Source organism: Quercus lobata, chromosome 3 (genome assembly GCF_001633185.2).
Source record: "Quercus lobata isolate SW786 chromosome 3, ValleyOak3.0 Primary Assembly, whole genome shotgun sequence".
In the NCBI taxonomy this organism is placed as follows: domain Eukaryota; kingdom Viridiplantae; phylum Streptophyta; class Magnoliopsida; order Fagales; family Fagaceae; genus Quercus; species Quercus lobata.
The window spans coordinates 64,689,710-64,752,238 of NC_044906.1; the positions used below are offsets into that span (position 1 = coordinate 64,689,710).

The 62,529-nt window shown below is 30.3% G+C and overlaps 3 protein-coding genes across 3 annotated transcripts in view; 2 read left to right on the forward strand and 1 right to left on the reverse strand.

Annotated features, from left to right (window-relative positions):
• LOC115981277 (lysosomal Pro-X carboxypeptidase-like) overlaps positions 1–5,961 on the forward strand; it is a 6,043-nt gene extending 82 nt beyond the window's left edge. Inside the window, exons 1-8 of the mRNA XM_031103437.1 lie at positions 1–127; positions 1,540–1,629; positions 2,334–2,634; positions 2,967–3,081; positions 3,177–3,310; positions 3,881–3,993; positions 4,115–4,358; positions 5,806–5,961. The exon at positions 1–127 is cut by the window's left edge and continues 82 nt beyond it. Of these exons, the coding sequence (XP_030959297.1) occupies positions 1–127; positions 1,540–1,629; positions 2,334–2,634; positions 2,967–3,081; positions 3,177–3,310; positions 3,881–3,993; positions 4,115–4,358; positions 5,806–5,961 (1,280 nt within the window). The remainder of the gene's footprint in view (positions 128–1,539; positions 1,630–2,333; positions 2,635–2,966; positions 3,082–3,176; positions 3,311–3,880; positions 3,994–4,114; positions 4,359–5,805) is intronic.
• A 10,857-nt stretch (positions 5,962–16,818) lies between these two features.
• Positions 16,819–21,123, forward strand: LOC115982847 (40S ribosomal protein S9-2-like). Its single transcript, XM_031105568.1, has 3 exons — positions 16,819–16,957; positions 17,374–17,755; positions 20,752–21,123. Exons 1-3 carry the CDS (start codon positions 16,930–16,932, stop codon positions 20,936–20,938), a joined length of 597 nt encoding a protein of 198 aa, XP_030961428.1. The 5' UTR covers positions 16,819–16,929; the 3' UTR covers positions 20,939–21,123.
• A 19,020-nt stretch (positions 21,124–40,143) lies between these two features.
• LOC115981502 lies at positions 40,144–41,049 on the reverse strand. The gene has a single exon (XM_031103693.1). The coding sequence runs from the start codon at positions 40,946–40,948 to the stop codon at positions 40,406–40,408; it is 543 nt and encodes a 180-aa protein (XP_030959553.1). The 5' UTR covers positions 40,949–41,049; the 3' UTR covers positions 40,144–40,405.
• Between the last annotated feature and the right edge of the window lie 21,480 nt (positions 41,050–62,529).

Consider the following 62,529-nt stretch of genomic DNA (forward strand, 5'->3'; position numbering starts at 1 on the left):
CCCAAGGCAATACCAAGCCACTAGGGAGGTATGCTGTTCTAGGCATACGCAATCCCGAACAGACGATAAACGGCCAGACATGGGCTTATCTATCACGCACTCAAAAACGATATGGACTTACTATGAGGTTTGGGCCCAGCTTCGATTCTGGAGAATGTTCAGCCTAAGGCCATACTCCGTATAGTAAGAATGCATACATGGCCTCCATAATAAGAAGTGACCCAATGAGGCCTAGGTGGGACACCGTAGATGCTCTTGCACTGCTCAATGTAGCTACTTATGATAAAAGGATCTAGTTCAAACATGGTATCATTGCCACGGCCTATTGGTATCACCATCTCACTACATGTCTAAATGCACAAGACCAATCATTTTCACATAAACTAAAATTAAAAATTAAAAAAAGAAAAAAAAGAAAAGTAAGTACAATTTTTCAAAGGCAATATAAATTTCATGCCAAGGGAAGGATTGTTAGATATATAAATAAGGTATAGGGAAAAAGTTAGGTACATGTTTTCTCTTTTCAATAACATGTAATTTAACTTACATTAGATGTAACTTACATTCAATTTCTTTTTGTGTCTTGGGACACTTGGAAGTTGGAGGTCCTACATTAATTATGAAATACTTATTGATTGTTATAAATAATTATCAGAAATTTAAAATTCTTAGATAAGCATGAGTGATAATACCTCGCTTAATAAAACATTTGCAAGTTAGAGGTCTTACACTGATTACGAAATACTTGTAGATGGTTAGAAATAGTAATAAAAAAATATTAAAACTCTTAGATAATATGCATGAGTCATAATAGCTTGGATACAACTTGCATTCTTTTCTTTTCTTTTTGTGTCTTGGGACACTTGGAAGTTAGAGGTCCTATATTGATTATGAAATACTTTTGATTGTTATAAATACTTTTCAAAAATTTAAAGTTCTTAGATAAGCGTGAGTGATAATACCCTACTTAAAAAAAAACGCTTGCAAGTTGGAGGTCCTACATTGATTACGAAATACTTGTAGATGGTTAGAAATAGTAATAAATAAAAAATATTAAAGCTCTTAAATAATATGCATGAGTCATAATAGCTTGGATACAACTTGCATTCTTTTCTTTTCTTTTTGTGTCGTGGGACACTTGGAATTTAGAGGTCCTATGTTGATTATGAAATACTTGTTGAATGTTATAAATACTTATCTGAAATTTAAAGTTCTTAAATAAGCGTGAGTGATAATACCCTGCTTAATAAAAACACTTGCAAGTTGGAGGTCCTACGTTGATTACGAAATACTTGTAGATGGTTAGAAATAGTAATCAAAAACTATTAATAATATGCATGAGTCATAATAGCTTGTATACGACTTGCATTCTTTTCTTTTCTTTTTTAATTATTGATAAATTACTATTTATACCAAAAACTTAAGTAGACAAAAATAATCTAAACTATAGTAGGACACATGCCTCCATAATCTCAATTCCTAAGGACGGTTGTCCTGATGCATTGTCGATTTTCCCTTGATTGGAGTGGTTGGATAATCATATTCTAACTCATTTCTTTTAATTTCCTTGTCATTTGTATTTGCATCTCTGGCCAAGGTCTGGTTGCCAAAATGCCATGTACTACACAGGTAAATTGAATGCTTTAGTCTTTAGAGTTTAGATTTTTTTTTTAAAAAAAATTTTTTTACAATATAGAATTTCTACTTTAACATAATCTAAATGTATATGTGTGTGAAGCTTCCTCCTAGAGACTTGAACCCCAGCTATTATCCCCCACATCCCACAAGTACTTATACTTGTGGAATGACCATCGCACCAAGGGTGTGCGGTGGTTAGAGTTTAGATTATTAAACTACTTGACCCATGTCTTTTGGATCGAAGAGAATTAAATTTTTACTATAACTTTTACAGTTAAAGAAGAAATTCAGAATTTCATCTCATAGTAGAAATTCAGGACCCTATAGAATATGCTTATCAATTGTTGGCTTTCTCAATGCTAATTGGCGTTTTTGATTGTTTGTAGTTTGAAGCTTGTTGCGTGTTCTAATTATTGTTTTGGTTCAATAAAATCAAATTCATCCAAAAAAAAAAAAAAGAAACTGTTGTGAAACTAAAATTACAAGTAAAGACCAGTTATTATATGTCAGTTTTTGAAGCATAATATAATTAGTAATACCTTCCCAAGTAGCAATCCAATGCTATATAAATAAGTGCTTACTAAATATATTAAAGCTTCAATGAAATCTCCAATGTTTTCATTTCAATGGCTTCCTTTTGTCTTTCTTATTTTCTTATCCTCTGTCTCTGCAACACTAATAAATAATATTCCCAGGTTCAGTCCAATTGGAGGAAATTTTCTACACGATCTTGAAACAGTATCTGCATCTATTTCGGATGACTTACAAACATTTTACTATGACCAAACACTTGATCACTTCAACTATAGGCCAGAAAGCTACACAACTTTTCAGCAAAGATATGTGATCAACTCTAAGTACTGGGGAGGTGCAACGAGTAACGCACCAATTCTTGCTTATTTTGGAGCAGAAGCACCTTTGGATGGTGATCTTTCTGCTATTGGTTTTCTTGCTGATAACGCCCAGCAATTTCAGGCTCTCATACTATATATAGAAGTATACATGAAATGTTAAGCAGACACATGAACACACGCAATCAATATTCTTCTCTCCCTCGCTTCCTTGTGTAATTTATTGCTGAAAAATTGTAATGAGAGCCATAATTAATTTAGAGAAAAGATGATGAACCGAATAGGCCAAAATCATAAACTCAAAACAATTTATATTTTAGCTTTTGAGACTAAAGGCCTAGTTTTTCTTCTTGTTATTGTTGTTTGTATTAACGAAGTATAATCAGTTTGTTTGACTGATTATCTAAGACTTCAATTTCTGAAATTTGGTAGTTAACCAAAACTTTTAATCTGAAATCGTTACTCTTTTTTCATCAGCACCGATATTATGGGAAGTCAATACCATTTAGAACAAGGGAAGAAGCACATGTAAAGGAAACACTACATGGCAACAATTCTCCAGTAATTGTTATTGGAGGATCATATGGAGGAAGTTAGTGATGAAGTTGCTTCTATTTTGATAGACAGATTATGAAGTAAACTCTAATAGATTGGTATGTGTGTATAACTTTTTCTTCATTTGTTTAGTGCTAGCTTCATGGTTTCGGCTAAAATATCCCCATGTTGCCCTTGGTGCCTTGGCCTCCTCGGCTCCAATCCTTTACTTTGATGATATTACGCCACAAAATGGATATTTTTCTATTGTCAGCAAGGATTTTAAGGTAACAGATTGAATATTTTTAGTTTCTTCTATGGGAAAATTACATAAAAAAGGCCTTAAGTTTATAATATATTTCAGATTAGGCCTAGGAAGCTAATTTTGTCAATTAAAATTCCAAATTTATGAAATTGTTTCAATTTGAAGCATCTTTCCATCTCCATTATTCATTTCTTTTATTATAGGTAGTAATTGAACAAAGAAAAATGGGAACCATTGTTTAAACTTTATATTTCACCTAAGCAAAAAAAAAAATTTTGACAACCATTGAACACAAAGTGTAGAGAGAGAAAAACTTTGTTTAGAAAGAGGAAGCTCTACTTAGAGTGAGAACACTATTAACAGAAAATCAAAGACTGATTATTTAGATGGAAGCATAATATTTTAACAATTTTCCCATTTTTTCTCTACTCTATTACTGCCTAGAATGAAATGAATGATAGAGATGAATAAATTATAGAGAACTTATGAACTAGTCTGAATTTGCGTATAAAATTTGGCATTTTTATTTAATTTTTGCTCCTCTTCCTGTTCATTTTAATGAATTAAAAAGCTTCACACTCGAGTGGTGTAGGAAGCTAGTGAGACTTGCTACCAAACTATAAAAAAGTCATGGTCTGAAATAGATAAAGCCGCATCTCAGCCTAGTGGTCTTTCAAACCTTAGCAAGGAATTCAAGACTTGCAGGTACGTATAGATACCCTTCGCCATAAACTTATAGGAATCAACAAAGTTACACAAGAATAGTAATTAATCATGTTCTCAAAAAAAAAATTATTATGTAATGAATCCTTTGTTTCTATTTTAGACCCCTAAGCAAATCTTCAAAGCTCAAGGCATACTTGGGGATTATGTATGTCTGTGCAGCCCAATATAATCATCCTCTAGATTATCCGGTTACCATTGTTTGCGGCGGCATAGATGGAGCTCCTTCCAACGCTAGTATTCTTCAAAAAATATTTCCAGGTCTTGTTGCTTATGGTGGAATTAGTTCATGCTATTTTAATGAACCCAAAAATATATCTAAAACGACTATGGGATGGAATTGGCAGGTAAAATGATATATCTATTTTTCTTTCATCACTAATCATAACATTATTGACAAAGAAAGGATAACATATGGAACAATATGCACACCTTGTATTATCAATATATTACCTAAATTAATAATATTAATTTTTATTTTTTTAAAAAAAATTATGAATAATGTACCATTTAAGTAGGGTAAAATATCATTTTTGTCCCTAAACTTTCACAAAAGATCGTTTTTTGTTCCTAAACTTTCAAATTTTTTTTTTTTTTTTTAATCTCTAAACTTTGCAAAACGTTTTACTTTTTATCTTTTCGTCTATCCATTGGTTTATGTCCTACGTGGCTGCTAACGGAGTGACTGACTTGGACTAAACAATTTTATTTAAAAAAATATGGACACATGGCTCACAATGATTTGCACATGTGGATTAAATATTTGAGTGAGACAAATTTACCCTTACATCCACACAATCGAAACCTCAGCCCCAATCTTGCGTTAATCCTTACAAAAATATCCAGACCAATAATCCTATTACCTATACCAAACATGAAAATTGAAAACCTCAACGCCCAACACCTCAACCAGCGAGCCCAATCAATGACTCAATGAGTCCAAAATGTCGACCCCAACTAGTCAATGTTAGCTTCCCTTCGCCAACGTTGAGGAGAAGAAATATTTGTCTAAAAGATTGCCAAAGCACCAAAAAAAGTGTGTAATCAATAAACCCTAATGTGAGAAGAGAAGAGAAGCTCACATTCTAGAAGAGGAGAAAATATACCATATATCCGGTGTATGTTTCTTCTCTGTCACATGGGTCCACCCCATGTGAGAGAAGGGATCATGCACCATATGCATGGTATATCCCTCTTAGAAGAGAAGAAACGGTTGACAATTCCAAAACTTGGAGAGAGAGCTTATAGCTTCATTTTATTTTTAATTCACTACAGGTTCATTGCTTCAATTACAAACCCATTTCACAAGAAGTATTGCCACACACATATAGCTCCAATTTAGGTGAAAATTTTGAGTCCCAAACTATAAAATTCTTTTCTTTTTCGTCAGTTCAAGAAATTTTTGTTTATGCATTTCCAAACTAATCAACTAATCAAGGTAGTGGTCTCCAAGTTATCTTTTCTTTTCAAATCTACAAGTAATTACATAAAGAAAGGATTTTTTCAACCAAGGGCTTGAGATTTCATTGGGTTTAGGGGTTTGGGTTAGTGCAACTGTATCTTGCTTTTGGTACTAGCGTCAAGATCTCTTTTGAGAGAAGCTAGGTGTAGTTGGCCATGAGAACAATGGAGGGAAGAATAATTGAGAGGGGTAAATTTGTCTCACTAAAATATTTAATCCATGTGTGCGATGTTGGAAAAATACATGTTTGTATCGCATACAAAACATATGCAGCGGAAAATTAACGGATCTACTTCATTCGCAATTGATAACATGTACTATGTAAATTTCAGAATTCAAGAATAAGAGTGTACCTTAGTATGGTGAATTTCAAAACCAAAGATCAGAAGTTCTTGAGAACACTTTCAATCTTCACTCCAATTTCACTTGTGCCCAAGAAATGTGGTCTCTCTAAATCAGTTTCTATGAATTTGTTCAAGGGAGAATGAGAGAGTGTCAAACCCTCACATACAAACCATTTCATGTTCTTTTTAAAATTCTGTATGTTTCTCTTCTTATAACTAATTATCTAATTGGGCTAGTCTTTTGGACCTTTCCAATTGGGTTTTAGTATGTGGCTTGGAATGGGATCAAAAGGAAATAAATAAGACACTAGCTCCAACGGGCTTTGGGCTTTTTTGTCAACTCTTGACAAGTTCAAAGTTACCATTAATTATATTCAATACCACTATATAAATATAATTGCACTCTAGACCTTATTTTTAGTAAATTATATTCCAAGATTTTATTGTACATGCAACCCTTTCATAAAATATTCATAGTAATACAAAGTCATAAATGTAGACTGCCACTTTGTAGATTACTACGTCTTAATCCTTGAGTACCCAGTTTAATTCTTTAAGTTATTCATCATATATTTATGAAATTGGTTTGTAAATTACTACGTCTTAATTCTTGAGTACCTAATTTAATCCTTTAAGTTATTTATCATACATTTATGAAATCCAATTTCATAAATATATACTTTAGTAACTATTTACTAAAGTAATTAGGCCTAACATTCTGAACAACAAAACCATTAAACTTATCTCAAGAGAATATTTTATATCTCCGTTAAGAGACTGTGAATTCCATCTTAAGAATATATGTTCCATCGACACTAAATTTGGCTGCCCAACATACTGAGGTTTTGACCGTCACTTTAGATCTCATCCCTAATATATCAAAGTAACCTACATTTCATGATCAGGTTCATTATTCTCTCAAGATTAAGAGTTCATATAAAAAGAAGTCGTGAGATTTATTATTTATTTGACAATCGTTAGAAGAATAATAAATCTCATAGCAGTCTAGTTCAATATGTCTTAACTTTTAAAACATATCAACACATCAACTAGAAGTCTTCACTTCTATGATCAAGGCAAATCATCTTAGTTTATGTGTTATAGTCTTCGCAGATAAAATGCCAAATTTCATCACCGACTATGAACTAAAATTCTGAGTTTACAAAGAACCTGTAATTTATATCTTCTGTGACTTTTCACATAAATCACATACTATGAATCTCATGGACTATATGATAAAGTCTGAATATTCATATTACTATTATTTTAAATAATAATAAAACAACTTTATCAATCACAATATTAAGTCATACATCTTGTTATACATAATGTTATACATAATATCATACATAGCATCATACAATAGGATTTAAGGGCATTAATCCTAACATGCGAATCATTGTGAGCCATGTGTCCATATTTTTTTTAAACAAAATGGTTTAGTCCAAGTCATTTACCACATTAGTACTCTCTTAAGCCACATAGGACATAAACTAATAGACATAGATGAAAGGATGAAAAGTAAAACATTTTCCAAAATTTAAGGATTTGAAAAACAAACTTTTGAAAGTTTAGAGATGGAAAAAGAAATTTTGTGAAAGTTTAGGCAAAAAATGATATTTTACACATTTAAATATGATGACTTGGTTTATTATTATTATTATTAAATTTTTTTTTTTTTTTTTTTTTTTTTGAGAGGAGAGGGGAGTTGGGACAAACCCGTGACATGGAAGACAAGGAAATAAGTGTCATTGGGCTAGAAGCCCATTGGTGACTTTAACTATTTCAAGCATGGACGGCAAGGTAGTCAATACCGTACCGTCCAATATGTACCGTACCGGTATGTATACCGGTATCGAAACATCAATGTTTCGTACCGGTTTAAATACCGGCCAATTTTGGGCAATACCGGCTAGTACAGAAAAAAAGTTTTTTTTTTTTTTTTTTTTCAAGTTTTGTAATTTTCGAATTTTTGTTTGAACGGAATGGTAACTTATTTGCATTAACTTATTAGTATACCGGCCAATTTTGGGCAATACCGGCCAGTACAGAAAAAAAGTTTTTTTTTTTTTTTTTCAAGTTTTATAATTTTCGAATTTTTGTTAGAACGGAATGGTAACTTATTTGCATTAACTTATTAGTATTATTTGTTTTCTTAGTATGCAATGGTAACTTATAAGCTTTCTATGTTTTGTATTGTGTTTTTTTTTTTTTTTCTTTTAATTGATACTAAAGTCTAAAACCATGAATAATTAGTTATGAATTGAGCTAGCCAAACCGGTACAGTCTCCGGTATGGTATTGACTCCCTTGATGGACGGGGGGTGTAAATGATCAAGTTGACACAGATTCTTGTTACTTGTTAAGAAAATGCTTATTGTCATAAATATTGTCACTGGTACATCATACATGAATTGATTTTCATGCCCTTAATACGATATAATAGAGTGATTTACGTATGGTTTACCAAGTAAAAAGTTTGACACTTCTCTATAATATGCAAGGAAAATCTAATACAAGTTCAACAATTCTCCTTGGAATTGGGCCGAGCAAGACAAATTTATTAGATGAATGCTTTTTGCTATTACAAAGTTCTTTCTCTCTCTCTCTCTCTCTCTCTCTCTCTCTCTCATCCCCTTTTCTTGTTGGAATCCTTCTCCTTATATAGCCATCTAGGATTCATCCTAATCTTCCATTTGGACGGCTAGGGATCTTCCCCAAAATACTTATGCCATCAGGACCTTGCTAGAAAGTTGTTATGGTAGGTTATGAGCTGTGGTGACACTGTTTTGGGGGTCATTCATTCATTAATGCAGTCAGCTAAGTGGGTGCATAACATTGAATGCGAAGATGATGGGTGCTTTACCTGGAATCTTCCTTTAGTTACTTAGTGCCAAATCTTCCTTTAGTTCCTTGTCCAAGGGCTTGATGGTTTGTGGCTAGATCCCAGCCCTCCGAGGAGTGCACACATACCTTCATGCTCCTCGGATCCGTTAGCCTCCTCGAACTCTAAGGAGGTGACCCTTAATTTTGGTCTTCTTTTATGTCTCCTTGTCCTCGGCTTTCCTCCCTCCCACAATACACAACATTACATAAAAACATAATTTTTCTGAATTTAGTTTTTATATATTTTCTATTTTTTTAACACAAATATATATTTTCTAATTTAGGTGCATTAATTTGCACGTAAATAAATAAGACACAAATAAAGCTTAGACTTTTTTTTATAGGAATAAAGCTTAGACTTTAGAGCAATTAGAATGACATTTAGCAACCCAAAAAAAAATTTAGAATCACATTTAGCAAAAAATTGGTGCAGTTAAAATGTGATTCAAATTCTTTATTATATTATATAAGATAAGATTTGTAATAGTTTTAATAATTTTCAATAGTCTCTTTAAATTTTCACTCAATTTCAAAGAAAAAATTTATCTTCTTTGTTTTACCCATTTGTTTTTTTAAAACTTCCTCCTACAATTTCTCTTTCCTTTCTCTAATAATTTTATTTTTAAATTTTTTTTCCTTCTCTCATATCTTCTAATTTTTTATATATTCACTTCCTCTTTCTCTCACACACTCCAAATATATATCTTGAGGCAAATATGCTAACCTAAATCCAACTTAACAATTGTAACTAAAGAAGTTTTTTTCCCCTTCATTAAGAAGTTTTAAATCACTAATATAACTGTAGACGACTGAATTTCGAGTTTGAAATAAATCAACTTGTGATAGGTTGGAAATTTTCCCTCTCTACAATAACCTCATCATCCAAATCAACATACTCAATAAATAAAATCTCAAATTCTTTACAACTAGGCATTGGAAAATCTGCAAGTGTAATAAATCATCCCTTTTGTGAGAAAGGAGGGGAGAACGCCTAATGAATCTAATAAACTCTTAAAAAAGGGTCTTCAAGCTCCATGCTACACTTAATATTGATTGACAATATTCCTCTTAGTCAGTCTAATTTACTTGTATATGGCCATTATACTGATTAGGTAAAAAACCTTTTTTTTTTTTTTTTTTTGGTAATCGTTGTGTTTTTAAAACTTTCAATTTGGTCCTTGAGTTTTGAAGCTATCATCAATATGGACTTTGTCAGCCTCTCGCAAAAAGCTTATTTGGAAAATGGATTGCACAATTCGCACAATTAAAATGATATATATAGCAAATAAACTAATAATAATCATAATAAATTTTATTTGACATTTAAAAAAAAAAAACCACAAATTGAAGGGAAAAAGAAGAAGCTGAATTTGCAAACTGTGTACATATATTGTTAGGGTTTGGGGTAGATATTGATTTGATTTTGTGATTGAAGATCTTAGAAAACTTAGAAGCAATGGTTTGACTTGTTCTGGGTGTGTTGTGTGTTTGATTGCCAAGAAAGTGAGAGAAAAAAAAATACAAATTAAGCATTTTTATTTATTTTTATCCTTTTAAACCTATGAATTTTCTAATATTATTCCTTAACAAACTGCTTAAATAACAAGCTGTGTTGTCTTAGAATAATAAGTGATACCAATGTCTTTTATGTTCCATCTTTCTAAAAAAAAAATGTCTGAGAATCAGATCGTGCCAAATATTTCCATTGCTAATATAATCCGTATTTTGATATTTTGTAAATTTTACTTATGTTTTCAAGCAAAAGATGCTTGCATAGTTTCTTTGTTCTAAAAATTATAAAAATATAATATCACGCCATATGAAGAAATTATTTCAATATTATGATTTCAATTTATTAATAAAATAAATATTGAAAATAAAAAGAACAAAAATTACTTTAATTTACTTTATCATTAATACCATATAAATTTTTTTTTGATAAATACACATTATATAAGACTAAATTGCTATTTGAAACCAAATAGGACAATTTTAATTTCATTTCATTTTAATTTTATTAATTTTTTGGTAATAAAGTTTCGTTTAAAATAAATATATTACTAGTAAAAAGAGAGGTTTTTGAAAATTGCTGCACATTAAACACCATTTACATCTCACCTTATAGCCCACCATTCCCAAATTTTTTAATTTCCTTTCACGGGTTAACACTTAATTAACAAATGTTAGAAATATCTACAGTTACTGGGCTGAGTTGGCAATAAGGTGAAATCATTTATTTTTAATACCGTGACACCCTCTCATTGGTTGGAACTACAAGCTCAGCTTGTTGAACTTGTAGTCCAGGACTACCCAATAATTTTCCTTGTTGTATACATAAGATATGATGACTTATATTAATTTCCTCCAATATCTCACAAAACTTTTAAACCTATGAATTTTCTAATATTAATGTTTTAGAATTAGAAGTGATACCAATGTCTTTTATGTTCCATCTTGCTTAAAAAAAAATGTGAGAATCAAATCATGCCAAATATGCTCGTTGATAATAATCATTGTTTTGATATTTTGTAAATTATATATATAAAGCCAAAACTAAGAAAAATTTCAATTATATTCTAAATTGGATTGCAATTGATGTCCAGTTTTGTGTCATGTATCCAATTTAAGATTTTTAATTTTTGTGCCAAGTTAATCATTCATTGAAAAAAATGAAGAGTCTAATATCAAATGAACCATTTAAAAAACTCAATTTATCAAAAAAAAAAATGTTGATAAATACCTACAATCCAAACTACCTTAAGGTTGATATTGGGATAACATGTGGCATTTTATGGATTATGTAACATGCTAGAAGCATGATGTGGGCAACTGATACGTTTTGTTTTAGTGCCCAAAAAACTGATAAATACTTGTTATTGACCAAATTGTAAGTATTTACATGTTAATTAAGATCAAAACAACTCCTTAAAACTGTATGATAGAATATTTAAAATAAGTGCTAACAATAAATTACATGAAATTATCATGGTCTAAGCTAAATATAAGCTATAGATAAAAGAGACTTAAAATAAAAATTACAGTAAAAAATTATTAAAATATTGTAGCTAAACATATGATGGACAAATCTTAGTGTATATAAAACTATTTACATGCTAGTTTTACTTATGTTTTCAAGCAAAAGATGCTTGCATAGTATCTTTGTTCTTAAATTTATAGTAGTCTAATATCATGCCATATGAAGAAACTATTTCAATAATTTAATTAAAATAATAAAATAAATAGTGTTGTTTCTTAAAAAACAGTAAAAATAAAAAGAACAAAAATTACTTTAACTTGATCAATGCACACCGAATAAAACTTTCTTGATGAATGCGCACCATATAAGACTAAACTGCTGTTTGAAACCAAATATTATAGTAGAATATGAGACTATTTTAAAATAAATAATGAAAATCCTTATTGAAATTTTTGATAATTGTCATTTAATCAAAATTGCATTTTAATTTTATTAAATTTTTGGTAGTAAAGTTCCATTTAAAATAAAATATTTTACTAAATTTAATGTACTTAAGGTAGTCATAGGGCAAAATTATGTTGGACAACTTGTAATACTAGCATTTAGCTACATAGTGCAAGTACAATACTACAATATATTCAACAAAATATGGTGGTAGATTATAAAAAAATATTGGAATAGAATTTTAATCAAAATAGTATTTATTTTAAACTTCTTGAATTTTTGCAACAAAAAAAAAAAAAAAATCATTTTATTTTTAAGAGAGGTGCTACGTCTACAACATTTTCACAATAAATCATAAGTGGTTAGTTGTTATTGATTCAAATTTGAACCTAATACTAAGATTATTTTTTTGCCTCAACAAAAACAACTAGTAATAACCTGCCACTTAAGATTTGTTATAAAAATATTGTGAATATATCATTTCTTTACAAGAGTATTTTACATTTAAACTTGGGAATAGCTCATAAACTCAATTTTTACATTAGAATAGTTAACGGTTCAAGTCTTTTATAAATTTCAATTTTGATAATTTATAACAAATTTGCTATGAAATAATCAATGAAAATTCATATATAAAAGAGGTACTATACAAACTATCTTAAAAATAATAATAATAATAAAAAATAAAAAAATAAAAGTTATACAAACAATCAAAGATATGTAAAGGTCTTCCTTAAAAGAATATATATATAACAGTTAGAATTATTTATAAAAAGTTGGGTTTTCATTCAATTATTTAAACTTATTATTCAGCAATTCAAAATTAATAAAAATAACTAATTTAAAAATTAAAACATAATATTTTTTTTAAAATTATTAATAGTAGGGTTCAATTGGATCATGTTACATTATTCGTCAATACATTATGGATAGTTTTCTTGTTGGGCTAGAAATTAAACACTTACGAAAAGTAATTATAGGCCCACACCATAATGTGAAACTATTGCTAAGTTTAGGGTTTAATAAGCCAGAAAAGGCTCTTACACTATAAGACATTGCGCAGCGCCATCGTACTCCACTTTTCGCCATTTACATTTAGAGTTACCAATATATATATATATATATATATATATAAAACCGAAGCTTTTGAAGCTTCCACAAATTTCCACATCAGCACAATATTTAAAAAAAAAAAAAAAACATAAAAAAAAACGCAATAAAAGACACCCTTTCACGATGTCTGCCTCCCGATGCTCTGTCTTTCCCTTTCACAATGCTCTGCCATCTCTTCCCTGCCTTTCTCTTCTACCAGCTCCTCCTCAATCAGACCCACGGCAAACCAACAGCAAAGCATCACATCTAAAAACCCAAAGATTCCTCAATGAAAACCCACCATACCCACAAACCAACAAACCCAAACTCTTTTTTTCCTATTCACAACATGATTCCAATCTCAGCAATTGCTATGCCTCCCTTAATCCCATCAAGCCCAACTCTATATATCATCGTAGAACCCGCTCCCCTACTAAAACTTTTCCCAAGATTGATAAATACTCCTGCGGACAAATCAACAAGAGAAAGGGTGAGCTAAAAGACAAAATCTTGAACACTTACCAGTTATCTCTACAAACCAGCCCCACAACCGCAGTGAACAATAATTCTAAGGAAGAAGAAGATGGAGGGACTGATATATATGGGTATTGCGACCACAGTATAGAGAAAGAGAAGAAAATATTTTTTGAGAAGCAAGAGAGGAAAATATAAAAGAGCAAGGGAAAGGACAAATAAATAACTTACGGTAATGTTTAGCAAAAAAAAAAAAAAACTTACGGTAATCAGACCCCTTTACAAAAATTAGCGGATTAGCCCAACTCTATATTTAAAAATAAAAAATAAAAAGATGGGCTAACCAGCCACTTTTTTTTTTTTTTAGAAAAACCAGCCACTTTAATATATATATATATATATATATATCAGAAGTTTTTGAAACTCTCACAATATTTAAATAGAATTATCATTTTATTTAAATAAAATTATTTTTGTTTAGTTCAAACTTAACAGGGAGTGAAACTCTATCTCTCTAATAAGTCCAACTTAAACTCAAACTCATCATTTTTTATTAAACAAAATTATTTTTGTTTAATCCAAACTTAATAAGGAGTGAAACTTTATCTCTATGACAAGTCTAACTTAAACTCAAACTCAAACATTGATATTATTATTATTATTATTATTATCTCTCTACTTCACTAATGTGATATTTTATGATAGGGTGCAAACCTATAGCCATGGATTATTCTTTTGAATGTAACCCAATCTTTTTCTTATATTTTTCTATTTTTTAGTCATATATATTTTGTTTTGTTTCAATAATTTCTAAGCAGTGAATTATTTGATTCTTTAATATTTTTTGATCTTTGAAAAGTTTTAATATTTAAATTTTTGAGTTATTTTTTGCTGTATCTGAAATTATCTGACAAATTTTTTATAAGCCATTACACGTTCAAGTAATGGTTTCTTCATCAAATTGTAACACAAATTGAAGTTATACAAAAACGAATCATGTAATGGTGTAGTTTTTTAATCAATTTAAGACTTTATAAAATTATTTTAGCCTACCTTACAAATAGGTAGGTTCCCGTGCATAGTACGGGTTAGCGACTAGTTTATTTTTAATACCGCAACACCCTCTCATTGGTTGAGAATCCGGGACTTCCTAATAATTTCTCCTATTATATGCCTAAGAATTGAGATATGATAACTCATATTAATTTCCTCCTATATCTTACAAAACTTTTAAATCTATGAATTTTCTAATATTTTCCCTTATCAAACCTGTGTTGTTTTAGAATTATAAGTGATACCAATGTTTTTTATGTTCCATCCTCTTTAAAAAAGTGTGAGAATCAAATCATGCCAAATATACACATTGATAATAATCATTGTTTTGATATTTTGTAAATTATATATATATACACACATATACATAATACTAAAACTTAGAGAAAATTCAATCAGATTCTAAATTGGACTTCAATTGAGGTCAAATTTTGTGTCATGTGTCCAATTTAAGATTTTTAATTTTTGTGCCAAGTTAATTGTTCATTGAAAAAAAATGAAGAATCTAATATCAAATGAACCATTTAAAAAAACCCAATTATTATTATTATTATTTTGTGGATAAATACCTATGATCCAAACTACCTAAAGGTTGATATTAGGATAACAAGTGGCATTTTGTTGATTATGTATTATGCGAGAAGTATGACGTTGGCAACTAATAGGTTTTGTTTTAGTGCCCAAAAAAATGATAAATATTTGTTATTGACCAAATTATAAGTATATACATATTAATTAGGATCAAAACAACTTCTTAAAATTGTATGATAGAATATCTAAAATAAATGCTAACAAAAAAATTACATGAAATTATCATGGTCTAAGTTAAATATAAGTTACAGATAAAAGATACTTAAAATAAAAATTACAACAAAAAATTATTAAAATACTATAGCTAAACATATGATGTATATATAGAATTATTTACATGATAGTTTTACTTATGTTTTCAAGCAAAAGATGCTTGCATGGTATCATTGTTCTTAAATCTATAGTAAATATCATACCATATGAAGGAACTATTTCAATAATATAATTAAAAATTATTAATAAAATAAATAGTGTTGTTTCTAAAAAAAGTGAAAATAAAATAACAAAAATTACTTTAACTTGATCAAGTACACAATAAAACTTTCTTGATGAATGCACACCATATAAGACTAAAACTGCTATTTGAAACCAAATATTATAGTAGATTATACAACTATTTAAATAACTAATGAAAATCCTTATTGAAACTTTTGATAATTGTCATTTAATCAAAATTTCACTTTAATTTTATTAAATTTTTGGTAATAAAGTTCCATATAAAATAAAATATTTTACTAATTTTAATATACTTAAGGTGGTCATAGGGAAAAATTATGTTGGACAACTTGTAATACTAGCATTTAGTTACATAGTGCAAGTACAATATATACAACAAATTATTGTGGTAGATTATAAAAATAATGTTTTTTTTATATGAATATTGGAATAGAATTTTAATCAAAATATATATTTTTTAAACTTCTTGAAATTTTGCCCCAAAAAAAAATCACCTTATTTTTAATATAGAATAACAAGAGTATTTTACATTTAAACTCAGGAATAGTTCATAAACTCAATTTTACATTAGAATAATTAATGGATCGAATTTGTTATAAAGAGGTACTATACAAATTATCTTTAAAAATAAAAATTATACAAACAATCAAAGCTATGTAATGGTTCCCATAAAAAAATGTAATGGTCTTCCTTAAAAGAAAAAAATATATATTTAACAGTCAGAATTATTTGTAAGAAGTTGGGTTTTCAGTCAATTATTTAAATTTATTATTCAATAATTCAAAATTAATGAAAATAACAAATTTAAAACGTAATATATTTTTTAAAAAATTATTAATAGTAGGGCTAAATTGGATTGGGTTTGATAAGTTGAAATTTTTTCAACCAAGCTTGGATTGACTTAGCTCGATGGGTCAATGCATTATGGGTTATTTTATTGCTGGGCCGGAAATTAAACACTAGGTATAGGCCCATACCCACAACTTGACTTGTTGCTAGGGTTAGGGGTTTAGGGTTTAATATAAGCAAGAAAAAACTCCTACAGCATAAAACATTGCGCGGCGCCATCGTCCTCCACCTCTCGCCATTTGTATTCAGATCGTTTAACCAGAGGACTAACAGTACGGCTTAACTCTCATCATGGTCCACGTTGCCTTTTACCGAAACTGTAAGTCTCTTTCTCTCCCCCATTTTCTATTGCTAATATGATCAATGCTTTGTGTTTCTTCAATCAATTAGTAATGTTTTGCTGTGTGTTTTTTTTTTTTTTTTTTGCATTTATATGATTGTATTGACGAAGCTTGAGAAAACCCACTTTGCGTTTTGCATTTTGCATTTTGATGCCCTTTTCTGTTGCATATTCATAATTGTTTTGACGAAACCTGATAAACCCACTTCGGGTTTTGCATTTTTTGATGCTTTGTCTTTTGCATATTCATGATTTTTTTGATGAAACCTGAAAAACCCACTTCGGGTTTTGCATTTTGATGCTTTTGTCTTTTTGCGTATGCACTATTGTTTTGATGAAACTTGAGAAACCCACTTTGTGTTTGCATTTGATGTTTGAGTCATTTATGTAAATAGATGGGAAAACCTTTAAGAAGCCAAGACGTCCCTACGAGAAGGAGCGTCTAGATGCTGAGTTGAGGCTGGTGGGAGAGTATGGGCTGAGGTGTAAGAGAGAGCTGTGGAGAGTACAGTATGCTCTGAGTCGAATTCGTAACAATGCTAGAATGCTTTTGACCCTGGATGAGAAGAACCAACGTCGTATTTTTGAGGGTGAAGCCCTTCTGAGGAGGATGAACAGGTATGGGTTACTAGACGAGAGCCAGAACAAGCTCGATTATGTGTTGGCACTCACTGTCGAGAACTTTCTGGAGCGACGTTTACAGACTCTGGTGTTCAAGTCTGGCATGGCCAAGTCCATTCACCACGCTAGAGTGCTTATCAGGCAGAAGCATATAAGGTATATGAATAATTTATTATCTTTAGCTTTCTGTGAAACATAACTATTATGATCAACCCTTTATGCTTCTTCATTCGATTAGTGAGATTATGCTTTGTATTTTCCATAGTAGTAAGTGGATGTGATTTTTTTTTTAAGTACATTTTTTGGTTATTTACTTGTTAGAGGTAAAATAAAACTATTAAAAGTAGTAGAAAATCTTATGTTAATATAGGAGGTGACAATATATGATTTTGGATATGATAGATAGAATGGTAGAGAAAATACGTGTGCACAATTCTTTAGTTGACTCCATAGTTTTGGTACCAAGGCTTTATTATTATTATTGTTGTTGGTGGTGTTGGTGTTGTTGTTGTTCTTCTTCTTCTTCTTCTTCTTCTTGTTTATTTGGTTTTGCAATTAGTTTCAAATTTATTTGAATCATTGTTTGAGGAGTCTCCTAATTATTTTTTCAATGCTGTAAAATACTAAAATATGGCCAACACGGATTTGTGAAATTGAATTTTGTATGATGCTGGTTAGAGACAGATTCTCACCTAATGAAGTTAGAGTTTAATGTAACAGGTGAACGTTCACGGTTCTGATTAGTGCAATGTTTGATTTTGAAAAGGTAATTTGGGATATTTGGTATGGAGCAAATTTAAAACTTAAATAAAAGAGGTAAGAAAAGAAAAGAAACAAAAGCTAGTTAACCTAATAGGATGACAGGATGACATTGGCTTTTTCTTTACCATTTGAAAAGGAAGCTATTGCGGGATTAGGATTTGGAATTTTTTGTGATTGTGGTACTTTTGGTTGATCTGAACACTACTTCCACCTTATTGGAATTTAAGAACATTAACCGTTTTAGGCCCTTTTATCTTGCTGAGTGGTGTGTTCCAAATATTGCCAAGGGTTTGGCATTTAGAGGTGAAAATAAAATTTTATAGTGTGGTTCAATCAGGCACTATTTCATTAACTCAAGTTCTTCAAGGACAAAAGAAAAATTTGAGCATGGTCCTTAATGCTAACATTTGTTGGCTGTCAATTATAGAGTCAGGCTTTGTTAAATTGGATTGATGATTAGAAAATTAGACTTTGTTGCAAGTAATGCATTATAAAAATGTCAAACTGTGATGTGTGCACATCTTTTGGCATGATCAGTTTCCTTCCCTGCTTTTTGTATTTGACTAATTATCTGGTTAAGCCCTTGATCTGACTTCTGAGGATGAAATGAATTCATGGAAGTTTGGAGATTTAGAGTTTTCAAATCAAATAAAAATCACAAGTGAAGTTCGCCATTAGAAGGTAGTGCATGAACTCTTATATTTAGTTTAATGATTTATAGGGCCTTTTTGGTAACCCATTTTGAAAATGTTCTTCATGACTTAAAGAACAAAATGCATGAGGCGCATTAATTTTTTTTGTTTTTTTTTTAAATCTTATCTAAATTTTACTATATGAACTCCCAAATTGAAAACATCTTTTATGTATTTTACTTCTTTGTTTTCAGTCCTCCCTCCCTCCCTCCCTCTCTCTCTAAGTTGTCCGTCTTCTTTTGTTGATGGTTGTGGGTTGCTATTGTGTCTTTGGGTCTTTGTAGATGCTCATGGGTGGGCATGGGTTGTGGGAGCCACGAGCCATGCTGCTAGCAAGTATGGCAAAATGGAGCCATGACTCAAGATTTGTCGGCTGTGATGGTTTAGGGGAAAAGGGGAAAAAAAAGAAGAAGCTAGGAATAGAAACACAGCAAACAGATTCGTCATTTTCTTGGGGTGGGAGAACACATCAAACAAATTTTACTTTTGAGGACATTGAGTAACCTCTTGATCAATTGAAGACCTTGTTATTTTGGACCTTGTTTGAATGGTCTTGGCATTTGGTTATACTCATTGTAATTTCATTTATGAGTTCCAAGGCTCACTTTGATTCCTGTGTGATTCTTCGTAATTTTTTAGTTCCCTTGTGTTCATCATCATGAACATGAAGTAGTCTTCTGTTCAATAAAATATTATTACTTATAAAAAAAAAATTTGAGAAAAATTCTCAAAACATAGTTTTCAGTGATTTTTCTTAACAAAAGAGGCCCTTGCTATCCATTTTTTTTAATTTTATTCTTAAAAATATTAGAATTGTCTGTTTGAAATTCTGTAGAACCGAGTGGACCTTAATATCATGTTGGTTGTCAAGTTAGACATTGTGAATATCTCAAGTCTCGATTATGTTCTTGGGATGAACAGTTAATTGTGAGTAAATATAAATGCAGCCAAAGCCAGGAGATTTTACTCTTGCAGTGCTTCTTGTTATAGAAGTGCAGGAGGTACTAGTTCTTATTGGCTGGCTGAAGTGTTTTGGTGGTTTTGGTGTGTTGTGCTAAATAAGCCTGATTCTTGCTGGTGTCTCATACTTCAATGGGCTGCCCTTCTCCGAAGCATTCTGATTGATTTGTGCACTATTTCTTTTCCTGCTTTTCTACTTGTTTCATTCTGGCATTCTTAAAGTTGTTCCTATTGGCCAGGTTTAGTTCTTTTGGGGGGATGGTTGCTTATTGCTTGGGCTTAGGTTGTGCTCTCATCTTTTGTGTCTAGAGGCACCTCACCCTGCAGCTTACTTGTTTAGTAGGCTTGAATAGGATATTGTCGATGTGCCCATTTAGGTTTGCTCTAGGTTTGAAGAATAAATTTCCTAGGCTTGGCAGGTCGATTCCTGTGGGAATACACAATGCTTTTTATTCAGATTGATTTCCTAAATGATGGGCTTGATTAGTAATGTCTACCTCAGAGGAGCATGATGACATTTTTCCCCCATTTATTACATTTTGAGGCATGTTGCATTAACTAGAGTCTTGGCCCCTTATCTGTCCATTGCTTTCCTCATGGGCACATCCTCTTGTGATCAAATGGCAGTTTATTGACTTGAATTGCCTGTGAAATTTTGTCTCTCTGTGATCAGCTCTCAGGTTGCCAAGGATAGACTGTGATTGGTGAGATAATATTAACTTATTTTGGCTTTGTCAGGGTCGGGAGACAGGTGGTCAATATTCCCTCATTTATGGTTAGGGTGGACTCACAGAAGCACATTGATTTTTCATTGAATAGTCCTTTCGGTGGTGGACGCCCTGGGAGAGTGAAGCGCAGGAACCAAAAGTCAGCTGCGAAGAAGGCTGCTGGTGGAGATGGAGGAGACGAAGATGAAGAAGAGTAAGCTGAACTTTAGATATAAGACGATAATGATCATCATTTCTTTTTTAAACTACGACTGGCCTTTTTGAGAAGGCTATGTCAGTTAAGTTTTGTTTTGCTATTTTCTTCATTATTTTTGAGAATATGTTGGTTTTGCATATTATTTGATATTAGGTACGCGAGAATTTTCTTGGGTTCATGCTTAAATTGTCACTTTTTCTTCAGTATAAAATCCATCACCAAAGCAGCACATTTTTCCTAAAGGACATCTAATATCTGGACATCGATGGTTGTTAATTAATAATTAATCCTTTTACTTAAATATATTCGTGGCTCCGCAAAGATTTTGACCTGCCAGTACAAGCCTCTTTGCCCTTCGGATATGATCCCCCAAAGGTTTATCTCACATTCTGCATCAGTCTGGATGTATGCATCTGCCAAAATGAGCATATACTGATAGAAGAAATTTAGCATAATTGTGATAGAGCTTGAGGGAATGCTTTAGCCACTCGGAAGATAGTGATATATAAGCAATGTCCTTTACTCTCTCTCTCTCTCTCTCTCTCAAAAGCAAAGAAACAAATACTTGGCCATACTAAACTGAGCCTGGACATTCACTTTTAATCCTCGTGAGCAGTGAGCAATGAGTTACTCGAGAAACATTGAGTTCTTGTGAATAATAGAGTTTCATGTTCACTTTTATCTTTGTGAAGAAAGCTTAGATGGATTAATGGCCATCCAGTAGAAATAGCTTTTGCTAAACGCTGGTCCGCTTTTAGACATTGTGAACAATCAGAGGCTAAAAAAAATGTGATACGAGCAATGTATATATTACAGTTCTAGTGGCCCCGAATATGATGTGTGATCATTTTATAACCCATAAGAATGTTACTGCATACTGGCTACATTTTTAAGAGATATGTCTAATCTGTGAACAAAGTACTCTAGTTTGCTCATTTCATCACCGAAATTACTGGTCATGAAAAGCTTTAGCCGTAGTTTTACAAGCATACTAATCAATTTTGAGAAAAAAAATGTTAATTAGCATTGTTAAAGATAATGGAACTTTCTGATTTTTTTTTTAAAGAAAGATATTCTCCATTGAGTTTTGTAAGTTTTGAGATTTATAATGGATTTTCATTGGTTAGGTGAATGCAAACTATAAAAGGCCAGTTGTTTAGGTGGGCTGAAGTGTCTAATGTTTTGTATATCTCTCAAATATTTCTTCCAAATTCGAGTTGTTTATGGTTACTCTCCTTCCTCAAGGGCCAATCAATTTCCAATGGACAGTAGGGATAGTATAATAACAATAAATAAAATGAAAATCTAGATACTTATAAGTTGAGATGTTACTTTTATACTCAATCCAACCACCTAGGTTGGGCTGGGCTCAACAAGTTGAGATGTTAGTATATATTGGAAACACAATACCAAACCAATAGCCTAATGTTAACAATAATTTTTCTACAATTTCCTCCTTTTCTTTGCAATCAAGTAGAGGAAGGTAGAGCAAAAGGAAAAGAACCAACCAAACAAATGAGTCATTTGCTCAGGTAGTTGAAATAACACTTGAAAGTTGAAACAAAGGCAAGATAAAACAAAGTGACACAAACAAAAGCAAATCATAACTGCACGATCCCAACTCATCATAGTCTTTGTTTGGTAGCAAAGGAAATCTAGGAAAAGAAAGATGCTTTTGCTTTGTTGGTTGTTACATTTATGTCTTGAAAAGTACTGATATTATATCATTTTCAAGTTAAAATTAAATAAAAATTTTGAAATAAGGTTGAAAATCAATGGAAGAGAGAGAGAGAGAGGTGTGAGTTAGATCATTGTTTTGATTATTGGTGAATGAGGAGGGGGAGGTGTCATGACTTATTAGAAAAGTATGAGATAATAGGGAAGGTTGGTTGGTTATATAGATGGTATAAGTTGTAAATGCATATATCTATATAATTTATTATATATGTCAAATTAAATCGAGTTGGTCGGGTTGAAAAATTCATCAACTTAAACTCGACTTAACTCAAGGTTATTTTATTTAACACAACCCAACCCCCAACTCAAAGAATTGGGTTGATCAATTTGTAAGTTGATAGATTGAGTGCACACCCATATTCAATTGTTCTCCACTATGCATCCCACTAGGGCTCTAGGCATTGTATACTTTCATACTTTGTATCTTTCTGATTAATGGAAGAGCTTGAGTACTATTTTCCAAATCTAAGTAACTATTATCAATATCTTTTTTTCTCATTTTAGAAGATACACAAAACAAAACAATCAACCTATTGATAATATAAGAGCTAAAAGAGTCTTTCTTGATTATTGGTGAATGAGGAGGGGGAGGTGTCACAACTTATTAGAAAAGAATGAGATAATAGGGAGGGTTGGGTATGTAAATGGTTTAAACTATAAATGCATATATCTATATAATTTATTATATATGTCAAATTAAATCGAGTTGGTCGGGTTGAAAAATTCATCAACTCGAACTCGAATTAACTCAAGGTTATTTTATTTAACCCAACCCAACCCCTCAACTCAAAGCATTGGGTCGATCAATTTGTAAGTTGATGGATTGATTGCACACCCATATTCAGTTGTTCTCTACTAAGCATCCCACTAAGCTCTAGCCATTTAATACTTTCATACTTTGTATCTTTTTGATTAATGGAAGAGCTTGAGTACTATTTTCCAAATCCAAGTAACTATTATCAATATCTTTTTTTCTCATTTTAGAAGATACACAAAACAATACAATCAACCTATTGATTATAGAAGAGCTAAAAGAGTCTTTCTTGATTATTGGTGAATAAGGAGGGAAAGGTGTCACAACTTATTAGAAAAGAATGAGATAATAGGGAGGGTTGGGTATGTAAATGGTATAAACTGTAAATGCATATATCTATATAATTTATTATATAGGCCAAATTGAATCGAGTTGGGCAAGTTGAAAAATTCATCAACTTGAATTCGACTTAACTCAAAGTTATTTTACTTTCACAACTCAATACTTTAAGTTGATCATTTTGTAAGTTGATGGATTGAGTACACACCCATATTAAGTTGTTTTCCACTAATCATCCCACTAGGCGCTAGGCCTTATATACTTTCGTACTTTGTATCTTCTTGATTAATGGAAGAGTTTGAGTACTATTTTCCAAATCCAAGTAACTATTATCAATATCTTTTTTTCTCATTTTTGAAGATACACAAAACAATACAATCAACCTATTGATAATAGTAGAGCTAAAGGAATCTTTCAATACAAAGAAAGAAGATAGAGAGAAGTCTGTCACTCCATCTCCATCAAGATGAAACAACAACAGTGGGTTAGTTATGTCTTCTTAACGTGGGGATTCTATCTTTCTTTTTTCAAAGGGGGCTAGTGTCCCACTGTTTTGTCTAATTTTGGAGCTAAGAGCCAATGAAAATGGTGCTGTACAAAAACAGAAAAACACATAACATACCAATCAAGCCAGGCTGTTTCTGAAGTTAGAACAAGCCCCTACCCTCTTTATTAAAAAAAAAAAAAAAACACACACACACACACAGGCGTACACGTACTTCGGTGTTTTTTGTGTGGTTTTGGAACCTGGAAATAGACTTTCCTCCAACCACTTTTCTTTCAAGTTTAAAGTTTTTACCCTTGCAAAATTGTTGGCCCAATGGCCTAATGAATGAGAGATGACCCCATCTTTTTAATACATATCACTCATATAATTCTAGTATAGCTTTGGCTCCTTTACTTGGCTGCATCTGGGTGTTCTCAAATTTGAATTTTTATTGGAGAAAGATGGATCCAAAAGGTAATAACAATACTACCATTACAATATATGAATGTTAGAAAAGCCAAAAAAAAAAAAATCGTCCCAAAAAAAAAGAATAAGAGAAAATTACTCAATACTTTAGAAGTAATACTAGAATTTACTATTATGTGAAATGAGAGAATTATTCATTGACACTGAATAATTTCTCAGTTTGAGTAGATACTGTGTTATTTACGAGGGCTATACAATTTTGTCTATGAAAATCAATTGCTCTTTCCCTTAAAAGTAAGGTTTAAATTTTGCTTCATATTCTAATTTGATGCCTAGAATTTCAAAAGTAGCATTTGAATTCTTATGGTTGTAAAACGATCCAATTTGATTTGCATGCTCATTTTGATATTAATATATCATGTGGTTTGATTCATTTATAATAAAAAAAAGAGTGGGAAGTTCATGTTACTTAAAATTCACATGCTAATAGTATTGGTGAATCACAAGTGCCACATAACCACCACGATGACTCACTTTTACTTAATTGGAATTGACATAAAACAGTACTTTCACTTTTGAAATAATTTTTAGTTTCACGTGACCAGAAAATGTTGAAAAAAATATGAAGGTATATAAAGAAAAGAAAAAGTGGGGTAATCATTTTCCACACTTTTGAAATTCTAGAAAACAAAGTAGATATTGGGGCAAATTTGAACAATTTTATAAAATTTAGGGATCTCTGATTGATATTTTTTGAAATTCTAAAGGTGAAATTGACAATTGAACGAAACTTAAAGTATCAAAATTATTGTTGGCCATAATAATAATAATTATAAAAGGAACTACATCAACTTGCTTAGTTAGTTGGACAACCCTATATTTGACCAAAGTGAGTTTGGTATAAAATTATGGAACCACAAAATGGCTGTTGGATAATATTATATGGTCTTTGTGTCGGCCGGTGAGGTCCAAAATATGCCCACAGTTTGATGCACCTTGCTTGATTCTAGAAAAAAAAAATACTCATAATTGAAGTGCCGAAACCACAAAAAAGGAGATTCTTTTTTTCTTTGTCAAAGAAGCATTTAAAACATTCAATACCGAGGAATAAGCCCCCTTACTTTGCTTTCTCGTTGACAAAGAAATAACTAGGCACTTAATCCAGGGAGCATCTAATAAGCAAGATGATTTAGATTAATGCAAAGGAAATCAAATCTAGGAAGTAGCAATATATATAATTGATGTGATATATTATATTATTTGAGCACATAAAGTTTGAAGCTAAGCATCATTTCGTGTGTTCTAATTAGCTTAATTGATCAAGTTTTTTTGTTGTTGAATTAGAGATCAGGAGTTTGAATATTATAGGTTGAAATACTATCTTATCTATAAAACAAAAGGTATCATTTCAAAACATTAAAAATGCCCCTTACGTGCTTCTGTTAAATTATACATTATTAGACGCCTTACATTATGAACAATTCTTTGATTTATTTTAAGCGGCTAAAGATATAAAGTTCGAGATTACAATAGATCCATTCATAATTACTCTTCATAGAAAAATTTAATTGTACTTACGTATTTTTCAGGGTATTTGTAACCACTAACATCATATATATTATTTCACGACTCACTTAATAAGACGTGTATTATTTGGTTTCAATTATCTCAATTGATGGAACTTTTTAACCTCGTATAAGAGACGTGATATAAAATATCGCCTAAACAAAAAAGAAATCCATTAGTATCTTAACTTAATGATAAAAAATATTTTTCACATAACGAATAATGTAAATTTAGTTTTTTTTTTTTAATTTATTTATAAAAAAGAAATCCATCACTAGTACAACATTTAAGAGGTTTTAAATCAGTTGTTTATGGTTGGACTGGCACCTCCTTCACCTTTTATTACGTTTCGAGAACATGGGAATAGACTTAGCATTTAAGAAAGTTTTACATCAATTGTTAATGGGTTGATTGGCACCTCCACCACCTCTTATTATGATTTAAGAGTATTCAACCTATAAGCTATAACCTAGTTTACAGGGAAAAAAAATAGTAAAATGTATTTAAGAATGGATTTATTGCACAAAGATATATAAGATTATGTTTAGTTCTAAATGATGACCCGTTCGAAGACTTTCATGACTTATAATAAAACCAAAGAATTCTAATTGGATTTCACCTAAACATTGTTGTTATAGTCTTTGAGACAAAGTGGGTAAAATAATTGACTCCCACCATATTGGTTCTTCTAGTACAATTTCATCCTTGTGAGTAAGATATGGGGATGACCAGAAAATTTAGACAAAGCAATTGCCAAGGTTTTTTCGTCGGACTCATTTTCAAACAAACCAGAGTGCTCAAGCAATAAGAGTGAACATAGCGGATACGGCACGGTCCTTTTGCTTTCATTTCAAACTGCCCACCCACACTCTAAATTTCTTATGAACTAATCTAAGTCAATTTCCAAGCACTAATCAACCTTCCTTGAAGAATTCTTGGGCCATGGAATAAGACTCAAGATGTTCTTGACCCACTTTCATGAATATTCCGCAAAACAAAAAAACTGATCATTGAAAACAATTACGGCAACATTTTCTGACCGAGTTGTTCTAGGACCACAACAAAATAGATCTTGTGGATTCTAATTAGCTCAATTGGTAAAATTTATGATAGTTTAATAAAAGATCTGAAATTTAATTTTCAGATAAACCAAAAACTGATTGGTGTTTTGATTTAATGATAAAAAAAAAAAAACACAATTATTAGAATCAGGCCCCACAAATTAAAACTCTAAAAAAATAATAATAATAATCATACCTATTTTCATAATTATTTTATGTGGCAAATTATAACTAGTTATTTATCTTTTTTTTGGTAAACAAAAATAGGAGTACACTAGGTTATGCTAGCCCTTGAGCAGGGCGCTAAAGTTAAAGTCCTTGGGCCAACTTGTGTGAATGTCCACCAACGGACTCCTACTGGCAGCGGGACTCAACCTAGGTGGGTTAAACGAAGTGTTCGAGTCTTACCAGCTGAGTCAAGCCCCAATTGGCTAACTAATTATTTATCACTTTTACATAAATTCATAATTTTTTTTTCTCATCACTCACAGTCAACCTCATCAAAAAATTGTAAAATTTGGTTCTAGAAATTTTCTTTTGAGACCAAAACACAAAAAATCGAAAACTAGCACGTTGGGGGGGATATATTTTGATTTTTGACCCACAAGAAAATTCAAAAATGGTGGCTATAATTTTACTTTGTTTAAAACCCACTTAAATCAATGTCACATTCTTTGTGTTTGTTGTCTAATCAATAACCTAGTGCAGCATCTTCCAAGTTACAAATCTAAAGGCACTTATCCTTGCCAGATATGCCCACGTTTCCTCTCTAGAAGCATATCATTTTATGCACCCATTCCCGTCAATACAAATGCCACGTCTCCCCCATGAATACGTTTGTCTTGGTGCAAGAAATTGCCCACACAATTTACTACTTCAAACATTTTCAGCCAATGATTTCTTTTTCTCTTTGATAGACACGTAGAAAGAGGACAGAAAGATGGGCTGCGGTTGGTTTACATCAATTGAAACCCTTTACCCATCAAAAACTACCGACACATGAGTCCCCCTATTAATCAATTACCCACAAAGTATTAGTCCAATAGTTCTTCCTTGGTTCCGGTCCCACGATGACATGCTTTTAATTTTTTTATAATAAATTTTAAATTATAAGTTATTATTGGTTATAATTTGAATGGATCATTTTTTTTTTAAATGTTAACTAATACCTTAAGGTTATTGGTTTATGAACTATTTTTAAAAACATTTTATGAAAAAAATAAGAATTTTTTTTTTTTACAATTTTTTTATTTTCCATAAAAGTATGTGTGTGTATATACATATTCATTTCAAAATTCAAAAGGAGTACTTGTTCATTATAATTTGACAAATAGGTATGTGAATTAGAGTTTGTCAAAAAGAGTACTAATAACAGTTTATCACCTAAAATTTGTTGTGAAAGCTATTGTTTTTAGGTGATAAGCTGTTATTAGTACTCTTTTTGACAAACTCTAATATATATATATATATATATATATATTCATTTCAAAAATCAAAAAGAGTACTTGTTCAATATAATTTGACAAATAGTTAAGTGAACTAGAGTTTATCCAAAATTTTCAATCTTGTCCATAGAATTTTAAAAATAACCATATAGTAAAATAAACGGATTATATTTGGTTCTTAATGATGTGTTGTCTAATTTAGACACATTTACAATAAAAAATAAAAAAAGTCAAAATGGCTGAAAAGTTCTAGTCTATGAAGATTTCCATTTGGTCACTATGATGAATGACTCACTATTGTCACGCGGTTTTAATGTTAGCAAAAAATGACAATGACTGCATGGAATTTTTAATCAATTTTTGCTACTCACATGTAACTTTTAGTACCTAGATTTTTTTATCTATGGAAAATGATAGAAATGTACTCAACCAGATGACATATATACGTTCAGATATTTTCCCCCTAATGATTTTTTTTCCCCTATGCCTTTGTCCTTTGATGAAACATGAAATGTAAGTAGTGAGTACTGCGTATCATAATGCTGCAAAGGAAACTGCTGATCATATCTTTCTTTGCTTTGTCCAATCAATTTGTGTGGCCTTTGTCTGAACGGAGACATCAGATTCTATGACTTTTTATGTAGGTACTCTGTAGATGGGTGAGTTTCACTGTTAAAAAGCAAGCACGATTCTATTAAATTCTCACCAGAAGATACATGTGCCAGACCCCATTTGGACTTTGTTTGCAGTACATAGGTTGAAGGAAGTGTGCTACTCTTTGAATTTTCAAGACAAAAATGCTAAGGTCACAACTTTTGATATAACTTTCATTATAATTTGTCCATGCGGCAAGTTGTGAATAGTTGAGTAAAAGTGGTCGATCCACAAATCGCTACGTGAACAAGTTATGTCAAAATTTATAGTTCTAGAATTACCATTTACTAGGGAAAACATGTTAAATACTTAAATTTGTCAAACTCAATTTGTTACTCCTTTAAAACTCCATTGGTCAATTACTTTTACGACAACTATTCATAAACAGTTTGTGTTTCAATTAAAAAAAATCTTGTTTATATTTATTTATTTAACAAACAAGTTAAAAGTAAACCAAATTTGGGCAAAATTATTAAACAAGATGAGCTCAAATATAATAATGTTCTTTGTAAACAAACTTGTTAATATGAGGCTCAATTAAAGCCTATATAATATTATATATATTCATAAGTATAATTGTGTAGAATATATTTACACACACACTTGTATAAACATAGAATTTGATAGTGTAAGTTTGTAAATAAGTTTATAAGATATCAAATTATTATTTGTAATTTATTGAAAATATAAAGTCTATTTTGGAGTAAATTTGTTTATAATTTTAACAATATAAGGTTTATGAATGTAATTTTTATAAGTTTATGAACAAAAATTGTTTTATTTAATTAACTCAAATAATTATAATTAAATCATTAATCATTAGTATATAGTATATAGTATATACTTGTGAAAGGTTAAAAAAATTAGTCATAATATTTATTATATATATGAGTAAAAAATAAGTTAATCAAGTAACTTATAAACAAGTTTGAACTTATTCAATAAAAAAATAACCAAAATTTAAACATGTATTCTATTTAACAATGAAATTGAACTTAATTCATATTCAAAATTAAATTAAATGAAGAATTATAAACTTCAAATATTAGACTCCACTCGGCTGCTGTGCAACCTTACTTGCTTTTATAATAATTGATATTCTCTTTGCCCTACAATCATTTTCTTTTTGAAGAAGGACTTCTTATGTGCTAAGATCAACGAACTCTCTTTCTCATTCTTTAGCTTGTTGGACCTCTTTTTTGATTTTACAATTTTAAAAAAAGGGATTCCCATCTCTTTCAACTCCTATTTGGTGTTGAACCTTAGGGAAGAAGATGATGCCTCTTTTTTCCTAAGGGGTTTGTTGGGTAACTATTTTCAAAAGCAAATTTAAAAATTTTAAATAAAATAAAAGAAAAAAAATTATTAAAAAAGCGTTTAATTTGTCCTTTTTTTTTTCGTTTTTGCTAAACAATTATTGATAAAAGACCGTAGAATTCTTTTACTAAATATCTTGGGAGAGTAATCAAGATTGAAGAACAAGCAAGCATAAATGACCAAACAAGAACCAATTACATAAAAAGCTTTAACAACAAGTGGTATCAATCTTCCAATATTATTTGAGTGGAGCCCAAGACGTAGAAGACATGACATGGAAATGGTAGCATCATTATGGCAACATGGCTGTCCAAATCAAACCATAAAATACCATACATGCATACAAAGTTTCATGATAATAATAAGAAAAGAAAAAAATCATATTTGTGGGTCATGAACAAAGTTTGGAAAAAAAATTCTACAAAATAATTGTATATCTTTATATTAAATGTGAATTTTGAAAATTTACATGTTGAATTGTATGTTCTTATTACATCCTTCGTGTTTATAAAATTTCAAAAAAACTAAAAATTAATTAGTATTTCATCAAATAAATATTAAAATTTTAAGTTTTTATAATCTAAAATTGTGTAAAAAAAAAAAAATTAATTGATCGAATACTAAATAGCATCTAATTTAAATAAAATTTGATATGCGTGTTAAAATTATAAAGAACATAAAATTTTCCAGGTAAATTTTCAAAATTCACCAGAAATATACATATATATACCAAAAGTTTTAATTATTCGTGGGTCATGGCATTTTTGAATTATTAATATGATATGATGGGGTATTTTTTTTTTTTTTTTTTTTAAATATGCGTACATGGCGGACAACGCATTGCCTAGTCAGTACGTCATAATCAAATGAAAGGGTTGTGTTGTGGGACCCATATCAAGCGCCTCGAAGACGTTCCTTCAATCTGGTCCCACAAAGAAAGGTTTGGTTTTTTTTGATTTTCATCATCCTAGATCGTCGCCTTTGCCGCACTGGATTTGTTTATCAAGTATCAACCACACAAATACACACAAAAGACATCTCTCTCTCTCTCTCTCTCTCTATAACGTGGCCAAAGTAATGAATGAAAGTACGTACGCAATAGGCTCTATCACATCGTCTCTCTCTCTCTCTGTCACCTCATATCACGCACCAATCCGGATTTTTTTTCTTGGCCCCACATAATATAAAGACAAATGCTACGCGTATTACAAAATTTTCTCGTTCAAACTTATAAATTGATGTTTAACTCGTCACACGCAATTCATGCGTGTAACGAGACTCTTTATTTATTTTTTTAAGTTTTTTTTTTTAGTAAATATTTTTTTAAGTTTAGTTTCATAATTTTATAGGGAGTTGAAATTGGATTTTGTTTAGATTTATTTTTTTATTTTTTTTGTTGATATGAGATGTGGTAGTTTTTATAGGAACGCGTGGTATTATTATTTTTATTTTTTAGATAGAGGGTGGGGGGTAGTTTTGGTTGTGTACATGGTAATGAACTTTTTTGTGATTAACGTTGGTAGGAGCAAGAATGTGGATAGCTATTTTTGTTTTTTTTTTTTGGAAGTTGGAAATGTAATTTTACTTGAATGTCCATCAGTTTTGTTTAGAATTATGGGTATTTTTGAACCAAAAAATTGAGAATTCTACACAAGGAAAGTCCCTTAAATAGTATGAATATTTGAATTATCTATATATATATATATATAATAGGTAAAGCAGAGAAAAAATCCAATTAAATTTCATATTGAAATTTAATTAGAGTATAATTTTACGCCACGTGTCTCATCTAACTCATATTTTAGAATATTGTGCCAAGTGAATTAATTTAGTATAAAAATTGAATTTCAATTATAATTTAATTTTGCGCCACATGTCTCATTTAATCTAAAATTTAAAATTTTTGTGCTAAATAAGTTAATTTAGTATAGAAAACGAGGAGTCCAATATAATAAATCATAAAAAACATAATCATATAACTAAAAAAAATTCAAAATTATAAGTCATCTATATATATTAATAGATAAAACTTAGAGAAAGTTGAATTAGAATTTGAAATTATAATCCAATTTTGCACATATCTAAATTTATGTGGGGACTACACCATAATTATCCACTTAAGCATATGCCATGTGTCTACTTATATTTTTTAATCTTTGTATCAAGTGAGTTAATGAATGTAAAATACTAAGAATCTAATATTAATGAATTATAAAATTAAAAAAATAAAATAAAAATCACCACACATTCTATCTTATCAAAAATTAGAAAAAAAAAATGATCATAAGTAGTATTAAATTTAGGTAAGAATTTTAATATGTGACTAATTATATTTACTTTAAAAAATAATTTGACTAATTCTCTATATTTTATGATAAAAATTGTGTTTAATTTTAAATGTGTCTATACGTATGCATGAATGCATATGTTATATGTTTTTTTTTTTTAAATAACAATAATTTGACTAATTATTTATATTTCTATAATAATTTTTTTTAATTTTAAATGCATCCATGCGTTTGCATGGAGTTATGTGCTAGTTTTTTAATAATTTAGGACACGATAATTTAGAAATTTTATATTATAAAATTTGTAGTATCTCTAAATATGATGTCGTTTGTAAATTATTTTTAAAAGATAAGAACATTCCCATCTTATTTATAAACAAAATTGATAACTGTATTATATTAATATTTCTTAAAAAAATCATAAGTTTGTTTGTATTTTATTAGTCAATATAACAAAAGACAAAGACACCTAATTTTTTTTTTTTTTTAGGAGATACACCTAAGTTAGTGTCGGTAAGTTTTGCCCTTATTAGGGTTGGCCCTAGGCGATGGCCTAACTACTAGAGAAAGGCCCCCAAATTTTGGGGTAAAAATTAATATGTTTTTTTGAAAAAATACATTTTTTGAGATATAGATTTTTTTTTGTACTTTTAAAAAGTTTCAAATAATTAAGTAATGCTAAAGATAATACAATTTTAAATACGTGAGTCCTACAAATATATATGTCATTAATCACATGAAATAATTTAGATAGGAAAATGCAAGAAATATGTACTATAAATTTTACTTCAAAAACCTTTACAAATTGATGTGACAATTAATATGATTTGTGAACATCAACAACTTATTAAATGCATTTTTGAAATATTTTTTGTGATTGGTGATACATCTTTGTAAGCCTCATATTGTAAAATTTATAATATCTTTAACATTATTCATTCAAATACTTGCTTATTATCTTCTTGAAGTGTCATTAATCATATTCATTACTACATCATTTCTAAGTGTTTTTTTTAGTAAAATTTATTATAGCTTTAGCATTTTTCCAAAAAAATAAAAAGCATATTACAAAATAAAAAGAATATAGTTTTGTTATAAAAAAAAAATAATGATATTAAACACTAGTTAAATATTATTTAAGTAATAACAAAAAAGCCCCATTTAAATATATCACCTAAGACCTCCGAATTTGGTGGCCGCCCTTGGCCCCTGTAATAATAAAAGTTTTCAAATTATATATATTTAAAATAAGCCCTTTTAGGTTTTACCCTACTTTTTGTTTTTTCACCTTTTTAATTTTTTAACAATAAGTTTGAAATACAAAAAAGAAAAAAAAAAAAAAAAAAAAAAAAAAAAAAAAAAAAAAAACTTGGTTGTAACCTAAGCATGCAACTTAACTCAATATATTTTTCTTTAATTTGAATTTTGAAAAATTTATCGTTGGATTACATTTTCTTTTTATATCTTTCATGTTTGAAATTTTTATAAGATAAAAAATCAATAGATATGTCATCTGTGGGTGCCCGAGGACTGAGGACGAGCCTGATGAGTTGTAGTACTAATATAGGGGTAGGGTTGTCCACAGGTCGGGCCGGGTCGATTTTGGGCCCAACCCAGACTCGACCCACTGGCGTCAAGTGGAGGGCATAGGAACCCGGAACTGACCGCTGGAAAAATCGATCAAGTCGGTTTCGGGTGAGAGTGAGCATCGATCGGTTGCCGAAGTAAAAAGAAATCATCGAAATCAACAAAAAAAAAAAAGGTCACCGGAATCTAGAAAATCATGCCGGAATATGGAAAAACTTGCCGGGATCTGGAAAATCATGTCAGAATTTGGAAAATCTTGCCAGTATCTTCATTTTTCCTGCGTTGGAATCTAAAATTTTTCACTAAAAATTGCTGGAATTGGTCGGATTTGGCTAAATCCCACTAGATCTAGCCGGATCTAGTTGAGATCTCGCCAGATTTGGTCGAAATCTCGCCACATCTGGCTTCATTTTGCAGGATTTGGCCGGATTTTTATACAACTCCGGTTGGGTTCTAGTTGCTCGGGTTTTGGAGAAGCAAACCCGCCACTCGACCTTCGGGTGTCGGTTCTTGAGAACAGAAACCCGCTGCCGACTGATTGAACCTTTGGTTCGGGCCGAAATTGGGTCGGCGTCGGGTGGTTTGGCTGAGTTGTCAGGCTTCAGTCGGGTTTGGACAACCCTATATGGGGGTATCGTGTGCCCGAAGAGGAAACTCGCCAGAGGAGAGGAGGGGACGAGACGAAGGACTCTAAGGCAATCCAAGTGGGAAGAATGGTCTGAAGAGAGAGAATTAGTGAAAGTATGAGAAGTTTCCAGTTGGGAGTAGCCTATTGCCTCTGCATTAAATGGTGTATAATAGGTTTATCAGCTGTATTGATAAGGAAGTGATCTGATCAATGTAATTCACAGTTAAGCAAACTCCATCTACAACCTTCTTCAGATGTTGAAAGAGACAAGTGTCACGAAGAGAAATTTGGGAGGTAAAGATGGAAGGTCATGATGCGAAGGAAGGGGGAGTATATAAGAAAAAATGGTTTTTAGAGAAGGGGGATCGAGACACAAGTATCAAAAAGAAAAAAGAAACAAGAACATTGAGAGAAGAGAGTAAACAGTGTAACATTCTGTACAACATTAGTCTCCTCAGGCAGGCTTGTAGGGAGACATTTGCTCATCTATTCTATAACATTAACCATTTCTTCCTTATTTTCATCTTCAGGTAGAGCCATCTCTTATTATTTGTTTCTCTCTTTTATAAATTTTATTGATTTTGGCCAAGATTGAACTATACAACTCACTGTTCTAAGTGGGTTTGGTCCGCAAGATCTTTTGGTCCTTACATCATCAATTAAAAGTTTAAATTTCAAGTTTTTGTAGTCTAAAATTATACATAAAAAATAAATTTATATATTAAATAGTAAATAAAATCTGATTGGCACGAAATTTTACATGTGTGTTAAGAACATAAAAAACATGCAATCCTACGATTACATTTTCAAAATATGTAACCATGATAATTTTTTAAGTAGGAGTACATTCTTAGGCTACAATAAAGTTTGTAACCAAATTTTATCCTACAATAGTGTCGTCCAAGACCAAAGAAAGTTAACCCAATATAAGAAGATCGTTCGTGGGCATGAAGGTCGTCCATCATGGAAACACTTGGACGAACCCTCAACACTTAGAAAAATTTCAGAATAGATTTATGTTCAAAAGCTTATACCTCAGACCACATTCTACTATTTTCAAGTATGAGCAAAATCCTTATTCATCGTTATAACTTCTCACTAAGTTCTTAACTTCTAATGACAGTTGTAGAAGATAAGCTTGAAACTTCTAACTTCTATGACAGTTGTGGAAGTTAAGTCCGAACCTTCTAATTTCATTACATGTTGAGGAAGTTACCAAATAAGTAATCACTCTAAAGGTCACTATATAAGGACTCATTTACATCAAAAGAAAGTAAATTTCCACTAATCATAAAGTTGAAATTATTGAGTTCTTGAAAGAAAAACTAACTTAAGCATCAGAAGGTTCTTGATCGGTTCACTTCGATTACTTTTGATCTTGTATTTCTTTCTTTTCAAGCCTTCTAAGTAACCTCTAGCCCATTGAAGTTTAATGCATTTAGTTTACTGATTTTCTTTACATTATTAATTATTATTTATCTCAGACATATAATTATAGGGAAACAAAAAAAAAGAAAAAGAAAAAAAAGTGTGACCGTCCGAACCAATCAATGATGATAGATAAGGATATATGAGACCATAGTTGTACGTGGATCCACGTAAACTTAGCAAGCAAGGACCTTTTTTTTTTCCTAATGTAAACGTGCTTTCCACGCGCTAAATCTCTAACCACACAGAGTACATAATCACATGATATGTTTAGCTTTTAAAAAACAGTCTATCCAATGAAAACCGGACAATTCATATCAAGTAAACAAACAAGAGAGACAGTTTTCCAGAACAGTACATCGTGACGTAAAATATAATATATAAATAAATAGTGAGTACTGCACTGCACTGCACCTGCGCATTTCGTGGCGCATGTTAGCATTCCCACCGTCAACAATAAAAGCGTCTTTTTAGAGGGAGGTAACGTTACTTTCCACCAAAAGCTGTGCCGCGTGCACTGCACGCCAGTCGTAAAAGTGACGTAACGCCTTCCCATATAAGTTGCACAATTATTTTTTTATTATTTTAATCAAAACTCTTATTTAAGAATAATTTTTTGTTCATTTTTTTTGTGTTTGATAGTATATATTTATATACGAAAAAAGTCAGTGAAAATTATCAAATAACTTTCTTTATTTAACTTAATATAAGACAGAGTTTTTTTTTCATTAAAATTTTCTGGAAATTAGTTCTATCTCAAGTGTTGCTAAATAAGAAAAATAATTTTATTTCATAATAAGAGAAATCAAGAGATAATTTTCGCATATTTTTCTATATTTGGTAATATTAATTAAAAAAAAATGTTAAGAGGAAAATTATCTCGTAACTTCAAAGAAAAATTATCTCATAACTTTATTTATTTAGCTTAGTATGAGATAAAATTGTTTCCTACTAAAATTTTTTGGAAAGCAGCTCTATCTCATGTGTAGCTAAATAAGAAAATTAATTTTATCTTATACGAAACTAAATAAAGGAAGTCAATGGATAGTTTCGCACATTTTTTTGTATGTTTGGTTGTATTAAAAAAATGATAAAAGGAAAATTATCTCATAACTTTCTTTATTTATCTTAGCATGGATATAGTTGTTTTTCATTAAAATTTTATAGAAAACAACTGTATCTCACGCATAGCTAAATAAGAAAAATATATCTCTCTAATGTGAAGCTAAATATGGAAAGTCAAGAGATATTTTTCCAGCTTATTTTAAAATTGTTATCAAACATAGGAAAATGAGATAGCTCTCTAGAAGCTTCTCCAAAAAAAAAAGAAAAAAAAGAAAAAAAAGAAGAAGATAGCTTTCTAGAAAACGATTTATTTTCCATAAACTCACATTCCCCAAAATACAAACTATTTACACTAACCTCCACCAGATGACTGAAAAGAGATTTTGAAAAAAAAAAAAAAAAATCGACTTACCATTTTATCTTCCACTTAAACTCTCACCCACACCAATTCTAATAATAAAATTCAGGGAATTTTAGAGTTTTTTCAATGGATTTTTTTATTAAAAAAAAAAAGCTATTCAGAAAAGTTAGTGTAAATAATTTACGTTTTAAAGAAGGTGAGTGTAATAACATAAAATCTCCAGGTATGTTAGTGCAATTTTCCCAAAATGGATCTCCCTTGTGTGGTTATTGCTCATGTTCACTTAAATCTCGTCATACATGTTGTGGGACCATTCGAGTAATAGTGGTACTTGCCGTGTGACCTACAAATCGAAGGCTCGCAAGTGTGACTTCTTACCTTTAAGCCATGCTCTCAACTTGACCGTATGAGTTCGTGAAAATTGAAAATCCTACCCCATTTTAAAAAATAAAATAAAAATTTGAAAGGTACACTTCCACTTTTAAATTTGACTAACTTGCATATAATATTTTGTTTTCTGTCTAGAGTACTAGACTACCTTTATTTAGTATTTTACCCCAATATTTGTTGACAAAGATGTTGCACCATACTTTTTAGTTTTCTCATAATTTGTCAAAATATTCTTTATATATATATATATATATACACACACAAAAATGTTACATTTTGTTCATAAAACCCGAAACTCCTTTAAATTTTTGAGGTTAACACTTAATTCTTTGTAATATTATTTTATGTGTAAACGGTTAACTATGTCACATTTATCTACCTAAAGTTTTTAAGTGTAATACAAAACTCTTTATAATTTTTATTTTTATGTAAACCTTTAGAATTGTATTTTTAGGTAAAACAATATGAGAAGGGATTTAGGGGTTAAATGTTATATACGAGAAAATATAAATGTTGTACAATTAATGGTTTATATATAAAACAATATCATAGAGAGATTTAAGAATAAAACTTAAAATCTCAAGGGAATTCCATACATGAGAAAAACCACAAAGATGGTTTTGTATATTTTTCCCACATGAAATTAATTCTCAAAAGTCATTATAACACGTGAAAATAGCAATAATTTTTTGTTTTACAGATTAGGATACAGAAAAATTGGAGTGATTATTCAATATTTATTCTTGAATCTCACGCAAAAATAGTTACTAGACTTAATTATTAGAACACCTGCGCATGTTTGGCTTGACTTCATTGTCGATAGCGTATTTACCTAAATTTACATAGAAAATGATGTGTTAACTGTTAAGCATCTGAGATTGATATCATATGAGATAAAAATAGTGGGGAAAATTGTTTCAGATTAACTCTCAAATTTTGAATTTTGTCCTTTAAAAAATCCCAAACTAATTAGGGGATTAAAACCTATGCCCATCTCATTTCCTCATGTGACAGGTGTTTCTTTTTTTTACAAGGTAGAATTCTATTCTAACATAATATAAGTATATATATATATATATATATATTTATATATTTATGTGTATAAAACTCTTTTCTGAAAACTTGAATCCTAACCTTTACTCTTCAGAACTCACAAACACTTATACTTATAGAATGACACCGCACCAAAGATATTCGGCGGCTCTGATAAGTGTTTCACCCAGATAACCAACTTCAATTTTCTAGAATGAAACTTAATAATAAGTGTAAGGTTCAATCGTTTTCCATTATTCCAATAATGAACAAAACTAAACAGAGAATTCAAGGTTAAACAATTTCTGATTGACATAATTGAAAACACGGGTCCTACATTTTTATATAATTTGCCCAAAATAGTGTGAAGCAATTAAACCATTTGTTTAAAACCATTTCCTACCTCCCTTAAAACAGATTATACTGCCTCAGTTACCCCTATCCCATACTTGAGAAATATTAATTTTTTTAATAATAAAAAAATGACAACAATGGTTTTGTGGTCTTTTTACTCTTGAGGATACTGAAAATTAATGTTTATTTTATTTTTATCAAGTAAGTTATTGTGTTTAGAGTGTACATAGAGGAGGGTCATATTATTAGAATAAGAAAAAATTAAAAAAAAAAAGGAAGAAGAAGAAAGAACAAAGAAAATGAGTGGAATATGAATCACTGTTCTTCTACAATTGATATTGATCCTCTAGATAGAGAAAAGGGGACACCTTTTTTCTAATTTTTACAAAAGAAGAGGGGACCGAAATGAAAAATGATAAAAAAAGATATCTCCATTTTCTATACCCTCCAATTTTCTTTTTTTTCCCATTTGAACCCCTAGCATTTCTGTTCTGTCCTGTTTTAACCCCTATAACATTTTAGCATTCTAAAAGACTAAACAACCAACTGCTACATGAAGAGTTCAGACTGCAACAAGGTATAGTAGTTAGCAGCCTCATCTTCTAACTCCCAAAGTCCATCACAAAATGAGTACCCATCTCCTCCATTGAGCCCTTCAACCCCAAAATCATAGACTACTCCAACTCCACCCTCTCTGTTGGGGATTCCAAGCTCATCATCTGAGGCTTCAAGGAGGTGTCTAATGACCCTTTCTTTGTCATCCTCTTCACCTCCCTTTGAGAGAACTTTTGGTGAAGATGAAGAGGAAGAGGTAAAGTTTTGGTCTTGCATGGTGGAAGAGGCTGTTGTGAGGCTTTCAGGGTCATTTTCAGCTGTTGGGAATGAGAGAGGGTCAAAGATGGAGTGAGAGTTGGAGTCAGAAGAGAGTTCTTGCTGGAGGGTTGTGATGAGAGAGGACAAGTCTTGGTTTGGTTCTTCTTCCTCTGCATCAAGCAGAGAGACTATTTGGTTAAATGACTTATGGCGCTTAGACTCCTCATAATCCTCCAACTGGGTTTCTTCTCTTTGGCGTTTTAATGGAGTTTCTGCCATCAAAGAAATCTTTTTTATTGTAAAAGAAAGAGAGCAAAAGAGATGCAAGCGTTAGAGAGAGAGAGAGAGTGCAAATAAAAGGCAAAGGATGATGAGAGAGAGAAGAGGGTTGGGGGTTTATATAGAGGAAGGAGCAAAGGTGGGGTTCTGGTCAAAATGAGTGAAAAAAGAAAGGCCAGAATATTTAATACATTAATGTTTGTTAGAGTGAGAAAGATGCTTATAGCTAAAATAAAGCAAAAAAAAAAAAAAAAAAAGTAGTACTAGTAATAGGCACAATAGCTGGAATACTATTATGTATGCCTCATGAGTTGGTCTCCCTTTGTGATGTTACGGTTGGATTAGCCTTTAGAAAAAGGAGCTTGTGTCTCTCGAGGGATATCAATAATTTAAGAGAAAAAAAATTAGAGGTGAACTTTAAGGGTCCGTTTGGATGGAGGAGTGGAAAATTGGGAGGATAGAAAATTAGTGGGAGGATGGAAAAGTGGGAGGATAGAAAATATTTAGTTTTTCCTCGTGTGTGTTTGGTTGGAAGGATGGAAAAGTAGAAGGGTGGAAAACTCTTTTGTTTGGTTGAAAAGAAAAGTGAGAGGATAGAAAATGTAGTTTATATAAATTGACTATTATACCCTTGTTACATAATAGGTAAGAAATAGATTTATTTGTACTTATTAAATAATATAAAATTTACCAACAATTATATTTTTCAATGAGAAGTGTTACGTCCACAGCATTTTTCACAATACTTTCACAACAAAATTTATGTGGAAAGTTGTTACTAGTTTTAATTTGAACCCACTATTGAAATTATTTTTTTACTCACCAATATTAACTAATAACAATCTGTTACTTGAAATTTATTGTGAAAATATTGTAGTAACATTTCTCAAATTAGATTTTTTATTCTTTATATTATTTCTCTTTTCTCTCTTTTCATTTCAGCCCTACGTTTTTCTTTTCTTTTTTTTTTTCTTTTTTTTCTACGCTATCTCCTCCACACACGTTGTATCTCTATCCCACCCCATCTTTTTCTTTTTCTCCCTCATTCAAGTCTCCAGCGCTCCTACTTTCTTCAGTAAGAAAGTCTCCAGCACTCTCTCTTTTTTTCTCCAGTTTGCTCTCTCTGGTTTTTTTTTTTTTTTTTTTTTTTCTCCACACGTTGTCCTTATATCTCTATCCCCTTTCTTTTATTTGCTTTGTCTTCCTCATTCAAGAACGTTCCAAGCTTCCACAGGTGCAGCTCACATTCTCCAGCACTCTCTCTGTTTCTTTCTTTTTCTTTACTTTTTTTTTTTTTTTTTTTTTTTTTTTAAGCTTGATTCCAGAGGGCATTATGGACAAAGTCTTCTTCATCAGTTTTCCACTCAAGCTTTTCCTCCCGATTTGGGGAGACAAAATTTGTGGGCCCGGGAGAGAAAATTTTCTCCCGGATTTTCCACTCTCCCTATTTTTCTCCCTTTCCCAAACAGTGGAAAACACTGTTTTCCACTCAGTTTTCCGCTCTATGTTTTCCATCCCTCCTAAAATCACCCCAACCAAACACAGTGTAAATGAAGAGAAGGAAGATATGATAAAGATTAAGACTACAAAATTTTTTACAACTTCTTATCATAATTGTAAAATAATACCCAAAAAAATAATATTATTGATGAAAAAATATTGTGGGTTAATATATAAATAATTATTAACCATTTATAATTTATATTATGTTAAAATTATGATAAAATATTATAAAATAATTTGTAATTTTATAATTACGATAAATATATATAGGTCGATAGATATATAGATAGATTGAGAGAGAGATATTGATACTCAAATAGATCTTAGATGGTGACAAAGCCAAAAGAAAAGTAGTATGTAGTGTTTGTGTAATAAAAGCAACAGGTTTGTGTGTGGAGGAGTGATGCTCGAGGCGGGTGGTACAAACAAGTGGCAGATCTCTTTAAAAAGTACTTTCTTACTGGTCCCGAATTTTTAGATTATATATATAAAATAACTGCAAAAGGGTCTTATATTAAATATAACAAATTTTTTGTCAAAAAAAATATATATATAACAAATTTTATTCTATTATATTTATTGATGTATTCATATCTTCTGATTTTTTAGTGCAACAAAGGTGTATCTTCTCCCTGGAACCCTAGGATTTTAATATCTTTGGTCCCTTCCCTTAGTTACTGTTGAGATTAGAGAAAGTGTCTATCATGGAGCATGCCTCTCACAGTTGAGAGTTGGGTTATTCCAATAACTTGGAAAATCCGTTTCCCCTGTTTGACACGATCTGAATTGAAAAAGTTTGATCAATTTCGATCATTGTTATTATCATGGACAAGTTCTTCCGTGTAAAACTCGACTGGTTTTGGTCGGATATTGAGTTTGTTGGTTCAAAATCTTTGAAAGCTCCTCTCTATGCTTTTTCCCTTGTCCATCTTTGGCGCTCTTTTTGGAGTTACAATTATTGAAGTTGAGGTTTGGCCTCTCTCAACATCAGTGAGAGACAATATAATCTAATGACCCAATTACTCAATAACTTGTCGCTAACTAATTGATCGACACTAATTGGCTCCTTCTAACCCACTGTTATCGGGTTAAGTGATGGATTTAAGCAAACATGAGCCAGTTTGGATTCGTGAAAAATCCTAGTTAAGGGATGGCAACAAGCTGGGATGGGGACAAATTAGGGTTTCTCATATTCTCTTCTAATTGCAAAAACTCATGCAGGACAGGTAGGGTAGGGTAGGGGATGGAGCGGGTTGGAGGTATTTGCCACCACTAATAAGGTGGTTTCCATTTTAATGAGTAAAAAAGCAAATATTTTGAGGATTGTAATAGTATATGTGAAAATAATGAATTAATATTCAATAATATATAAACAATTTAAATATATATCTTAAAATATATTTTTAAGGTAAGACGAGATGAGCGAAATCTATTCCCGCCCTATAACCTTTTTGAAAGTGGGGAAAACTAGTGCAAGGTAGAACGAGATAAGACGGTTAAATGAGACTATAAATTTTTGTCATCCTTATCAAATATGTAGATCCCCCCACTTATGGAATCCAATGCTATAAAGTAGGCTTCTAAGATAAGTTTTTCTCTAAGACCAAATTGGTTTATTTTCATTCAAAATAAGTTTTAAAGACACATTTTTTTTAACATTCTTTTACATAATATAAGGTAATGTGTGATGGATATTAATAAATGTGATATTGTTTTATGCGCAATTTATCACATTAACAAAATATGAAAAACATTATGAAAAGATCTATGTTGTACCATTACTCTCATACCTAATTCAGTGAGAGTAGTACAGAAGTGTATGAGGTCTAGATTCGTGGGAATGGTTAATGGTTCTTCTATGGTATCTGGTACCTACTTTATTAAAAAAAAAAAAAGTTTACTATGAAGTGTTTTAACGTTTAACCTTTATGAAAAAGTAATGAAAATTAGTACAAACGTATCATATAAAATTCTCCAAATAGAGAGGATAATTTTGTTTAATTACATTCCAGGTGTGAAAAAAAGAGGACAAACAGAGAGTTTTTTTTTTTTTTTTGCTAGGTAATTGTTTATGCAGGTGCAGGGGCTCGAACCCCTGAGCTGAAGGTCATTAAAGAGACCGGGTACCACTTGGGCCAATAGGCCCAATGGTGACAAACAGAAAGAGTTTAATGGTGTGTGTTTGGGACTGGTTTATAAACTAGCTTCTTGCTTTTTAATTTTTATTAATTTCATTTTTTTTTTATTCTTTTCATTTTTTCAAAGTATACTATATATATATATATATATATATATTTTAGCATACTTTTAATAGAAATTTTTTAACAAAAATATAAATAAACTGTTTCTAAAACGGAAAGAGGATTTCACAAATGAAATGACTAAGATTGAGGAAAAAAGATGAAATGGGCTTTTCACAAGTTTGGCAGGTAAGAGTTAAGCTGATTGCATGAGATTATATGTGTTTATTGGCTGTGGCACCTACTCACCAAAAACCCAAAAAAAAGGGCTATGGTCTATGGCCTATGGCCTGTGGCACCTAACCTGTTAAATATCTCTTGGATTTGCCATAAAGTGAGTACTATAATGACAGCACGGTGAAAAAAGATTTCATTAGGGATAATTTAGTCATTTCATCTACCCCTTGGAACTTTCAGGAATTCTTGTTGTTTGATGGTTTGGACTGTCTGCTTTGTGGCGCACAGGTAATCTTTTAGGACTAGTTGTGGTTGGTCCAAGGACCTTCTACAACTTGTGATTGTTGAGGAACACTTTTATCTTTTGTCAGAAGAAGAGATATTATTTCATGGACCACAGGGTCCACAACCAGATCAATGGTTGTTTTTTAATACTAGCCACATCTTTTTTTTTTTTTTTTTTTTTTTTTTTTTTTTCTTTGAGGTCTTTCACTCTTTCTTTATCACAAGTTGGGTTTACTTTCACCATAAATTACAGTTGGTGACTTCTAACTTCGAGTTCAGGACATTTTAATCCAATTTGTTTTTACCCTGTGACAAAAGAGGGGGATGAAAGAATAGTAGTTAGAACTATATCCTATAACAAAGTATTAAAGCTTTATATGGATTCATTTGTAATCAAACCTAATGACGGATTGGTCCCCCAAAGAAAATGAGTTCCAGTTTAATTAATTGGCTCTTTCTTTACGGACAAAATATCTCATGAGTTCGTACCATGAAGAAGACGTAAGAAGGTACCGTTTCCTTCGGGAATAAGTTTAACTTCTTTTAACAAAAAAATCATGGTGGTTAAATTAAAGAACATGTACTTTGAAAAAAAAGAAGATAAACTGCAGGTTTCAATTCAGATTTAAATGGATAAAAAAGGCTAAGAGCTTTTAGTAATTTAAAAAAAAAAAAAAACACATTATGGTGTGTTCATGACATCTACACCCTTAATTATTCATGTATAATAATAAAAAAAAAAAGTTCTTAAAAAGGTAAATCATTGTCACAAATGAGCTGGTTTGGTAGAGGAGTTTGAGAAATATTGTCTAAGTATTTTTGATATACATATAGATGAAAAAGTATATAAAAAAATATATAATATTGTTTAAAATGTAAAAATATGTATTATAACACACCTACCAAACAGGGCCTAATTTCGGCCCATCCCCACTAAAACTCAATCACAAAGAGTATTATAGAAAAAAAAGAAAAGAAAAAAATATTCACAAAGTGAACGTGAGTTATCATATAAATAAGTATTTATGAAAGTTGTGCCAGGAATGAACTTTCTTATTTTTTGGTGGGTGAAATTTAGTTGGCTTCTAATTTTGTAGCTTTGTGAGCCTATCTACTTTTCATTATTACCAATCCAAGAGCTCGAATAATTTCATGGAAAGCCAAGTTTCATTTATTTTTTTTGGTGGAAGGACTGTTATAAGAGGACAATATCTATTGAAGTGGTCCCGCCTAAATCTGAGGGCGTTTCAACCACTGAAATCCTAGTGGTACTACCCAATCCAACAATGGAAGCAGAAAAGATTGTGATATGAAATTACAACCAACGCAGACTGTTTTCAAAAATTCTAAGACTATATAAAATATTACAATTTATGTCACAATTATTTAGTTTAAAATTGTGAATAATCAAGAAAAAATAGTGACTCTATAATAGTGATAGACAATCAATTACAGTCTGACACGTAAAATAATCGCAACATTTTGTGTAGAACTATAACTACTCGATCCTTTGTCACATCTGAAAATCCAAAGGGTTGGTTTTGGAGACCATCAACCAACTAAAAAGGTAGCTTCCAACCATAATTTAAGGCAAACAAAACAATCCGCACCCATAAATTAATATATCAAAATCAAATAATTGCTAACCCCAAAACTACCAAGAGTAGTTAAAACAAAGAAGCACCAACAATTGTGAATGTACTTAACAGCTTACAACCAGCCATAGCTAAATTTAATGCAATCCCTTCATTCAAAACAAATTAAGAGATCATATATCTAAAAATTAGTTTATTTATAAAAAATTAGCATATATTATTTGAAATAAAACGTAGACAAAAAGTAGATCTACACCAACAAATTGCAAAAACTTTTAACCCAAAAATCAAAAGAGTTTATAATAAGTTGCCATCTAATCACTCATTAAGAAGGTGACAGAGTCAGAAACCACAGAAACGGATTATGGTCATTGTCAAGGGATGAATGGTGCTGGATTAGCGACCCCACAGACAAGTAAACAAGGATTCAAATGTTTATAATTGAGGCACACTGACCTGGGACAACATTTATTTGTGAATTGAAGCTAGCTAGGAAAGTAGCTGTGAAATGTTGATAATTAATTGTGTCAGTTCGTACAAACCAGAAGGTGCTAGAATGGATAAGATATAAGGAGGTTTAGTATGCATATATCTCACGTGAGTGTGAAAATACGTGCATCTAAAATATCTAATAATACTCCGTTAAAATATATATATATATATATATATATACCGAGAACTAAAAATTAATATAAGGGTATTATTAAAAATCTAATAAAAGTCAAAATATTTCTTTCATAATATATATATTTCTAAAAAAATATTTAAATTTTTTTTTTCTTAATTGCATTAGACCGTTGAGTGCTTCACTAATACTTATATTTGTTTTGAATAAACCCTATAAGAGTATTGGGTCTAGAGGATCCCTTGTTATCTTATTTATCTTTACAAATGATGGTCTACTTGAATCAAAACATAGCCTAAATAGTAAGTCTCATAATGGAGGCTTAGCTAAATATGTTTATCCTTCTAAATCTCTCTCAAAAAAAAGAAAAAAAAAAGAAAAAAGAAAAAAAGAAGAGATATGTATAATGGAATTTCCATTTAAGTATTTATGAGAAAAATAAGAAAACCAAAAAAAATGTACACCTTTTAAAAAAAATTATTATATATTTTTCTTATAAAAATTACCTTAACTTTTTTCCTAGTTACAAATGAAATAAAAATTAACATTGTTTTAATCCTACTTACAAACTTAGAAAATAATGATAGAAGCTAAGCATTAACCTAAATCGTTTGATCTAAGTTCAGATGTTAAGTGATGAGATCAGAAGGTAGGATTGAATTAATACAGTTTGACATTTAAGGCAACAACTTTAAATGTATCTTTTATATTTAAGATCAATTTTTCTTACATTTTAATATAACTAATTCACTTAATAGTGTTTGAATTTGATTTTTATTAATCCATAATTTTTTGGGTTGAGGAACAAAAAGTGAAATTCACACGTTTTAAAAAAAAAAAAAAAAAATCACTTATTCCCGCCCACATTTGGAGGATTTAAAAAAAAAAAAAAATTTTAGGAGGTACTTGTTGATGGCCTAGGACGAGCCCTGGGAAAAGGTCTTAAACAGCCATTTAGGTTGATCTAAAGAACGATCTCTTAGTAATTAATGGACAATTTTTATTCTCATCATCAAAATCAAGTAGTTCCATTCATAAATGTCATGCCATACATAAAAAAAGTTTGTGCACATGATGAAGAGATCAAATATGGAAAATAAACCTAGAGATGTAAATCCAATTTGTAATGACATATTATTAAGTTTTCATTTCATTTATCCATCCTTAGCTCATTCTACATAAAAATCACATGGATTTTCCCTTTTAAGATCATGTCCACTCATGCACTACAAGATTTCGTAATGTGATAATATCTTAACTCATGTGATCATGTTTTTAAGTCATTATTTCCATGTTCCTCAAAACCTCATGTGAAAATTCCAATTTGATGCAAAACCTAATCATGACGTGTGATTCAATTTCATGATACTAAAAAGGAAACATGTTTTTATTAATACCATAGTTGTGACAAAAATAAGAGTTGAGTTGGAAATATTTAGGGCTAGCTTATCTCCAAAGCAATTGCCTAAGACCTTCAAATACAAGAAGACCCATACTCTTGGTTCTAAAGTATAGCGCTATTCTTGTATAACCACCTAAAATGAAGTATGTTTCATACTCATTTATATTTTCTTTTGAAAAAGTGTGTATGTCTAGCTAAAAAATTGAAGACATACTATGCAATTTTTCTCTCTATCTCACTTTATGTGTGGGTTTGCGTAGCGGCATTTTTGCGTTTGCGTTTTTTTGGCTGGTCCCATGGCACTGTTCATGGACCAGTCAAGTGATAAAAAATGCGTGAACAGTATTTTTAATAATAAAAAATATTTTGCTACAGTGTTTTCAGTTTTTAGCAGAATAAGCGGTATTCAAACAGATCTTAAAAAGACTTTCATCATTTACCCAAAAAAAAAAAAGTCTTCCCATCAAAAGTTTCTTCTCTTAAGGCTTGTCATTAAACCACATATACTTTCTCTTGATTTCTCTAAAAGCATTTATTGATAATCAATCACCATTAAACAACTTCTTTCTCGCTCACTCCTAAACTTATTCCCATGACTTTGTATAAGATAATAAGTATTTTATTTTTATATTTTGTGCTTTTTATTTGGTTGATGTGAAGAATTATAATATAAATTTGATTTGAAGTGAATATGATATTTGCTTGTGAAGGATAAGGTTATTGAGTCATTCTATTTAATATTAAATGAAACTATAATAGTATATTTGATAAATCAATTTCTATTGTCCGCCTTGAATTTATTTGATTTTAAGAATAAAATTTTAAAAAATGTTTTATGAATTACAAATATATAAAAAAATCCAATTGACTTACTAATATATATATAGGCAAAGTTGAGAGAAAATCTAATTAGATTTCAAATTGGAATTTTATTAAAGTTTAATTTTAAGCCACGTGTTCCATCTAATATAATTTTAAAATTTTTGTGCCAAGTGAGTTAATTCAGTGTGAAAATTGAATTTTAATTAGAATTTAATTTTGCACCACGTGTCCCATCTAATTTAAGCATTTTAATTTTTATACCAAATGAGTTAATTTAGTGTACAAAAGAAGAAGTCCAATATAAATAAACCATAAAAAACCTAATCATATATTTAATTCTATATAAAAAATTAGAGGAGAAGAGAGTTTGAATGATTTTATATTTATGAGTATTTTTTTTTTTGTATAACTAAAAACAATTCAAATATATAAGTCATTTATGTAATATACCATGACTATGTGTAGTCCATTACTAACTAGGTAATATATATATATATATATAATTTTTTAAACCAAAGTTTAGAGAAAATTCTATTAGAATCAAAATTGATTTTGCTTTTGTTACCTTTCCATACAAATTAATTGTTTAGATTTTTGTTGTTATTTTTTCTCTGAACTAATGAACATATATTTTTTTATACTATTTCTATTCATATATGTTGAATGCAAAGATATTGAATGTAACAAACTGTAATTGAGCTGAACGATTCTATACACCTATCTTCATTCAATTTAAAAGATACTATTTGACAAATTTATTATTTTATTTTGTGTTGTATTTAGTAAAATTTCACAGACAATAATTGTGAATTGATATAGTATATATAGTACATATCATGAAAATTGCAAAGAAAAACTATGTCCTATATGTTTAATAACCCAAACTAATTACTACAATTCATCATTCACGTGTATAAACACGAGTTACATACTAGTAATATATATAAAAGAGCTAAATTTCTATTCAAATGCATGTATCACTATTGAATTTTATTTACAATATTTGTTAAAGTTACTTTTACCAAAGAAGCTTTTTAAATTGAAATTGATAAAATCATATCTAAAACGATCTACGTAAGAAGAAATATTAAGATAATTAGTCAAATTATTAATTGAAAGAGATCACAACTAATGTTTGCACAAGAGGCATTTTATTTTTTATATTTATTAGATGAATTCAAGCATGTTAAAGTGTGGCTTGAGGAAATTCCACAATGCACTAAAGTTTAAACAAGTTCAAAATTACACAACCTCATTGAATAAAACTTCTGTTTTCAAGTTCTAAAAAAAAAAAAAAATTCCAAGATCATTTTATTTATTTATTAGTTTGTATAAATCTTTTTAAACCTTTAAGGTTTTTTTTTTTTTTGGTTTACAACCTTACTTTTATACAATTTATATTTTAAACAAAATGAATTAATAAAAATATGTTGATTCGAAAGCCTTTGTGTGTGTATGCATATATGTGACCTTTAAATAAATGATAAAAAAAGTTAATTCTAAATAGACCGTAATTTGGTCAGTTCTCCCCAATATTTTGTCAAAAGAAAAGATCAAAAGAATTTCTTGACCAGTCGAGTGTCACTTGGGGATTTGACTTTTTGGTATTTATGATAAAATCAAACCCAAGATTTGATCATCCAATGTTTGCGCCATTCTATAGATGAAGCTTCTCGAGTCCAATGCAGCATTGAACAGATCAATTTTGACGTAAAGACGTTTAGAAAATTTTGAATTCAATTAGCCGAACGGATGGACTAATTAAATATTAGAGTGCCGTGGGCAAATTTTCTTCTTTTTTACTAGAAAGTTTTGGCAAAACTTAAAAGTATATTTTAGGCTTTGAACCTTATGTTTTTAAATATATTTAAAAACATTAATATAAATATATATATTTATATATATATATATATATATTATTTGATGTGAATTCTAACAAATCCAACATAAGATGACATTTTATTATTATATTCTCTATACTTGAAAAAATTTCAGAAAATTTAAGATCAATAATTATGTTATCAATCAAATATTTACCTTTCAAGTTTTTGTAGTATAAAATTATATATAAAAATAAGTTTATGGATCAAATAGTAAATAATATCTTATTGACACACAATTTGACATGTGTGTTAAGAACATAAAGAATATGTAATCCAACAATTATATTTTCAAAATATGTAGTCATGTTAATTTTTTAAGTGGGAATTGTTATTATCAATGAAGGTAATAGAATATATTTTCTAAGAAACGATTGTGTGTTACTAATAACGAATCTCTTGGGTTTAGAATTTTGTGAGATAGTTAGGTCCATATCCAATGTTGGCATTAGAGCATGGTGGTTTCTGAGGAATACAAATGACCTCTATTTAATAAAAAAAAAAAAAAAAAAGATTTGGCGAGCAATAGCTACTGATTACAATTAAATTTATAACTAAACTTTGTCCTAGAATTCCAATTAAATTTCATGCATCAATGTTTCTAAATTGAATTAAGTGACTACAATCAAATTTATAGCTAAACTTTGTCCTAAAAAAATTATAAATATTTTTTCCAATAAAATTTCATGCATCCATGTTTCTAAATTGAATTAAGTAAATTAAGTAAAGTACAAGATGTACATATATACTTGTAATTAAATTTTGTTCAAATAACAAAATGTCAAAACCTAATTCATTTCTTTATCACTAAATGATGAGGATTTAAAGAATTTTACAATAGAGTTATCCTAATTAAATACTCTAAATGATTTGACCCATGACAAATCTTACAAATTATAGAAGGAAAATGCTAAAAATGGAACAAGTTTTATTATTAGAAAAAGCTTACAAACTGAATGGGTTTAATGGATTTAAATTATCTAGTAAATGAATGTTTGAGTTTATTTTTTTTGTGATTGTAACACATCGATCTGTGAGTTTTATTTAATAAATTTTATAATATCCTTAACATTACTTTTTATCGATCGGGGCAAATCCCATCAACCAAGACAAGAAGTATGAGCCTAGGAAAGCCTTAGAGAATAATGCCAACCAATTAAGAAGTGAAAAGGCTTATCAAAAAAGGGAAAAAAAATGAAAACAATTATAAATTTAGTCCACAAAAAGAGGATGACTTGGTCGTAACAATTTGTTTATTAATGAAAGAAAGGAATTATTTGACCATATTGAAGAAGTTCATCGTGTATTCCAGTAAGAGAAAGACAAAAACTTCACGTTAATCGAATCCACAAATTTAAAGTATTCTATTTGCGAAGTTTGCGGTGTGATTTATTTTCCCAAAAATTATTTTTCTATAGGCTTTTTGTTGTGTAAGTTTGTGTCTTTGTATGGTATTCATATGGGTATTTTCAATTCATAGTATATAATAAAACTAATGAAAGTGAGGTTCATGCTAACCAAAGCAACTTTTATATTTATTTATTTATTTGGTCAGCCAAATATGTTAAATTTATTTATTTATGAATATTAATATATATATATATATATATATGATCTAGATCACCGATCACGTCACGTGTACTGTTGAGATTCAACCAAACTTTACAAGACAAAAATAAATAAAGTAATATATAAACCTAATATTTTCTTTAAAGATAAGAGTAGTGACACTTGGATGAATTGTGATCTAGATCGCAATTATTAAAGACTTAATTCTTAGTTTATCTTTGACGGTGTCTTGAATTAATTAATTAAGAATTAGGTTTTTTTTAGGCAACGAAGATAAATCAATAATGATTTTTTAAATAGGCATAAAGCATCCAAGGTTAAAAACTAAGATTAGGAAATGGGAACAATTTGCAAGTGTCCCAACTACCAGTGGCGTCTTTAGGAATTTTTCTCAAGGTGTTCTTTAAGAAGTATAAATTATACAATTTAATAAAAAGAGAAATTCATGTATTGACAACAACAACAATAAAAAAAACACATAAATACATAAAGTTTACAATTATCTTCTATTTTCATATTTTGAAATTGGTATATGATAGTCTAATTATCAATACTACAAACTGCATCTCTTTTAATGTACACAACCAAGCAATTATTCATCCACTGAATGTAGAATAAATTTTGGAGAAAAATTTAATTTTATTGGCATAAAAAAAAATTGAAGGTGTTCCCAAATTTCTTTTAAAGGATAGACATAATTTTTTTTTAAATTATTATATATTAAAAAAAATTTCAGGTCAGGGCCTGGCCTTAAGGTGGCGCCGCCTCTGCCAACTGCCTTGTCTGGATTGTGCCTGATCATGCTGAACCACTGAATGATTTTGAGGACTATTAATATTAAACCTATGGGTTTGACAAGGATGGCAAGTGAGCTAATCAAACTTGTCTTTTATGTACTTTCTTTACATTTTTTTTTTTTTAGGAAATCCTACGTCTATTTCATTTCTACAATACGTTCACAACAAATTTTAAATGACAGATTGTTATTGGTGATAAAAAAAATAATTTCAGTGGTGAATTTAAATTAGAATCAGTAACAACTTACCACTTAGAATTTTGTTGTGAAAATGTTATGGACGTATACATAGCACTTTTTTTTTTTTTTTCAATCTCCATTAATTATAAGAGTGAGAAGTTTAGATGTGATGTATTTGTTAGAAATATTATAATCCAAGATCTCTAAATTCATTCCACGTTGAGTGTGGTCTTCTACACATTAAAATTGTTTAATTTTACATTATTATATATGTATTTTAGACGCAGACCGTTAAACCAAATTACGTTAATTTTAAATTTTGTTTTTTGTTATTTTTTTTTTTATTACTCTTAATTTCCTAACAACAATTCTAGCAATACTACTAGTCTACTAAGGTTAGGGTAATAGGTAATATATAATTATATACTAATAAACATCCCCTCCCGTGCAAGCCTTACTCATGAGCCATATATGGACCCTCAAAATAGTCAAATGAAGAGAAGGGTGCATGATTGCTTTGTTATCATGTGAAACTTTTTACAAAAAAGTTCAGAAATTTCTTTTCTTTTTAATCTTATAGACTTTGAGTTTAATTGAAGTACAACTCTAAACGTTGGACAAAATTAGATAGTAACTAGTAAATTGTACTTGGAATTCGAAACTCATACTAGGGCATGGAAAATTACAAATCCTAGATTCCGGACAAACCCATAAAAAAGAATAAAAAGAGAAAAAAAAAATTGCCTATTTTTATTGCCAAATCCCACAAATATTCACAATTCCATAAACACCAAATCTCAAAACTACAAGACAAAATGGGCTTCTGTCCTTTTTAGGAAAATTAATTAGCCTTTTGCCCTTCTTCCTAAACTAAATGGGGAAATGCCCCTCTTTTGAAACTCGACTTTCTAAAAATCGAGTTTTAAAAAAAAAAAAAAAAATCTGGAACCCTATAGTGACGTTTTCAAGGACCTATAGTGACGTTTTTAAGGACCTATAGTGGCGTTTTGTAACTTGATATCCATGAAATCGAGTTATAGGCAATTTATTGCCTATAACTCAATTTCATGGATATCAAGTTACAAAACGCCACTATAGGTCCTTAAAAACGTCACTATAAGTCCTTGAAAACGTCACTATAACTTGAAAACGTCACTATAGGGCTTAACTTGATTTTGAAAAAGTCGAGTTTCAAAAGAGGGGCATTTCCCTATTTAGTTTAGGAAGAAGGGCAAAAGGCTAATTAATTTTCCTAAAAAGGACAGAAGCCCATTTTGTCTTGTAGTTTTGAGATTTGGTGTTTATGGAATAGTGAATATTTGTGGGATTTGGCAATAAAAGTCCTTGAAAACGTCACTATAGGGCTTAACTTGATTTTGAAAAAGTCGAGTTTCAAAAGAGGGGCATTTCCCTATTTAGTTTGGGAATAAGGGTAAAAGGCTAATTAATTTCCCTGAAAAGGGCAGAAGTCCATTTTGTCCCAAAACTACATGTTGTTTATATAAATGTCGAGCGCTTGAACTAGAACCATAAGCATATCTTCCCTAACTTCTCTTATGAGCCAAAATCATTTTTAGATTATAAACAAATTCCAATGTTATTTAAATTTTGTTTCCAAATTATGGTATTTTTCTCGTAATATATGCACAAAAAAAATAAAGAGAAAAAATATTCCCTACACCTGATATATCATTTCTAATTCTCACATAAAATAAATAAATAAATATATGTCTTTTTCATGCTTTTTTTTTTTTTGAGAAAGTTTCAACCTATACCGTCTACTCCTGATGATAGCTCTTTATTATCAGACCAAGACACTAATTAGTTTTTGGTGTAGGCAGAGATTAAACCTTAGATATCTTATTCAACAATTAAAGACTTTATTAGTTGAGATAATTGGAACCCAAATCTTTTTTATGCCTAAATAACCAGTGATGTAAAACACATAAGCCGCAAAAATAATCTACCAAGCTGGTTGCCCCCAAACCTAATAATCAAATTGTGGACCCAATTAGGCATGAGAACATGGAGCCACAACTTTTTATAAACCTTTTAGTTTGTCAAATATCAATTATGAGATCATTTGGGGGGAAAAAACATGCTTACAAATGTGCAAAATTAATTAAAAATAAAGGAGAAATAGTCCGACCAAGTTGCCATAAAAACAAACATTATGAGTTGGAAACTCATGTGGAAGTGGTATATCTTTAAGTGCCTTGCACGTGGTAAGTGTACCTCATTTTCATTTCAATGTTTTCCCATCTTCCTTAATAAATAAGTAGTGGCCTCGTGATATTCATAAGATTTTGGATTCGAAATCTCTTATCAATATCTTGGAGCCACATTCATGGAATTTCTTTTTATAATAACCTGGTGTGTGTAGAACAGAAAAATTATATACCCCTGAAAAAATAATCAAATACTCGAAGAGGTATCAATAACTTATTTCTCAAAAAAAGAAAAAAAAGAAGTGGTGGACCTATTTCAACTTTCAAGTGAGCCCAAAAATAATCCTTAGAACATGGATTATGGCTTAGTGGGGGTCTCTGCAACCAGTACTGTTGCTGTGTTGTAGTACATGTTGCCCCCACAAATGTTGTTTGAGCTGGCACGTTATGATCATTATTAGGTTTTACATAAAATTAAAGCTTAGTTTGAAGTCATGACAAGGAATGCATGAAAATTATGTTACAAGTTTCCATAATGTTTGTGCCTCATCAACCACTCGGTAGATGGACCGTTCTTTTCTGTCAGGGTGGTTGCACGGCCTTGCGGACTCAATTATGTTAGCAGTATGGGGCTAATATATCAATAATGTGAAATTCATGGACAAAACTAGGATTTGTTTTTGGGGCCAGAGAATATGGACAAATTTTTTTTTTTTTTTTTGTTTTGTTTTTTCTAATCATTTAATCAAATTTATACAAAGATTTAAGAATAAATTAATACATAAAAATAAAATTTATGTTTATTCAGTGTTCAAAAATATATAAATATACAAAAGACACAGTAATTATTTCTTTATGCATTTCAAGTTAATGATATCTATCAAAGTGCATTAAATTCTCTAGCATTTTTCTTTTTTCTTTAATTTTAAAGACAAATGCCACTCTAATTTTTTATTTATTTATATAAATTGATGAGTATGATGATGAGAGAAACATCTAATTTTGAGAAAATGCACAAAGAATATGACACAAAATAACGCATTTAATTCAACTATACGAGAAATACTTAGAATTATGTTATACTCACCAAAACTACATATAATAATAAATTAAAAAAAAAAAAGGGAGGAAGCGGATGAAGATTTATATAGTAATTGAGCCCTGTATTGCTCAAGTAAAAGAACTTATATAGCCAGAAAGAAAATCGTCTCTTTACTTCTATAAAATATAGAGAGAGGGTGAAGGCAAAAATAAATAAATAAATACTTAAATTGTTGAATTACCACAATAAGTAGATACAGTGTGAGCAAGTGCCAATTTTCATGTCTTATGATCTTGAGGATAAGTTTCATCTTGAAGGAGAAGGGAATGTTATAACCCAGGACAATGTGGTGGATAAATTTTTATTTGAATCGTTTGAATATAGGCTTAGAGATAGAAGTTATCTTAATAAGGCTTGTTAGTCTTTAGGAATAGTGATAGATGTTATAAGTTTGTTTTCAAAGGTAACTATTATCATCAAACATCAGCCTGTAATTCTTCTTGTATTTAAGGGGTAAGATGAATAAATAAAAATCAAGCAAAAAATTAACTCAAAAATTTTATTCTCCCTTTCAAGTTCAAGAGGATAGTCACCTCGAATTGACTAAGTTACTTTTCAATTATTCCAATTCATATTATGGTTGTGGTCTCCAATTGAGTAATCCCATTGTGTACATTTTGTTGCCTTTTTATATATATATATATATATATATATATTTTGTAATTAAAGATTATAATCTAATGCATGTAGGCTTAGGATACTAAACATGGAGGATGACCCATTTGATATTGCTCTAAACTATGGTGGGCTATTTATTAAAATAGTGATACTCATGTTGAATATGAGGGACTGGAGGTTTCCATGATTGAAAGATTGAAAATTGACTATTTTATTGTGTATGATATGTCTGTATTTTGTAAAAATCTAAAAATTATTAATGCAGAAGCTTTTCATTCTTAGATTCCTTAGTTGCAGCTACATTATGGTTTACATCCATTATCTATATTACTATTTAACGGGCTTCTCCTATTTGGGATTTTCATTTTTTTAGTTCAAAAATACCCCTACACTCCTATGTTTAAGTAGAGACAAAATTAAAGGACAATCCGGTAAAAATACAACTCTAACTCACACTAAAACATTGCCTAACAAATAGGGTCACTCTCTTATTGATTTTTAAATTGCTTTATCCACTTATAAATTAAATTTTCAAAATAAAAATGATATATATAAAATAAAAACACAAGTTTTATTTTTATTTTTATTTTTAATTTTGACTACAAAATAAACATGTAATATTTGTTCATTTTTAGAAGTTAGCCTTAAATTTAGGAATTAATGAAAAATTATGACATTATAAAAAAAAAAAAAAAAAAAAGCCTCATCACACACGCGAAGCGCATGTGATGAGGCTAGTAGAATGATAATGATTATAGGGAATTAATTGAATGGTTAATATTTTCACCTAAGAGGTTGATCACATGTATGTAAAGCATGTGAAACCTACACCATTGTTTAGCTTAAGTGGACCAGACCTTCTATTAACTCAAGGTGTTTTTTTGATAATCTATTAACTAAAGGTGTTGATGACGAAAAAGGTGGTGATGAGGAATAAGGTGATCAAGAACAAGGTAGTGGTCATGATCAAGGTGATAACGGGCATGGAGGTGATGATATACAAGAAGGTGATGATGATCATGATGGTGGGAATGGTGTTGAGGAGGAGGTAGGGATTAATGGTGATGACGAGGATCTTAATGATTAAGGGACTAGATTAGAAGACAATTTCTTTGATGATGATTATGTTGATATATATAGTAGCCTAGTAGGGGACAATGCATATGATAAATACGAAAGAGAAACCACCCCATTGTCCAATCCAACCCAATCCTTTCTAACCAAAATACATCAAATTCTAATCCATCCTCAATGGCAAAAGTCACCACTTGCTTTAGCGATTGAGCAAAATATAGAAGGTGGTGATAATGATTATGGGCATTCTGACATATTAGGCATAACTATTAATTCTGAAGATGATGAAGAACACTCAAGATACTTTGATTTTACAGAAGAAGTTAATATGCACAACCCAATTTTTGAGATTGTAAGGATTTTTAATGACCACTAAGAATTTGAATGGGTTGCCAGGGCTTATAAAGTCAAGTGGGATTATCCATTGATATTGGTTAAGAACGAATTTTGCAAGGTGGTGAGATACAAATGTGAAAATTGTGAATAGGATATATATTCTTCACTCAACAAAGAAGGATCTCTTCTTGTGAAAAAAGTTGGTAAATGCACACATATGTTCAAGGAATTTTAATGGTTCAATGGTGATTGCAAAGTGGATTACAACTACATGATTAGGAAAGTTTAGAAGAGATCATAATATGAAGTTGATGGTCATAATGGAATGAATAAAAGAGAAGTCCCAAGTAGACATTCCATTGATAAAGCCTTTAAGTTAGGCAGATTGCAAAGGGAATACTGGAAGGAAGGTTGAGGCATTGTTTGAATAAATTAGAGATTATTGTGAAGATCGAAGATCTTCAAATCTAGGCAACACAACCAAAATTAGTTTGCACACGTCCATTCCCCACTTTGAGAGGATGTCATGTTGCTTGTACATCTATATTACTTGATTGTCGTGGACCATTGATTAGTCTTAATACCTGTCATTTGAGAGGTTTCTTGAATGATAACTACTTATAACATTTGGGATTGATATTATGTATCTTGCAGCATTTGTAGTTTGTGAAAGTGAGAAAAATGAAAGCTATACATGATTTATTAGTTGATATTACTCCCGTTAGGGCTGTCCACGGGTTGAGTTTGTGCCCAACTCAGACTCAACTCGAAAACTTTGAGTGGATAAAAATGTAACCCGAAATTGACTTGGAAGACTCGTCGGATTTTGTGTCAAGTTGTCTTGAGTCAATTTTGGGTTTTGTCACCGGGATTGAGATTTGGCCTGATTCATCAAGATCTAGCCTAGATTTCGTCAAATAATGATGAGATCTTGTAGGATTTAGTCTGAAATGCTTGAAAATCGCCAGAAGAATTGATGTATTTGGGCGGGTTGGGTTTCACGGGTTTTGAAAGAGGAGACTTGCAACTGACCTATTGAGGTCGGGTTTAGAGAGGCCGGAACCCGTGTTTGACAATTGGAGTAGTTGGATTGGCTGGCGGTGGGTGGGTGGGTTGGACACCCCTAGCTTTAGTGAAGCGCTATAGGTGAACTTTATTTCTGACCAACAGAAAGTTGATAAATCTTTCTCTTAATTTTCTCTTAAACATTGCTTTAATATTTGCATATACATACTAACCGTACATTTTATTGTAGGGCTTAGTTCTTGCTCTTGAAGAATCTGTTTCTGAATCAAATATAAGGTTTTGTGTTAGACATCTATATGCCAATTTCAAAAAGAAGCTTAAGGGCTAAGCACTAAAAGATTTGATATGGGCAACTACAAGAGAGACCACCATAGTTGGAGTTGAGTCAATGATGGATGTTATTAAAAGAGTCAATTTAGATTTGGACTTTTCTTTTTATAGAGTGTACTTAGGGCTAAAGCCTTGTAAATTTCAATTAATGTACTCATCCCATTTATCAATAACGATGTACTCTTTTTAAGGTTTTTTATTTTCCTAGAAATTAATTAAGTGATAACTCCATTGTTTAATTCTAATTATAATGCCCACATATACTGTAATATAGAAAACACGTGTACAACCATTCAACCAAACATATAATGTAACATATGTTTATTAGAAATGGAGATGCATAGATGGTTTGTTTAGATTGATTGTTATTTCACATCTCTAAAAGATCAATATCATCAATCTAAAGTATGATGAAATTAGTGTAATGCCACATGAACATTGTTATTAAATTCATCATTAAATGAAAATTTAAACATTCTTTGAAAGAAAACATAAGATTTTAATTACATACATCAATATCTACATGTACATAGTGGAGGCCGTAAACACTTTTGTATGATCGTGTTATGTTTTGTTGTGTATCTTTCATATTGGCAATTAATTTTGGTTATAAATAACATCAATAAGTAAAATACATAAAATGATGACTTGATAACCATAGAGGTTTGTAAAGCACTAAAAGAAATCAATATATAAGAAAGTGAGTGCAAATAGTTTAATTAGTACCAATGATGAAAGTAATAAAACCTATTATTACAGAATGTCTTTTGTGCAAACTCCCTCTTTTGGTACTATTCCTTTTGTAACATTTTATTGGGGCAGATTTGGAACTGCCTTCTCTAATTTTATTATACTGTATTTTGTAAGTACTCTCTCTTTAGGTGCTGCTCGTTTTGCAATACATTGTTGGGTGAATGAATTGGGAACTGCTTCATTTAATTTTATCATCCTTATTATTCGTTACATTTTAATTAAGGTTTGCACATTTGTAATAACTTTTCCAAAAACCCATTTATTTAGGACACCATCCTTAAATTGTTCAAATTTGGATTTAGCACTTGCCATTAAATAAAAACTCATTCCTAATTTTATCCCATCTTGAATTGCATGTCATTGTAATAAATAAATTTTGAAATCATTGAAATATATCACATGAAATTCCTACAGATAATGAAGGTAGAATGGTTTTATGTTTGTCATTTCCTATAATAAGATGAAAAAAGTTATAGATTTTGAAAATCCATTTGAATTGAAAATCATAATTGTAAATTTCATCTTGATCAATACATATATATCTCGACTCTATGTCTTTCTAAAAATATTTTTTCCACATAAAATCTGGCTTCATCACCTTAAATAATTATATCACAACTAAATGTCATTATAATTAATAGTCTAGATATGTTTTATTATATGTTTACTTTTATGTACACATATTTGTTTTTATATATTACTCAAAAGTTTACAATGATATTAAATACTCTAATATCATTTCATACACATGTATTATTAATAAAAGTTAAAGGTTTGTAAATTGCAAACATATTTGCTTAAACCTCAATAATTGCAATGTATAATAAAAAACTAAAATAATAATCCATAAGATTAAAATAAAACAATCCAAAAATTAATAATTTTAAATTGGAAATACAAATAATATTAAGAAACATGGGTTAAAAGACAATTTATGGCTCATCATGGCATAAGTTCCTAACCTTTGGGCCTTGAGTGTTTAAATTTGAGTTACGAGCCTTTGACTCCCAACAAATTTTAGGTCCTTAAACATATTTTAAATGTTTTTAATGTCCAAATCTCGAGTTAATCAAAATCCCTAAAAGGCGCTAAACCGCTTA

Excerpts from the sequence above, each read along its gene's own strand:
- LOC115981502 (XM_031103693.1), bottom strand. The coding sequence starts at position 40,948 with ATGGCAGAAACTCCATTAAAACGCCAAAGAGAAGAAACCCAGTTGGAG.
- LOC115982847 (XM_031105568.1), top strand. The coding sequence starts at position 16,930 with ATGGTCCACGTTGCCTTTTACCGAAACT. Across the intron at positions 16,958-17,373 it reads CGTTGCCTTTTACCGAAACT|ATGGGAAAACCTTTAAGAAG; the intron begins GTAAGTCTCTTT and ends TTATGTAAATAG. Across the intron at positions 17,756-20,751 it reads ATCAGGCAGAAGCATATAAG|GGTCGGGAGACAGGTGGTCA; the intron begins GTATATGAATAA and ends TGGCTTTGTCAG.